Raw genomic sequence first — 72089 nt, 5'->3', positions numbered from 1 at the left:
AAATTTTAGCCATTTTAAAATGAATTGTTCTAAAATCAAATTGTATTAACTCATCTACTAAAACAATAAATTTAAAATAAAAAATAACTGTTAGAAGACAGATATTTATTTATGCAAAAATAATTTTCATTTTTGCTATTTTTATTTATACCTACTTGCACTAATGAAAGATCTTTTTTATGGCAGTTTTTTTAATTTGCCCTTTTTTCTCCTCATCAGCCCTCATCTGACATGGAGAGATGTCCAACATTTGGTGGTGCACAGTGCTCGTATTCCATCTTCTGGTAGCAATTGGTTTCGTAATGGCGCTGGTCTGCATGTGAGCCATTCTTTTGGGTTTGGCCTTATGGATTGTGGGCGAATGGTGGAATTGGCCCAGAATTGGCACAATGTCCCTCCACAGAGGAAATGTGTTTATACAAGTGCTGATATGAACAAGTAAGTGACCTTTCTTATTCACGATACTAAAGATTCTTTAAGGATATCCATATAATATTACGATTGCTTGCTTGCACATTGTATGTTTTAGTTGTTTGAAGGAAGGGGGGATGAGACAAGAAGTGATGAGAACAAATATTAATCTTGTAAATCAATAACATAAATAAAGAAGACATTTGTGTAAATCTTTTGATTTGATATATCGTAACTTCAATTATTGATTCCGTTACAGTTAATTAAAACATCTGTTTGACGATTCCCTTAATATTATAATTCCCTTAATATTATAATTCCCTTAATATTATAATTCACTTAATATTATAATTCACTTAATATTATAATTCACTTATATTATAATTCACTTATATTATAATTCACTTATATTATAATTCACTTAATATTATAATTCACTTAATAATATAATTCACTTAATATTATAATTCACTTAATATTATAATTCACTTAATAATATAATTCACTTAATATTATAATTCACTTATATTATAATTCACTTATATTATAATTCACTTATATTATAATTCACTTAATATTATAATTCACTTATATTATAATTCACTTAATATTATAATTCACTTATATTATAATTCACTTATATTATAATTCACTTAATATTATAATTCACTTAATATTATAATTCACTTATATTATAATTCACTTATATTATAATTCACTTAATAATATAATTCACTTAATAATATAATTCACTTAATAATATAATTCACTTAATAATATAATTCACTTAATAATATAATTCACTTAATAATATAATTCACTTAATAATATAATTCACTTAATATTATAATTCACTTAATATTATAATTCACTTATATTATAATTCACTTAATATTATAATTCACTTAATATTATAATTCACTTAATATTATAATGCACTTAATATTATAATTCACTTAATATTATAATTCACTTAATATTATAATTCACTTAATATTATAATTCACTTAATATTATAATTCACTTAATATTATAATTCACTTAATATTATAATTCACTTAATATTATAATGCACTTAATATTATTATGCACTTAATATTATAATTCACTTAATATTATAATTCACTTAATATTATAATTCACTTAATATTATAATTCACTTAATATTATAATTCACTTATATTATAATTCACTTAATATTATAATTCACTTAATATTATAATTCACTTATATTATAATTCACTTATATTATAATTCACTTATATTATAATTCACTTATATTATAATTCACTTATATTATAATTCACTTATATTATAATTCACTTAATATTATAATTCACTTAATATTATAATTCACTTAATATTATAATTCACTTAATAATATAATTCACTTAATATTATAATTCACTTAATATTATAATTCACTTAATAATATAATTCACTTAATAATATAATTCACTTAGTATTATAATTCACTTAATAATATAATTCACTTTATATTATAATTCACTTAATAATATAATTCACTTAATAATATAATTCACTTAATAATATAATTCACTTAATATTATAATTCACTTAATAATATAATTCACTTAATAATATAATTCACTTATATTATAATTCACTTAATAATATAATTAACTTATATTATAATTCACTTAATAATATAATTCACTTAATAATATAATTCACTTAATAATATAATTCACTTAATAATATAATTCACTTAATAATATAATTCACTTAATAATATAATTCACTTAATAATATAATTCACTTAATAATATAATTCACTTAATATTATAATTCACTTAATAATATAATTCACTTATATTATAATTCACTTATATTATAATTCACTTAATAATATAATTCACTTAATAATATAATTCACTTAATAATATAATTCACTTAATATTATAATTCACTTAATATTATAATTCACTTAATAATATAATTCACTTTATATTATAATTCACTTTATATTATAATTCACTTTATATTATAATTCACTTAATAATATAATTCACTTATATTATAATTCACTTATATTATAATTCACTTATATTATAATTCACTTAATAATATAATTCACTTAATAATATAATTCACTTAATATTATAATTCACTTAATAATATAATTCACTTATATTATAATTCACTTATATTATAATTCACTTAATAATATAATTCACTTAATAATATAATTCACTTAATAATATAATTCACTTATATTATAATTCACTTAATAATATAATTCACTTAATATTATAATTCACTTAATAATATAATTCACTTATATTATAATTCACTTAATAATATAATTCACTTAATAATATAATTCACTTAATAATATAATTCACTTAATAATATAATTCACTTAATAATATAATTCACTTAATAATATAATTCACTTTATATTATAATTCACTTAATAATATAATTCACTTAATAATATAATTCACTTAATAATATAATTCACTTAATAATATAATTCACTTAATATTATAATTCACTTAATATTATAATTCACTTAATAATATAATTCACTTTATATTATAATTCACTTAATAATATAATTCACTTAATAATATAATTCACTTAATAATATAATTCACTTAATAATATAATTCACTTAATAATATAATTCACTTATATTATAATTCACTTAATAATATAATTCACTTAATATTATAATTCACTTAATAATATAATTCACTTAATAATATAATTCACTTAATATTATAATTCACTTAATATTATAATTCACTTAATAATATAATTCACTTATATTATAATTCACTTAATAATATAATTCACTTATATTATAATTCACTTAATAATATAATTCACTTATATTATAATTCACTTAATAATATAATTCACTTAATATTAGTATTCACTTAATAATATAATTCACTTATATTATAATTCACTTAATAATATAATTCACTTATATTATAATTCACTTAATAATATAATTCACTTAATAATATAATTCACTTAATATTATAATTCACTTAATAATATAATTCACTTATATTATAATTCACTTAATAATATAATTCACTTAATATTATAATTCACTTAATAATATAATTCACTTATATTATAATTCACTTAATAATATAATTCACTTAATATTATAATTCACTTAATATCTTTCTGAATTATTGAGATGAGGATTGCTTATTAATATTATTCATACTGTTTGACAAAAACATTTCCGAATTCAACAACATCCATCACTTGGAGAAGGTCAGCGGTTACATCGGCCGAAACGTTGTGAAAAATGACACTCAAGAGTAGAACAGTAGTCCGATGAATCCACATAATACACATTCATGTGTGTTCTTTTTCATCTGTTTATATATGTACCTGACAGTTTACAGTGCCGCTGGTGTTATTTAAAAAAAACTTAAACGTTTCTTTTGTTTGTTTGTTTTTTGTTGTTTTTTTTTTTGTTTTTGTAAAATGTAAAAAAAATTATTTCTTATCTAGATTATAAAATTGAGAGAAAATAAATATGGTTTTGATTAAAAAGTCAAACACAAAACAAAAATTTCCTATATATATATATATGACTACTTCATTTAATCACATAAATTAATATACAAAAGTATAATTTTATGCGTAAACTTTCTGTATTTACTTCAACAGTGCTCAATACATAGGTAGAGCTAGGTAGTAAGTTATAAAAATATATATGGCAATTAAGCTACGCAGAATATTCCGTGTTTCATCTATGCTAGGATTCGTTAGGCTTATGCGTTTCATCCACACTAGGATTCGTCAGACTTATGCCTGACGAATCCTAGCCTGGATGAAATGCGGAATATTCTGTGTAGCTTAATTGCCATATATATTTTTATAACTTTATATATATAGTATTAAATGAAAGATGAGGAATAAAAATTATAACTTTATTATATCATGAGAACAATAAGGGAAAATTAAGAAAGAACTCTTTAGGCCATAGCATTTCGGAGCTAAATGCTTCTCATCAAAAGTTAGAATTATACAAGGTGCGGTCAATGTCAAGTTTCTTTCCAACTCCTCCAAAAACTTTAAAATAACGACTTTTCTAGGTTTTCAATGATGCTGAAAACGAATATCGCATTTAAATTTGGGGCAGATAAGTAGTTTTCATGATATGAAGAAATTACTTTTTTCAAAAAGTGGGAGATCACTTTCCTATAAATTTAACGTTAAATGAGCACCCACTTTCTGGATACCTAGTTATTTCTTCATATCATAAAACAAATTTAACTGTGATATTCGTTTTCAGCACTCCCGAAAACCGGCGCTGTTTTTTACCTAGATTTGTTCAGTTTTTCATCTCCTAAATTAGGACGCTAATAATGCTGTCAGTAACCTTACACAAGCGGGTTACAAAACATACTTTTGTTTTTCGTTCTTTTTAAAAAAAATTTTTTTTTTTAGGGAGTATTCAATTATAGCACTTATATAGTTTTTAACAGGTGTTTCTGTAGTTTAATTAACCGTTTTTCCGTAAATTATGTGCAGACACAACACCCCCGCCTCTCCACCGACCCCTTAATGTAAACAAAAGTTTTGTGAAGTACTAAACTGCAGAAGCACCTGTTAAAAACTATACAAGTTCGATAATAAAAAAAAGAATGACAAACAAAAGTATGTTTTTGTAAATCGCTCGTGTGTAGCGTCCTAAATTATGAGATGAAAAATTGAATAAATCCCTTAGTAAAAAAACAGCACCGGTTTTCGGGGGGTGCTGAAAACGAATATCACTGTTAAATTTGTTTTATATGAAGAAATTAGTAGGTGGCCAGAAAGTGGGTTCTAATTTTATGTTAAATTTATATACGAAAGTAATTCTCCACTTTTTGAAAAAGTAATTTCTTTATATGTAATATAAATATCTTATATATATATATATATATATATATAGTAATATTTTTATTATATACATATACTCATCTGCCCCAAATTTAAATGTGATATTCGTTTTTAGCACCACCGAAAACTTATAAAAAGTCGTCATTTTAAAGTTTTTTTTTGAGGAGTTGGAAAGAAACGACATTGATCCAAAATGCAAATATAGAAAAAACTGATTGTTTCACGAGGGAATAGAGAACAAGAAAAAAATCACATGCAGCAGCATGGTCTCGGACAATTTCCCCCACCTGACCCGACCCGATATGATCCTGAACAACTTCATCAATTCAGACCCAAACAACATCGACAACTCGAACCCGAACGCCTCCAATGATTTAATACTACACGATCCCGAACAACTCCATCGATTAAAACCCAAACACCTCTGAGGATTTAATACTACACGATCCCAAACAACTCCATCGATTCAAACCCAAACACCTCCGACGATTTAATACTACACGATCCCGAACAACTCCATCGATTCAAACCCAAACACCGACGATTTAATACTACATTATCCCGAACAACTCCATCGATTCAAACCCAAACACCTCCGACGATTTAATACTACACGATCCCGAACAACTCCATCGATTAAAACCCAAACACCTCTGATGATTTAATACTACACGATCCCGAACAACTCCATCGATTAAAACCCAAACACCTCTGATGATTTAATACTACATTATCCCGAACAACTCCATCGATTAAAACCCAAACACCTCCGACGATTTAATACTACAAGATCCCGAACAAATCCATCGATTCAAACCCAAACACCTCCGACGATTTAATACTACACAATCCCGAACAACTCCATCGATTCAAACCCAAACACCGACGATTTAATACTACATTATCCCGAACAACTCCATCGATTCAAACCCAAACACCTCTGATGATTTAATACTACACGATCCCGAACAACTCCATCGATTCAAACCCAAACACCTCCGACGATTTAATACTACACGATCCCGAACAACTCCATCGATTAAAACCCAAACACCTCTGATGATTTAATACTACACGATCCCGAACAACTCCATCGATTAAAACCCAAACACCTCCGACGATTTAATACTACACGATCCCGAACAACTCCATCGATTCAAACCCAAACACCTCCGACGATTTAATACTACCCGATCCCGAACAACTCCATCGATTCAAACCCAAACACCTCCGACGATTTAATACTACACGATCCCGAACAACTCCATCGATTAAAACCCAAACACCTCCGACGATTTAATACTACACGATCCCGAACAACTCCATCGATTCAAACCCAAACACCTCTGATGATTTAATACTACACGATCCCGAACAACTCCATCGATTCAAACCCAAACACCTCTGATGATTTAATACTACACGATCCCGAACAACTCCATCGATTCAAACCCAAACACCTCTGAGGATTTAATACTACACGATCCCGAACAACTCCATCGATTAAAACCCAAACACCTCCGAAGATTTAATACTACACAATCCCGAACAACTCCATTGATTCAAACCCAAACACCTCTACGACGATTTAATACTACACAATCCCGAACAACTCCATCGATTCAAACCCAAACACCTCCGACGATTTAATACTACATGATCCCGAACAACTCCATTGATTCAAACCCAAACACCTCCGACGATTTAATACTACACGATCCCGAACAACTCCATCGATTCAAACCCAAACACCTCCGACGATTTAATACTGCACGATCCCGAACAACTCCATCGATTCAAACCCAAACACCTCCGACGATTTAATACTACACGATCCCGAACAACTCCATCGATTCAAACCCAAACACCTCCGACAATTTAATACTACACGATCCCGAACAACTCCATCGATTAAAACCCAAACACCTCTGATGATTTAATACTACACGATCCCGAACAACTCAATCGATTAAAACCCAAACACCTCCGAAGATTTAATACTACACAATCCCGAACAACTCCATCGATTCAAACCCAAACACCTCTACGACGATTTAATACTACACGATCCCGAACAACTCCATCGATTCAAACCCAAACACCTCCGACGATTTAATACTACATGATCCCGAACAACTCCATCGATTCAAACCCAAACACCTCCGACGATTTAATACTACACGATCCCGAACAACTCCATCGATTCAAACCCAAACACCTCCGACGATTTAATACTACACGATCCCGAACAACTCCATCGATTCAAACCCAAACACCTCTGACGATTTAATACTACATTATCCCGAACAACTCCATTGATTCAAACCCAAACACCTCCGACGATTTAATACTACACGATCCCGAACAACTCCATCGATTAAAACCCAAACACCTCTGATGATTTAATACTACACGATCCCGAACAACTCCATCGATTAAAACCCAAACACCTCTACGACGATTTAATACTACACAATCCCGAACAACTCCATCGATTCAAACCCAAACACCTATACGACGATTTAATACTACACAATCCCGAACAACTCCATCGATTCAAACCCAAACACCTCCGACGATTTAATACTACATGATCCCGAACAACTCCATTGATTCAAACCCAAACACCTCCGACGATTTAATACTACACGATCCCGAACAACTCCATCGATTCAAACCCAAACACCTCCGACGATTTAATACTACACGATCCCGAACAACTCCATCGATTCAAACCCAAACACCTCCGACGATTTAATACTACATTATCCCGAACAACTCCATTGATTCAAACCCAAACACCTCCGACGATTTAATACTACACGATCCCGAACAACTCCATCGATTAAAACCCAAACACCTCTGATGATTTAATACTACACGATCCCGAACAACTCCATCGATTAAAACCCAAACACCTCTACGACGATTTAATACTACACAATCCCGAACAACTCCATCGATTCAAACCCAAACACCTCCGACGATTTAATACTACATGATCCCGAACAACTCCATTGATTCAAACCCAAACACCTCCGACGATTTAATACTACACAATCCCGAACAACTCCATCGATTCAAACCCAAACACCTCCGACGATTTAATACTACATTATCCCGAACAACTCCATCGATTCAAACCCAAACACCTCCGACGATTTAATACTACATTATCCCGAACAACTCCATCGATTCAAACCCAAACACCTCCGACGATTTAATACTACACGATCCCGAACAACTCCATCGATTCAAACCCAAACACCTCTACGACGATTTAATACTACACAATCCCGAACAACTCCATCGATTAAAACCTAAACACCTCCGACGATTTAATACTACACAATCCCGAACAACTCCATCGATTCAAACCCAAACACCTCTGACGATTTAATACTACATTATCCCGAACAACTCCATCGATTCAAACCCAAACACCTCCGACGATTTAATACTACACGATCCCGAACAACTCCATCGATTCAAACCCAAACACCTCTACGACGATTTAATACTACACAATCCCGAACAACTCCATCGATTCAAACCCAAACACCTCCGACGATTTAATACTACAATATCCCGAACAACTCCATCGATTCAAACCCAAACACCTCCGACGATTTAATACTACACGATCCCGAACAACTCCATCGATTCAAACCCAAACACCTCCGACGATTTAATACTACATTATCCCGAACAACTCCATCGATTCAAACCCAAACACCTCCGACGATTTAATACTACACGATCCCGAACAACTCCATCGATTCAAACCCAAACACCTCCGACGATTTAATACTACACAATCCCGAACAACTCCATCGATTCAAACCCAAACACCTCCGACGATTTAATACTACATTATCCCGAACAACTCCATCGATTCAAACCCAAACACCTCCGACGATTTAATACTACACGATCCCGAACAACTCCATCGATTCAAACCCAAACACCTCCGACGATTTAATACTACACGATCCCGAACAACTCCATCGATTCAAACCCAAACACCTCCGACGATTTAATACTACACGATCCCGAACAACTCCATCGATTCAAACCCAAACACCTCCGACGATTTAATACTACACGATCCCGAACAACTCCATCGATTCAAACCCAAACACCTCCGACGATTTAATACTACACGATCCCGAACAACTCCATCGATTCAAACCCAAACACCTCCGACGATTTAATACTACACGATCCCGAACAACTCCATCGATTCAAACCCAAACACCTCCGACGATTTAATACTACACGATCCCGAACAACTCCATCGATTCAAACCCAAACACCTCCGACGATTTAATACTACATGATCCCGAACAACTCCATCGATTCAAACCCAAACACCTCCGACGATTTAATACTACACGATCCCGAACAACTCCATCGATTCAAACCCAAACACCTCCGACGATTTAATACTACATTATCCCGAACAACTCCATCGATTCAAACCCAAACACCTCCGACGATTTAATACTACACGATCCCGAACAACTCCATCGATTCAAACCCAAACACCTCCGACGATTTAATACTACACGATCCCGAACAACTCCATCGATTCAAACCCAAACACCTCCGACGATTTAATACTACACGATCCCGAACAACTCCATCGATTCAAACCCAAACACCTCCGACGATTTAATACTACCCGATCCCGAACAACTCCATCGATTCAAACCCAAATCGTAATTAAAAGTAGGTACAACATATAAGGCTAAATTATATATGTAGGTAATACTATATATATATATATATATATATATAGGTCACTATGAAATAATGAGGATCATTAAAGAAGAACCAATAATAAAAGCAGATATGAAAATATAATGATAGATGAAATCCTAATTCTACTGTTCGAATTATCTGCAATCTACTCATGATTCTGTGTTTTAACTTTAAACTGTACTGATGGAGACTGATTATCAATATAAATCCATATCGTTTCAGAAACGATCGTACACAAAAAATGTTGTTTGTTGAATTCTTGGATATGAATGTCATGAATTTATTAACCTAGTATCTATCTATGTATATGCATTCATTGAGCTTTTGCTTTGAACAGTTCTAGTAAGTGCTCTTGAAACATGTGTGTATGATAATGCACTAAAGAAATTTCAGATACGTATTTTTTTTTTTTTTTCAAAAAAAGTATGTTTTAAGAATGTTGTCTTATGTCACTGGTGTGTCAGAATAGATTTTAGTTTAGAAGCAATGTGTAGTATATATTCTGTTCAAAGATGATACAGTAATATCGTGGGGTCTTATTTGTGCCAGACGAAACCTGTCTGTCAGTAATGAAGTATCAATTCCAAAACTTAATTGTAAAATATTTTTTTTCTTTTTCAGAAAAGTTTCTTTCGGCGTGCCAATAAAGGTTGAATTATTTTGCAGCGGCTGCTCAAATCTACCGCTGTCTCATTTAACGCATATCGAGCACGTTCAAGTCTACATCAATTTAAAGCATTCGACTCGAGGGGATGTCCAGATATTTCTCACTTCCCCTGCAGGTACCAAGTCTCAGCTTTTGTCTCCCAGAAAATTTGACAAACTTAAAGATATCGATTTTTATTTTATGACCGTCCATAACTGGATGGAAAATCCCTATGGTAATTGGACGTTGGAAATCCATGATAAAAATAATAATGGAAACGATGGAATTCTTCAGAAATGGTCGTTGATTCTCTTTGGCTACAAATTGGACAGAAAATGGGAAAACCTTAATACCGTGAAAATGACAGATGCTGAAATCCGTGAGACCATGGAAAAAGAATTTTCTAGAAAGTTAAACATAAGGAGACATCAAAATACTTCCTTAAATAAGAAACTGACCAGGTTGGGAAAATCAGTCCCAAGTTACAAAAATCGACTTGCTAATTTCTCTGAAAGTTTAGCATCAATATTTGTATCTTCTTTGACTCAGAATGAATTAGCAGAAATTCCCCGTTCTGTTTCTCAATATGAAGATGAACCCTTGATGTTTCGACTGTCAGAGAAAATCATAAAACCTGAACACGAGTCAAAACTTAGTGAGGAATTTCAACCGAAACCAAAATCGATTTTACGTGCTTCACTTGGTGAAGTGATTGCCAATGATTATTATTTGAATAAAAAACGACTCGAACCCAAAAGTAGACAAAATCTATCCAATCCATTGGCAGCAAAATTTGAGCATATGATTGTAAAAGCCGATGAATTTGAATCTGAATTCTCGGCCTTGAAAAAATTGTTAAATCAAACTGATTCACCAAAAGCCAGTTTTGAAACTCTTTATAAAGAATACATGGAGTCGAATCCGCCAAAAAGAAATATTGATTCGAAATCTGATGAGAAACCTTTACCTGCTGCTAACGATGCCATCAAACCAAACTCTTTTAATGTTCATGTTTCACCTGCTGCTTATATCTTTGCAGAGAAAATGTTCTTTCCAAGCTTTGATTTAAGACAAAAACAATACACAACCACTCATAAAACTCCCCACTTTGATTTGGCATCTGCAATCAATTCAGAAAGAGCCAAACATAACATTTTAAGAAAACTTCTACAAAATCTACGGTTTTATCTCCAAAATTCTAAAAGTGTTCGTGACAAAAATCTGTCTGTTGGAAGAAGAGAAAGTCTGCCGAATTCTTTGCTTTCTGAACCATTTGGTGCTAACAAACAATCAGAACCATTAAACAGAATTGACTTAAAGAAACTTGGAAATGTTTCCAAGATCGACGTTCAACAATCAGAACTTGAAGAGGAATTGAATTTAGCCAAAGAACAAAAGAAAATGCAAGACGAATCGAAACTGTATCCACGTTCGATCTAATTCTTGATGTTTTTGAAATTTTCAAACTTTATCGACTTCCCATGATATTGTTAGACATTTGTTTAATAAAAAAAAATATTTAAAATAATTTAATTGAAGATAGAAATTCAAATCCTAACTACCATTTCCAGTTAGCTCTAAAACTTTTTCATACTAATAAGACCTTCATTATTTTTAACACTGAGTAATTTGGGTTATATTGAAGTTTTTCGCTCTATTATGGTTGCAAAATGTTTGCCATTAGTTTCTCCTTGCGTTGCAACCGGTGGATGGTGCAAAATAATTTTGCTGTTTCATTGCTATGCATTCCCTTTTTTACTCTTTATTTTGCAAATATTTGTTTTCTGGCTTTTGTTGATTAGTCCGCAATGCAAATTATCTTGGTGCTCTCCTGATATGCATTTTTGTGTCATATAAAAGACAATTTCTTCTAAATACGTCGTTATTATGATCATTTATTGTTATTATGGTTATTTGAGTTGTTGTATATTTCAGTTTTATTTTGAATAAATACTGATGTTATTATTTGTTAACTTTTGTTAAAATGTGACAATACTAATCACAAACATTAAGTAGCCATTACAAAGCTAAAAACTCCCATGTAATTTGATTTTGGCTTTAATTTTTTTCTCGTTTGCATAACCGGTTGTTTTTCCTAACACATCGTCCTCTGTTCATAAATATCAAGTAACAAGTTGTGTTCAAAGTTTTGACACTTTTTATTTGGAAAAGATTTTTATGGGATGAACAAAAATAAACGAAAAATAGTTGTCTATAAAGTATTGAAATGGCTGTAATCTCTATTTATAAAATTTAATTTTCTTTAAGTAAATTATTTGGTTATATTGAAGCGGTTTTTATCAACATGTTCTGACGGATTTTCTAACCTGTGAGAAGGAAAATTAATCCACCATATTAATTCAATTTTTATAAATTAAATTTTTGTTGTTTTAATTAAACGAGTCTAGGTGGTAGCATGCCCCTCCTTTTGTGCCATTGTATAAAAGACAATTTCTTTATTAATATTCCATATTAGAGACGCCATTTTTATGATATTTAATTTGTAATTTATTCCGATTTAATTCAATAAACATTGTTTGATAATATTTGTAAAAAAAATTATTGATTGTTAATATTTGCAACAATTAGATTGATTGTTAATATTTTGTAAAATCAGAAAATAGATTAATAGTGGATTAATTTGTTCTGTTACTTTTTAGAAACTTAAGCAAGACAAATCGATAAAATGTGGCAGTCGTTTTTGAAGCTAACCGCGTCAATATAACAGATCGTTTAGTTAGTTTCTTCTGGAAAAAAAAACAACTAAATAGTATCGTGGGTTGCGAAAAAAAAGGGTCCTATTTGATTGGTTGTGAAAAAAGGTCCTATTTGAAACAATTTGTAGAGGCGGAGGAGTGTGCTAAAAATAAGAGCTGACGTTCGATTATTTCTGTATCAGCCAATTTCTTATTTGCATTTAATTCTTCGTGTTGATCCAAAGAGTTCATAATAATAAAATAATAATTGATTGTATTCATTCGTTTTATTTTCTCTTATGAAATAAATCTACGAAAGTGAATTCCAGTCTTATGAGATTTCTTGAAATTGTAAAAGAAAATTCATTAAAAAATAGTTTTGCTTTTATGCATCGATAATATTGATATGCATGTTTTTTTTTCTTAGGTCTGAAAAACAATGCAGTATGGAATCTTCTCTTGGACACGTAACCGGAACACTTCTTTGTCATTAATAAGTCAACGCTTAGCAAGGCTAAAAGCAACTCGAGGATGAAAGTTAATGCAATAGAGCTTGTTAATTGAACGATGATGAATACGAGAGAAGTGAAAGTGGTGTCTAAAAAAACTTTAATTACAGTAATTTTGTAATTTATATTATATCATATATGATTATATATTATACTAGCAGACTGCCCGTACTAAAACGTTTTCATCTTAAATTCTATGCAATTATGCAGAATGTAGAAACTATACATAAAAAGAATTCAACGTAATAGTGAAATGAAACAAATCATCAAATAAGAAACCATAAAGAATGATAAAATAATTAATTAACGCTTCTTTTTAAAAGAAATATGCAAATTAGTTAACCTTCATGTAGTCGCTTATATAACCATTAATGAGTAAAGCAAACGTTCGTTTTAAATAGAAAAAATTGTCAGGAAGAGGAAAAAAAACTTAACTTTATAAGTATACAGATAGATATGAAATTGCCTTGACAGAGTTCAAAATAGACTATGGAACCTAATGGGATGCTCTTTTGTCTTCCCTGCAAACTCTTTCGCACAAAAGACATTGCAAGCCTGTCTGTGCTTTATCGTTATTTTTGTGGCAAGTGCTCGTCTGAGCTCCAATGTATGGCCTGTCCTAGCCTGGCTTTCACGAAAAACCCTCGTCGAGCTGAAACCACTATCAATAATTTCCCCAACTCTTTATCCGTGCCTAAACCTAAACGTAGATTCCATGAACAAAGCTTCTTTTTTGGAACTGCACGCCTGTGGAACTCTCTTTCGTTTTCGTGCTTTGCAACCAACTACAATATGGTAGCCTAAATGTGGATTCCATGAACAAAGCTTCTTTCCTAGAACTGCACGTCTGTGGAACTCAGTTCCGTTTGCCTGCTTTCCAGCTGACTACAATGTGGCGGTCTTCAAGTCCAATGTGAACAAGTTCTAGATGAGCCGTCCCCTTAAGTAATCCAAATTTCCAATTCTAACGATTACTATGACATTTTCCCACTGACTGCTGTACACTCACTTACCTCGAGTGGCTTTCGGGCCTGAATAAGAGTCAACAAATAGGGTAAAAAAAGTATCTTTTTTTTCAATGAAAGATCCGTAGTTGATCCACACAGCACTCTATAAAGTTGCAAGTAATTTCTGCTGACATAGATTTTATTAATCTTAAGTATGGATCGCTATCCTTGTACACACATCACTTCCAGCTACCGTCAGATGAAATATGAGGGAACTAAATGCCCCTATAGAATAAGAAGACAAGAAATCTCATTCTAACATTTAATAACAGCTTTATTGATTATCTTCGTTAGTAGTTTTTATAGAGAAAGCGTTAATTGTGGAAACGTAAATCAAAGATCAGGCAGGCCTGTTGAAAACGTTCACGTGTGTGTGTTGAAGTTATGGTTCGTAGCCATGTTGCATTATTTGTCTCCGTAAAGTTAATAGTAGAAACGTGCATCACGAATAATTAGAGACATTAGTGTAGGATGAGAATGAAATTTCGTGTGTCTACCGCATTGAAGTCGATGTGTGGAGATAGTCATGTTGGCTTATTTGTATTCACGTCTTAGTCGAACCCCGAGCCAGAAGGCCGGTTGAGTTCTGTTGAATCCCAAGAGACCTGGCTTGTTGGGGGGACAGTACTGTGCTATGTGGAGTTGTTGTCAGTCCAAAATCTGGGAAGAAAGTGTTGACAGTTTAACCTATTATAAATTCTGGCACGTGACTGAGAGCTGGCTTCTGATTGAACAAGCCAGGAAAAAAGTGTATTCAAAATCTCCAGGCGTGAGAAATAGTTTCTTACATTGCAATTTTGTCTGCTATCTAATTCGACTTTACATGGTGGTCCTTCTCTCCTGTTATCCAACTCTTTGATATGCAGCTGTCCTAAAATCTTTGTCACATAATTAAATTAACCAATCCACCTTCTACCTTTACATCAGGTTAACTCCTAGAAACAGAGGAAGGGTCAAAACCTGTCAATCATACCAAAGTAACCTTATACCTTGACAAACAATTTCTCTTCTGTTTCGGAATTCTTGATGACGATTGCTAATTTTGAATTTTTTTGATTACTGTTCTCATCTTGGGTGTTATTCTCACAACGTTTCAGCCGATGTAACCTCCGGATTTTTTTTGTGAGTTATGTTGAACTTTGGAATTTGTATGAAATTTCTAATGGAACCCTTTATTTAATCCACAAGCATAGATTGTCCTCATTCCATCAGCCATGATCGGGTAGAAAAATATGATTGCAAATTATGTAATATTTGCACTCTGTCATGGCTAATGGAACAGAAAAATGTACCTCCGTTTATTAAATAAAGGATTCCGTTCGAAAATTCATATGGATTACAGAATTCGACAAGACTTGATATTTCCAGGGTAACATCGGCTGAAACGTTGAAATAACATCGGCTGAAACGTTGTGAAGATAAGTGTCCAAGATAAGAACACTAGTCTGAATAATCCGAATGATATATTTTGGCAATGGAGTTCCTGTCGTTTTTTCTTTTGATATGATTTTGTAATTTATTTTATTTTATTTTTCAGAATTAATTCAATTTCCGTTTAGTTTCAGATCATTAAAATCTTGTTTAAAAACAAGATAGAATACATTATTGATTAGTTAATCTTTCTAATCAAACGTTTTAAATGATTTTAAAAAATACAAATAATTTCTAATCTTAACTTGAAAAATATTACCGCTAAGTAATACGTAACACTTTTTCTTGTAGTGAAAACGATTAATTTTTTTCTTCTAAGTATAAACAAATCTCAAAGAAATCACCAACGCTGAATGTTTCCAAAAATTTCATTACTCTGATTTACAAACAGAAAAAACTGATGACTAAGGGAATTCCAACTGAAATTCTCTGTGAAAAAAAAAATGCTATTTTATCAAAAAAATATAATAAATAAAATAATTCGTAGAAAAATGCTTTCATTTTTGTAAAGATTTACTTGATAAAATTGCATTTGTTTCAGAATTCTAGCTGGAATCTCTTTAGGCAATGAAAAAATGGACAAGTGACAGTGTTTAATGTTAAAAGCGATTCTTTTGCAAGATTATAAATTCCATTTCTGTTTCGTGTTTTTAATAGATAAAAAATTGAGATTTATCTTTGTGACATTTAAATTTCTAATCTAAAAACAATGTTTCTATTTATTTATTTTTTTTTTAGAGTCGGTAAAATTAAAATAAATTACATAAAAATATTTCTTATTATACAGACATATGGTTTATTCCAAAGATTAATTTTTGGCATTTCGAGCACATGGCCTCACAGCTCATGTGTATATGTCGTGTTACGTATAACTAATCCCCTGCCACTGCCCTCCATAATCCTCTGCCCTTTCTACATAACTCTCCTATAAAAAGAGGAGGACTTCTCATTGTAAAATAGCCACCCAATAAAGCTGCGATTACACTTAGTTTTATTGCAGTCTTTTATCATCATCATCATTGTTATTGAGTTGTTGTTGTCGCAAGTGATTCTTGCCTAAACTTTTATTTTCCGTCTTTACATTGATTAATTTCCAAAACAGAACACGTATGTCATGGTGATGCCCACCAAAGAGAATATGACTGCTGCAACTAATACTGTCTCCTTGACTGGAGACATGTCCGGCTTACACATCAAGGCCCAAGAAGGACTTCTATTTAGTGGGAATAAGGCAGACTCTTGGAAAATATTTCAAAAACGATGGTCCAACTACTCGTTATTGACTATAAACCATAAAAAATTCAGGTTGCTATATTTGAGAACTGCTTGGGCGATGACACCATACAAAATAGACCAGGACATGCAGTTTGACACCCCGGAGACTGAGCGCACTGTAGAGGACATACTACAAGCACTGGAGAAGTATTTCATCGGAATTCTCAACGATTTGCGTTCTGTCAGAGGAAACAGGGTAAGGGAGAGACCTTTGAAAAATTCTATAATGATCTAAGAGTACTGTCAAACGACGTACAATTTCTGCACTTGATGCAGTGACTCACTTATGCAGGACTAGATTGTAGGTGTTCCTGACTAGTTAATCAGGCAGGATCTGCTAAAGATGCAGCACCTTACTCTACAGAAGAGTGTAGATATATGCAGAGCGGCCATCTTACAATGAGAATCTTCCTCTTTTTAAAAGAGAATTATGCAGAAAGGGGAAAAGGTTAAAGAGAGCAGTGGTGGGGGTTTGGTTATACATAACATCTCCCCCCGTCAGGGAGGGTGTTTGTTCATTTTGTTTTCTTAGGTGGAAAAGTGTAGGAACGGTTTTGAACGGCAATTATGGGGGAGGGTGGATTGTTCATTGTTCTGCAGATTCCTACGCATGACAAATGACATGAAGAAATTTATTCCAAATTTTGCAACAATGACAAAACTTCTCCAGAACACAAGCAAAATATATTTTTCTGTGAATATGGTCAGATTCCCAACAAGCAGCTTTCAACATTATAAAAGAAGCAATCATAAATTCACCCATCCTAACGTACTACAAGCCCCACTAGGAACTGACTCTCAAAAATGACCTATTTGAGTATGGGTTAGGAGCAGGGCTAACACAGATTGACAAACCAGCTGTATTTGCAAATAGATCCCTATCAGATGCCAAATAAAGATAAGCACAAATCATAGCATGAGTGCCGGAGAAACCTTGGCAACAAGTAGCAGCAGACCTCCTATCGTGGGGAGGGAACAAATATCTGATCACAATGGATGGACATGTCAATTTCTTTAAAATTGACAAACTGGATGCACCTGCATCAAAAGCTATGATTGAATGCGAGAAAGCGCATTTTGCACACCATGGAATTCCAGAGATACTTACATTCGACAATGGTCCTCAATTTTCGTCATACACGTTCAGAAAATTTGCAAGGAAATAACTATTCAAACATGAAACAATATCACCAGGCAACAGCCAAGCAAATGGTACTACCGAAGCAGCAGTAAAAATCACCAAACGTCTCTTCCGCAAATGCAAAGCACCAGAAGATCCATTCTTAGGGCTGTTGAACCTTTGCAATGTGCCAACTGACTGACTATGCACCAGCCCAGCACAAAGACTCTTTGGCAGAAGGACAAGGTCAACAGTGCCAGCTGTCATATTAGAACTTAAGCCCTTCTACCCACACTTAACTGATGAAACATGGAGAAAACAGGAGAGGAGGCTTAGACATCATGAGACAGGGAAAGAGCTAAATGCCTCAACGTCAGTGACAGTGTTTGAGTCCAGCCACCCAATCCCTACACAAGAGAGTGGAGGAAAGCAACAGTCCGAAAAATGATTGGTAGGTCCTATGAAGCAAGAGACAACTATACTGCCGAAACAGGCGATTCCTGAATAAAACGCCAGAGTCAGAACACCATCAGACTACACGCACAGCTGATGCTCACCCTTAGTCCCAAATACAGCCTGACAAACCCAAACTACAAAGGAAAAGGATTGCACAGGAAAACGAGCTAAAGAAAGCATTTATGAAAGGAATGACAGCCAACAGCTGACTACGCATTCAGAATGCATTATTCAAAAACCTCCACACTATTTACAACAAATGAACAATCCACCCTCCTCCATATTGTCATTCCAAACCCTGTCTCTACCCATTCCACTTATGCAGAAAACAAAATGAACAAACACTCTCTCTGACGGAGGGGGAGATGTTATGTATAACCAAACACCCACAACTACTCTCCCTAGCCTTTTCACCTTTCTACATAACTCTTCTATAAAAAGAGGACTTCTACTTGTAAGATGGTCACTCAATAAAGCTGCGATCACATTTAGTTCTGTGTCGTCTTCATTCTGATACTAACACATTTCGTAATTTAGAGATTTGATTTTCACAACTCTACACATTCAATTGGGCTGGATTTTGGTAATAACGCATCTTGTCTTTAAAATGGTCTATTGTATCTGGTTTATCAGTGTAGGCATGGGTCTTTACATATCCCCCAATAAAATAATCTAATAGAATCAAATCGCACGAACGAGATGGCAAGTTGAGAGGTTAATTTTCTGAAAGTATTCATTCATCAAATGTTTCTCACGGTAAATATATTGTATCATTTGAAATTTGTAAACGCTGCTCAGGCTTCAGTTTCTTTATGATGAGTCGCCAAACCAAGCTGAACTCAAAATAGCCGATAGTTGCCAAATCTGCAATTAAAAAAATAGTTGTCCATTTAAAATTTGAAGCCTCTCTCTCACACACACACACACACAAAGAAACTAGATAACACAATGCAGGTTCTTTTCTCCCATCTATTTATATTAATACGATTGTCGCTACAACTGTTATCAATTTGACCACCCCTTTGAAATAAAAGTGGAATATTCCGAAAGTCTACTAAAACAAAAAAATTGGTGTCGCTTTTAAGGCAAAGCTAATAAAGCTGAGTTGTTTACTATATATAATGTAACAAAGTTTTAACATTACAAAAACACACTAGAAAGGTCCCCTCTGATTTAATTAAAAAATGCTCTAAAAAAGGCCACTTTCTGGTTGATTAGTTGCAAAATGCCCTGGAAAGGTCCCTTGCGGTTGATTAGTTGTAAAATGCCCTGGAAAGGTTCCTTCTGGTTGATTGATTGTAAAATACCCTGGAAAGATCAAGAACTTTGTGATTTAGTTAAGGTTTTTATGGTACATGGTCCAGTGAAAGTGTACTTTTCCGCAAGTTTCATGTAGTAATATAATGCGGTGGCCATATTATATTTATTTACACAGAAAAAATTCTTAGCGATATGTATTTTTAACTGAAATCGACTGTTTTTGTTTTTACTTTCAATTAAACGTTTGGAAAGTATTTACTTCAAGTATTCACGCATGTGCAGTGTATATTATAGGCACGGCAAAAATGGAAGGAGGGAATATATTTTTTTGACAGTCTCTCTTTAAAAATCTACCAAAAGTCAAGTAATTATCCAATCAATAACAAATTTTCACCGATTATTATGTGAAAAATGAACTTTATAACAGAGTACTATTTTTTTCATAAGCAATATGTTATCTCTCTCTCTCTCTCTCTATATATATATATATATATATATATATATATATATTAAATGATACGTCCAAATAAAAAATGGACGACTTTCTAAGAAAAACACCGGATCTCCATTAACCTTAATATCGTTAAAAAAAAAATCAAAACAAAAACTACGTAAACAGATAAACGATAAAAAAAATAAACAGTAAATTGTCTATGGCATCATAGAATAATGGGTTAGGGCACTAGACTGAAATATACAAGGTCCCAACAGCAGTCAAGCTATGCTGAAGAGGAGTAGGGCTCTGAAACACGCGTGTCTGTAGATTACTGTTTTTAAAAGGCATATATACATATACTAGCCTGGGTGCCCAGTGTTTGGAGGTGTGTGTTGAGCAAAAGAAAAAGTGGTAGTAGGCAGGCAGACTTGAACCCATACTGCGAAGGAGGAAAAGAACGTGGAAAAAACAATGTGACGTCTTTACTGTTGCGCCCATCGCCAAACCGGAAGTGATGAATGTTTAAGAAAATTGCCCAATTGAGGGTGAAGGAATTAATGCTTTAAGCCAATTTTTCGATATTTGCCGTCCGAAGGGTCGAGCATCAAAACGATACTGATCTCGTGAAAATCCGTCGCTTTTGTCAACAGTTTTAGGCAGACATACATGATTGCAACGTCTTGTCAGGCGAGTGCCACTCTCTCAGACACTTAAAGTCCATGAGCCCAAAACTTACTTCCATCGCCACAGGACCATTTTAATAGACAAATGCCAGAGGGAGTATCTATACACAGATGATGTTACAGAGTCTTAACTTTGTACGTCAGCTAAGTGTCTCTCTCGGTTCAAAATGTTGAGATCCAGCAACAAGCAAGAGCAAAATAGTCAGCAAAAAGTTAAACTGTAGACCAGCTTAATGCAGGTACTGGTCTCCCGCTTTGTTTTTGTTTTTTTGTTTTTTTTTGTTTTTTGTTTTTTTTAAAATCAGATTTGCTTCTCCTAGAAAGATTGCCTTCACCACAGCTTACGGGAGCCCTCTCCACCCAACACACACACACACACACATGTTTAAATTAAGGCTAGTTAATCGAAAAGAGGGGATGACTTTTGAAAATTCAGCGAAAAAAATGCGACCTCTCCTTGTAGAAAATTGCCCAATTAAGGGTGAAGGAATTAATGCTTTCAGTCAATTTTTCGATATTTGCCGTCCGAAGGGTCAAGCATCAAAACGATACTGATCTTGTGAAAATCCGTCGCCTCTGTCAAAAGTTTTAGGCAGACATATATACATACATTTAAACAAACAGGTGAGATTTATATTATAGATTGCTTTGCCTACAAAACCCCCACTACTTTATTTATGGTTACAAATATGCTTAAAATAATCAGTCAAAATCGAACAAAATATATTGTATTGTAAGGCAGATGAGGATTGTAGATAAAACAAACAAAAAATACAACTGTACACGTATCAGATTTTTTTAATTAAAAATTCGAATTTTGAATGTGTTTGATTTTTCATCTTTTGTGGTTTGGAGTGGGGAATTTGTTGAATATGCTAATAATTAATATTATTTTTCAGATTAGCAAAAAATTATATATTTTCATTATTTTTACGAAAAACAGTACTTTTAAATCTTTGAAAAATAAATTAATAATTTTCTTTTAGTGAGCCCAATATTGCTAATATAGCATTAAATAATTCTTTGAAGAATCGATACCAAAAATGAAAAAAAAAAAAAAACGATAAATAATTGCGCATTTTTCTAAAAATACAATCATTTCTCTCGGCAATTTGTTGTTACTTGATTTGTTCTCACCTATGGAAGACCATAAGGCATACAAACAGTTGTTATTTCCCCTTTTTCCTTTTTGTTGTTGACTTAGTTTAAAGCGTGGGGGACGTGCATCTACCACACTCTCTTGTCCAGAAACACTTAGTCTTGACCTTGTCTTGCCATCAAGACCATCATGCGTGATACTAGATGCAGGGGTTGTCTCCAACGTATACGACGCTTAGCATTCTCAAAATGATCCCCCATCTGGTACTGGCTAGCCTCATCGTTGCTTTACTTCAGGGGTTATGTAGGCAACAAATATATATATATATATATATATATATATATATATATATACACACACATATCACTTATGAAAAGCTACAAAGTGAAGAATCAACTTAAGGATTTACTTATATCCTTATTAAGTTGATTCTTCACTTAATCGTTTAAACAAACGTTAAAAATACATGGAAATTTACACTTGAACTTACTTAGTCCTATAATGTAGTTTCTTGCAAACTATCATTAAATTTTGGATATTTTAATTTTGCCACACGAAATCTATAGAATTAGATAAAAGATAGAATCATTTGAAATTCAGGTATTTATATACTAGCGAGGGGTACCCGGCGTTGCCCGGGTGTTTGGAGGTATGTGTGGGGGGGGGGGGGTAAAAAAAAGAAAGTAAGTATGAGGATCGAACCCGAACCATTGAGGCAAAGTTATAAATTAAAGTGTGAAAAAAAAACGTGCGACGTTAACCATTGCCCCACCGCGAGATACTAACGGAAAGATGTTTGAATTTATTTAATTGCTTGGATTTAGCAGGTGCCCATTTAATGAGGCCAAGTTTGACTACGGGATAGTATTCATTTACTGCTGAACGCTTTCCCCACAAAAAAAAAAGGAAAAAGACTAACCCACATGCGGCGAGCAACAAATATTGAATATTTATCTTCCCGAAATCGAGCAAATTAAATAGGCAGGCGAGCTTCGTTGCTAACTGTGAGATATTACGATTTATATGTGATATAAAAAGTTTTAAAAAGTTGTGAAGCGAGTGACCGCTTCTTTGAAAAAAGCCTTTTGTAGACATACAGAAAAAGCGAACACACATACATACATACATACATTTTCGCTTTTATTTATATATATATATATATATATATATATATAGATATATGTATAAGTCCTAGTACTGTGGTGTGACCACCTCAGGGAGCGATACCACTCCCCATTGGGGAGATTGAGACCACCTAAAACACTGAGTAAGGATATGCTGATATTATGCGTTAAGCATTATTTGGGTGCGCGGACAACGGCGGGTAACCTATCTGAAGGGATGAATTTATTGTGTTTTTGTAAAACACATATATTTTATTGTTTGAGAAAAATGACAAAAACAACAACTATTAATAAAATAAACTTTAGCAATAGTAATAACATTTTGAAATGTTTGTAGAGTTATTTATTGTAATAGCTTTGCAAACATTTCAGGATGCTATTCATTTTAACCAATGAAAAAAAGAATATATATATATTATTACTAGTGAGGTCTCCCAGAATTCCCATAATGCTTTCTACAAAAGTCTGTGTGCTTTACTGTTAATATTCCTTCTGAAATGAATGTTCGCCAAGATCAATCACAAGTGTCTTCTTCTGTAAAAAAAAAAAAACTTTCATTGTCAGCTAAATATTTTTAAATAATTAAAATGAATGTCTCTTTTATATTTAAAATTGTGGCAATTCAATTCTTTAAAAAGAAATACAGGGTGACCCCCAAAAAACGGTTCCCAACTCTAATTAGGCCCCGTTTCTTAGTGTTTTGTCTGAATGAAATGAAACTTTAGTCATAACTAGTTTATTATATTCAAAACATCACATCCAAACACTAGGGTTTTTGGCCTTTTTTTTTCTCCGTTCTACAGCATATGTTCTAGATGGCCTCCATTTAGTTTTTTTGTTTTTTGGGGTCACCCTGTATTTCGTTTCTGAATTTGTGAGGTGGGGATTGATTATTCATATTGTTAGGATTCTTCGAACTAATGTTCTCATCTTGAGTGTCATTTTCAAACAACGTTTCAGTCGCTATGACCTGCAACCTTCTTCAGGTGCATCTTGTCGAACTTGGGAATCTGCATGAAATTTCGAACGGCACTTTTTATTTAATCCACGGGTGTTCCATGCTCTTGTTTCATCAAACGTGATTGAATAGAAATCCTACGTAATTCACAATTGTATTTTCGGTCACCCACACTAAGGATCGAACCTTTAGAAAAAGGTCACTTTTACGACTGAATTTTTCCAAATACTCTAACCTTGCGAATAATTCTTGTACAAATTTTAGAAGCCTTCAACCTATTTTATTTGTTGATGAAAAGATCACTATTTTTTACTACATAGTTTACTATATATGCAGGTTCTCTGCCGAACTACAACCCTTGTATCCCCTTTGGCGTAAATACCCCCCGACAAACCAGACAAGCAGCAAAATCCCACCTCTACAAAGTAGAAATCCCTAAAACGCCTTCTATTCCAATAGTTTCTTTCCTTGGACTGGTAGATTTTTTAATTCCCTTCCGGATCCTTGCTTCCCTAACTGTACTGATATGCGGAAGTTCAAGTGTAATGTGAATAGATATCTCGCTGCTCAACTCCCTATATAGTACCCCGGAAAATTATATTCCAGATAGTAGGCCCTTACATCAAAGTGGTAATTTGCCTTGTTTGGGGTGAAAATGCAATAAAAATGTATTTTATTACTAATATATATATATATAGGACTATCTACTTATTTTGTGCTTCTTTTTAAAAATTTAATGTTTTTAACTCTTTTTCAAAGTGTTTTTTATAACATGTTTTATTAACTACTTATATATATTATTTATGATTAACGGTTCCGATATCGTGTTAAATTCTACAGAATCCGTTATTTAGTTGTCTTTGTAGGTTAAAGCAAACAGTACACAATTACAAAATTTATCTTAAAAATCGTTCTAAGGGTCAAATAGTTTCAATAACTGTTGAGATTCAATTTTAGGATCAAATAAATAATTAAAAATATGCGATGCATACACTTATTTGATAAAGTGTCAATCTGTCATTTATGAAGAGAATTTAAAACTAAAACCAAATATTTTCAAATAAAAGAACATTTTAACTTGTTTTATAAAAATGACCTCATTTTTTTCTTTTCTTTTTTTTTTTTTTTTTTTTTTTGTATTCTCAAATTTTGATTGTTTAAATATCGCACCCTCTATCATTTTTGCAATCTGAGTTTCTTTTAGACATTGGCCTATACAACTTCAATGAACCAAGGAGACCCAACCTAAAATAGGTAAACAATGGTGGCTGGTTCAGTTAACGTTATCCCTCTACCCTCTTTTCCACTGAGAAAACAACATACCACCTAAGCAGTTGACAAGAACGTCTGTTCGTTTCTAATTTCAAAAAAATTAAAACCTCAAAAATGTACAAAGTACTTTAAGTTCAATAAAATATACAAAATGAATAATGTTGGAATTGGGTTTTTTTTTTGTAGACTTTATTGAATAAAATTATAGGATGGAATTCTTTTTAAACATTTAAAAATAGAGAACCGATCAGCTTCCATAATGTGTGACGCATCCAAACTAAGCATGCAAATTCTATTTGATCTGTTGATTTCCTTTATAAAGAAACTAAAAAGGAAAGAATACCTGTCCCAAAAACAAAAAGAAAACACCTGTACCAGGTAAAATTGATTCCTCAAATGAAACAGTTTTGCACCACTTTTATGTCCTCTTACAAAGATGAAAATCAAGATATAATGCCTAGAATCCTTATTTTATTTTTGATCAAGATCCATTACATTTTGATTTTAAAAAAATATTTAACAAAGTGGGTCAACAAGAATTTGGTTACATTGAACTTGAAGATGATCATGTTGTAGTCAGCTTTGGGATAATTTGGTTATTTGGGTTTATTGAAAAGATTGGGTAAGGATGGCCGGAACTTCCGTGTGAAAATTGGATGAAATTTTTATAATAGATACGAAACATCAGTCGACAAATTTTCTCAAACTTAAATTTTTTTTAGTATTTTAAATTTTTGTTTGGGACATAAAATAGGCACAGAAACCCACGTGAATGAATTCCTGCGGAAAAGGATTTTTTTCTGGGCAGTTTATGTATAACACTAGAAATGATTTTTTATGAAAAGTATATTATTTCTATTATCAAAATAATTCATTGAAAAATTGTGACAAAGACTATGGAGCGGGCAACGTCGGGTTGTCTTGCTTGTTGCGACAAGAAGCTATCAGTTCTCTTGAGTGGTCCTTTTAACACGCATTCAGGAGAGTTCGCATTGTTGAATCTAACAGTGATGATGATAGAAAGAATAAACAGAATTTCTTAACAGATAATCTAAATGACCCCCACCCACAAGCTGAACCTCAGTTGGGATCATAAAATGAAGAAGATTGTGAATCTGGAAAGGACCACGAGCTTTGTTTGAGGGACCACCAGAGAAAGCAAGTCAAGTGGGTAAACTGTCCAGTGGTTTTAATTGTTGGATTGAACCAGAAATCACTTTGGGAAGAGTGTTAACTATGATGACTTATTCACTTATCCTACCTTATAGATATGGTCTTTGGGAAACCCCTCCCACGAGTAATGGTAAAGGGTACAGAGAGAGAGAGACGGACAGACAGATAGACGGAAAGAGAGAGAGATAGAAAGACAAAGCCCCAAATAGAAAGGGGGCATAAACTAAAAGTTATAGAGATAATATAAAGACATGATTTTTTAGCCAGTTGGGCAGAGTTCGTTGGACGTATGACGTCCAACGGCTGGGTGAAAAAACTTAATTTAAACCATGATAATCCTGCACCCAGAAGTCAGTCTGATTTACCAAGCTTAAGAAGGCTCCTAGCTTATGTCCTTACTGAGACTGTACCTATCAGAACATTGAATAATTAATGTTACTAAAAAGCCTTTGTGATTTCTTTTCTTGTTTGCCTGTGGTTGTGAAGTGAATTCTTCCCTAGACCGATGTTTCAAGATGCAGCAGAGGAGAACGACGCACCTGCCTGTGAAAGAGGACCTCCTCCTCAACGTCCAACATCAGACGACCAGCCGAAGGACTCTTGTGGTAGTGTTACCGACCAGACATCATGAGAGCAGAACTGCCACATAAACTTAGGGTTATGCACGAGTTGCGTGTTCAAGTGGAAGCGATGAGTTCCAGCAACTAGTGAGCGTCTGGCATAGATGTTAAGGTTATAACCACTAGACGAAGAAAAGATGAAGACAAAGATAAAAACTAGACGATCAAGCTACGACAGGGAGTTACGAATAAGTCTTCGCCAGTTTAAAGACTTTTAATTCACAAGGAGTTGGAGAGTTAAATGTTTTTAAAAGCTTTTGAAAAGTTTTGAAGAAGATTAAAAGTCGTTGAAAACTTGAAGGGTCCACACGCAAAGTTATTGAATTTTATTTGACAAATTTATTGAATTTTATTTTATTTTTAAAAATGTAACGCTGAGCCGTCGGGAGAGGGGCTACGCAGCCCATAGGGTCATAAAATATATTATTTCTATTATTGTGCAGATAATTTAATTAAAATATTATTTCTATTATTATGAAGATAACTTAACGAAAAATTAATTGAAAAATTATTGCAGATTAAGACCCTATTAATGAAAAGATTCGGTTACATTATCTAGTTTATATAACTGGGCTCGTTAGAAATTACAAATGAAATAAATTTTGTAAATGCTTCGTTATGCAAAAAGAAACATGTTGTAGTAAATAAAATGACAAAATATTTACAATAAAGCTGACCTGTTGTACGAAAAGCAATAAACAAACGTTACACACGTAAGAAATGGGTCAGCATTAAAGAACAAAGCGAATATTATTATATTAGGTAGATGCGAATTGAAAAGAGTCAGGGTCAGAGTGCCAGTTACGGGAAATTCGCTCGGCAATAGTTCGTCGACTGATGTCCTAGGAATTGAACCGGACGATCAATCTAATAATGCAATCAGCGGCAAAGTGTAGACTGGACCATTCGAGAAAACAACTCTAAACGAATGCATACATGAAAATAAAACTACAGAAAAATTGTTCTGGTATTACAGCTGTCGAAGTAAAATGATCTTTTTATACCTTCTCTATGTTTTTTATGATTTCGTTTGTTGGTTTAGAAGATCAAGTCTTTCATGTTTGTCGGATATTCCATGGTGGATACTTTCACCATTGCCTCTCATCTACCTGTAGCCCAAAATAAATTCGGTATTTCATTTTCTTCGATTACTTTGTTGTCTTTTATTGGAATTTATTTATTTCTCTTCCCCTCACTGATTAGTTGTTGCCTTGCCCCTTTAAGGCCCATGAATTGGCTAGCAGGAATTCCAGCCCCTACTTTCTTGGGGGTGAAATGAGCCAGCCTATAAAATCGCCCACAAGTTGCATTCCAGCCTTCTATGTAAACTCCCAGCAGGGAAGTGGCTGAACTTCGGTCACAAAACACTCGATGGCGTTATTGTTTTGAATTGTAAAGTTAGCCTCGTTAGTATCAAATCGTTTAATTTCTTTTTAGTAAAGTTTGTAAAGTTAGCCTCGTTAGTACCAAATCGTGTAATTTCTTTTTAGAGAAAATTATATGCAAAATGTGTAATGGTAACAAGTTCTGATCACTTTTCCACCACAAATAAATAATAAATCAAATATGCGAAATAAATATCGTTTATTTACACAAATTAACAAGTAGAAACAAAATCATTTTTAGTGTCCGAAAATCGTGTCTTGGCAGTCAGTTTTTTATGAATGAAAAAGTGTTTTTTAATTTTTTTTTTTTTTGTTTACATGGAAATCCCCACTTATCAAGGCCTGGAAGCCACTCGGGATAAGGGTTATTGCGTCTACAGTAATCAATGGGATAGTATTGTAGTAATCGTTAGTATTGGAGATTTGATAAAGTGTCTTACTTAAGGGGGCAGTTCATCAGGAATTTGTTTATGTTGGACTTGAAGATATCCAAGTTGTAGTCAGGAAACAGGCAGACGGGAGAGAGTTCCACTGGCGTGCAGTTATAAGAAAGAAGTTTTGTTCATGGAATTTACGTTTTGGTTTTGGCACAGTTAAAGAGTGGGGAAAATATTTGATAGTGGTTTAAGCTAGACGAGTGTTTATCGTGAAAGATTGGCGAGGTGGGACCAGGGATTGGAGCTCAGACGAGCACTTGCCATGGAAATAACGATAAAACAAAGAAAGGCTCGCAACGTCTCTTCTGTGGGAGAGAGAGGTTGCAGCGAAGAGAAAAAGGCATCCCCCACTAAGCCACGAAGTCTATTTTGTACTCTGTTTTTAGCAGCTCCTGCCCAGATGTGGCAGCAGTACTCCATCCTTCAACGTACTTGGATTTTATATAGATAGAGAATTGCATCAGCAGCGAGATATCTTCTGGAGCGGTAGAAGGATCCTACCATTTTCCCAGCGACCTTGGCAACAGACTTGATGTGCGTGTTCAATTTCAGGTCAGGAGTAAATGTCAATCCCAGAAACTTATCAAAACATGGAGTCTCCCCTAGACGCGAGCCATCCATTTTAATTGATGCCAGATGAGGATCAGAGCATTGATAGGAGCTTGGTTTTAGATGCATCAAAAGTAACCAGCCAACTCTTCCCCCACTGTACCATGTGCTCAAGATCAGAGGAGAGAAAATCAGAGAGTACGTTGTCATTTATGGCCTTAGATGTGTTGCCATAGACTGAAGATTTATTACATTTAATTTTTATCTTAACTGACACAACCGAATTGTCGGAAGAATCCAGAGGAGACAGAACGAAACATGAAGATAGCTGAAGGGAAGTTGTGAGAAAAAGGTCTAGAAGGTGATTCATGAACAATGGCAAAGTCATGAGAGAACCTCCCTTCATCATCTGTCTTGTTTGAATGGGTCAGCCATTCCACATTGTGGACATTGAAGTCACCACAAATGTGGATATTAGTCGAAGGATGAGCAGACAGGATGTGGCCAATTTTCTCAGATATGCTCTTAAAGATAGTAACTCCGCTGTTGTGGGGCGATAGAGGGCAAATATAAATGCGGTGAGGTAATCTCGTCAGCATCACACAAAGCCAAACTCTTTGTCAAGAACTTTGCAGCTAATTCTACCCTTTGTGATCAAGGCTGCCAACTCCCAATATTTCCTCCTGTATCAGAAAACACGCTATGTGATATACGTATATCTGTACGTGATGTTGCCAAGCTAATCAAAAACCTTGATTCCAGTAAAGCAACTGGCCCTGACGGTATTCCAATTATAGTACTCAAAAAACTTCAACCTGAACTAGCGCCCATACTTACAAAACTATTTAAACGTTTTCTTAAGGAGAATAGTTTCCCATCTCCCTGGAAAATTTCATCAGTATGCCCTGTATTTAAGAATTCAGGTGATCGCTCATCCCCCTCTCAGTACAGGCCAATAAGTCTCCTGTGCGTCATGAGTAAGTTGCTGGAATCTGTGTTAAATACAGAAGTAATCAAACATCTCAACAAAAATAACCTTCTTAGTGACACTCAATATGGTTTCCGTTCTGCTAGATCTACAGCAGATGTGCTTACAGTTATATCTCATAGGATTAGCAAATCTCTCGACGGAGGCAACCTTTCTAGGGCAATTGCTCTGGACATATCTAAGGCCTTTGATAGGGTATGGCATAAAGGTTTACTTCATAAGATCTCTAGCTATGGTATTGCTGGAAATGTCTTCTCAATTATTAAATCATTTCTTTCTGATAGGTTCATAAGAGTAGTAGTTGAGGGGCAAAAATCAGAAGCTCACAGTATTAATGCCGGTGTCCCTCAGGGATCCATCCTGGGCCCAACTCTTTTCCTGATCTATATTAATGATCTTCCAAATCACATCCTTACATCATTTGTAGACATCTATGCTGACGACACTACCATTTATGGTAGCACATCTAAGACAGTAAACGACCAAGTTCTCTCCAATTCTCTCTCCTCTGATCTTGAGCACGTAGTACAATGGGGTAAGGAGTGGCTGGTTACTTTTAATGCATCTAAAACCAAGCTTCTCTCTTTACATCATCAACATTCTGATCCACATCTGGCATCAATTGAAATGAATGGCTCTCGTCTTCAGGAGACCTCAAGTTTTGACAAGCTTCTTGGCTTGACCATTACTCCTGATCTTAAATGGAACACGTACATCAAATCTGTTGCCAAGGCCGCTGGAAAAATGGTGGGATCTTTCTATCGATCCGGTAGATATCTCACTGCTGATGCTATTCTCTATCTATATAAGAGCCAGGTACGTCCAAGGATGGAATACTGTTGCCACATCTGGGCAGGAGCTGCTAGAAAGGACTTGGCCTGCCTTGATAGAGTTCAAAATAGACTTCGTAGCCTCGTAGGAGATGTCCTTTTCTCTTCCTTGCAACCTCTATCTCACAGAAGAGATGTTGCGAGTTTGTCTCTGATGTATCGTTATTTTCATGGAAAGTGTTCGCCTGAGCTTCAATCTATGGTCCCCCCTCGCCAAACTTTCACAAGAAACACTCGTCTAGCTGTAAACACTATCAATAATTCCCCCCACTCTTTATCTGTGCCTAAACCTAAACGTAGATTCCATGAACAAAGCTTCTTTCTTAGAACTGCACGCCTGTGGAATTGTCTTCCGTTTTCCTGCTTTCCGGCTGACTACAATATGGTTGTGTTCAAGTCTAACGTAAATAAGTTCTTGATGAGCCGTTCCATATAAGTTATCAAATTTTCCAAATTTTCATTACTAATGATTACTATATTGTCCAATTTCTAATGTACAATCTTTAACCCTTATCCTTGAGTGGCCTCTTGGCCTTGATAATGTGGTGATGCCTATGTATAAAAAAAGTGCAACCCGGAAGCACATATAAGGTAAGTTAGGGTCTTCCCTAGAGATATCCCTGCCACACGGGAAGCCATCTTTAATGTAGGCACATATTCCATGCTCATGGCAATCTTGGGGGTCAGATTTAGATGTTAAGTTGGAGTATCCTTTAATTATGAACTCGTCTAGGGAAGTAGTCGGCCCTATGCCAGTTTCACTTAGGAAGAATATGTCAGGTTTCGTCTCCTGTAATTGGGTTTCAACCTCTGGAAGGTTGGAATGTAAACCCCTGATGTTGGAGAAGGAGACATGTTAGTAGAGGTCTACGTTGGAGGATGGGGTTCTAGGTTTATTCGTGTTTTTTTTTTCTGGAGATTGGTCATGTTGAGGTTTGGGGATTTTCGTACTCTTATGCTAATTAGGTACACTGAGTAGTTAGTATCACTACAAAATTGAAAAATCAATATCAATTTAAATGTTTTTTTGTATGATTGTTTTACATAATGGACCTTTCCTACCTTCTATTTCAATTTTGAACCCAAGGTCATCTTCAAGATCATTTTCATAAAAATTAAAAATTCTAAAAGATCAATGATAAAAATTCATCCCACTTTACATAAGTTGCAATTCTAAAACTTTTTGTATTTGAAGTTGAAGTGTTTTTTTAAGTTTGTTTGAATATTCTATCTATCTGTTATATTTTATATGAAATTAATTGAATTGAAATCTAAATAAATCCCTCATCCTATCGGAAACATAGTACTAATCTCATCAGAGGCAAACGGATTAAATCAGGAGGAGGAAGCAAACTAACAGCATCTGCATTAAATAAAATCACTGAAATCAATCATTGACTTGTCGGAACTCTTGTCCACTCAGGAACAGAGAAACTATTAAGAATGATTACCGAATTGTGTTTGATTAATTGATTAAATATCTTATATTGATTTATTCTAAACATCCAGTGGTCATCTGTGATTTCCCATTATTTGGAAGGCATGAAACAGCATTCTGGTAACCATGTGTGATGACTTTATTTCCGCGTGCAACCTATGTTAACATTCTACACGTAAATTATGCAAATGCATTATCTTATATATATACAGGGTGACCCATAAACCGGGCCCCGACTCTAATTAGGCCCCGTTTCTTAGTGTTTTGTCCGAATGAAATAAAACTTTGAAGTGAAGAAAAAGGAAACGGTAAAAATAAGGATTTTTTTAGAAAGCAAGAAACGGTTTTCAAGTAGAGAAAAAAGAAGAAGTAGAAGAAGAAGAAGATGAAGAAGAAAAAAGAAGATAAACAAAAGAAAAAGCAGAGGAAAAGAAGAAATAAGAAGGAGAAAAGATGAAGAAAAGAAGAAGATAAAGGAAAGAAGAAGGAGAAAAGAAGAAGAAAAAAGAAGATGAACAAAGAAGAAGAACAGAAGAAAAAAGAAAAAGAAGAGGAGGTAAAGAAGGAGAAAGAAAAGAAGAAGAAAAACAGAAGAAGAGAAGATAGTAACTCCGCTGTTGTGGGGCGATAGAGGGCAAATATAAATGCGGTGATGTAAGCAAGTGCAACCCGGACGCACATATAAGGTAAGTTAGGGTCTTCCCTAGAGATATCCCTGCCACACGGGAAGCCATCTTTAATGTAGGCACATATTCCATGCTCATGGCAATCTTGGGGGTCAGATTTAGATGTTAAGTTGGAGTATCCTTTAATTATGAACTCGTCTAGGGAAGTAGTCGGCCCTATGTCAGTTTCACTTAGGAAGAATATGTCAGGTTTCGTCTCCTGTAATTGGGTTTCAACCTCTGGAAGGTTGGAATGTAAACCCCTGATGTTGGAGAAGGAGACATGTTAGTAGAGGTCTACGTTGGAGGATGGGGTTCTAGGTTTATTCGTGTTTTTTTTTTCTGGAGATTGGTCATGTTGAGGTTTGGGGATTTATGGAACAGGTCGATAGACTTGGTTTGAGCAGGACAGAGAGGGAAAGTAAGAGTGAAAAAGACAGGATTTTTTTTTGTAGCACATGATAAGGTAAAGTCGTAACAATTACCCACTAGTATGACATCGAGAGGCCCCACCAGAAACTATTGGATGGTCCAGAATTCATTCACCAAATGGCAATACAGCAGTCCCAGTACTTTGCCCCTGCTAATAGGACAGCTTCCTTAGTGGTTAATCCAAGGTTCGGGTCCCTGACTATCAGGCGGATAACGTCAGCCCAGATGAAACGTTTACCTCCAGCACCCTTACGAGTGACATGGCCACAAGGATAGACATAGAAACAGAGAATTTCCGACATCTCAGGCAACTATTCACGAAGTACTGCCGACCTGGAAAGTAGCTTTTTCTTCACCCTTTGTCAGAAAAATCACATTGGAAATGAGGACTGAGGGACAAATAAGGAGAAGCGAGAGTAACAAGAGCTTCCGATAACACATCCACAATGCGTTGTTTAGAAAAAAAAAGAAAGTTATTTTTAGAATGTTCGTTGGATCGAAAGAAAAAATAGAATAACATTTTTTAATGAGAAACATGTTTGTAATTCTTTTGTGTGTAAAGAGAAGTGAAAAGTAAATGTTTCTGTGCGCGGTTGAATGGCTGCATTATTCTCTCTGTGCATGTGTATGCGTGAATGGGTGTGTTTCGTCATGCTGGCGAAAGGAAATAGTAATGATGACGTTGATGAAAGAAAGAGAAAAGAGGATGACAAGAGTTCGCTCATCGTTTATAGGTGTTTTGAGATGCTCCCAGGCAAACTGGGAAAAAGGTTTGAAAAGTCTTTCTTTGAGTCTTGATTCGTTAAAAAGTGCACATCTTTGTCACATGCTATGCTTCCGACTACGTACGCCGAACAAACATTTAAAGTTTTCTTCCCTGCAGAATTTGCGTGGATGTATTTTGTGAAATCTTTGCACCTCTGAAATTTATTCATTTCTTTTTGCGCGCGTAATTGGATTTTTATTTATTTATTTTATAACAAGAAATGAATGCGTTTTTTAAGTGTGTTTAACCACACAACTGTTTCGTACTCTTATGCTAATTAGGTACACTGAGTAGTTAGTATCACTACAAAATTGAAAAATCAATATCAATTTAAATGTTTTTTTGTATGATTGTTTTACATAATGGACCTTTCCTACCTTCTATTTCAATTTTGAACCCAAGGTCATCTTCAAGATCATTTTCATAAAAATTAAAAATTCTAAAAGATCAATGATAAAAATTCATCCCACTTTACATAAGTTGCAATTCTAAAACTTTTTGTATTTGAAGTTGAAGTGTTTTTTTAAGTTTGTTTGAATATTCTATCTATCTGTTATATTTTATATGAAATTAATTGAATTGAAATCTAAATAAATCCCTCATCCTATCGGAAACATAGTACTAATCTCATCAGAGGCAAACGGATTAAATCAGGAGGAGGAAGCAAACTAACAGCATCTGCATTAAATAAAATCACTGAAATCAATCATTGACTTGTCGGAACTCTTGTCCACTCAGGAACAGAGAAACTATTAAGAATGATTACCGAATTGTGTTTGATTAATTGATTAAATATCTTATATTGATTTATTCTAAACATCCAGTGGTCATCTGTGATTTCCCATTATTTGGAAGGCATGAAACAGCATTCTGGTAACCATGTGTGATGACTTTATTTCCGCGTGCAACCTATGTTAACATTCTACACGTAAATTATGCAAATGCATTATCTTATATATATACAGGGTGACCCATAAACCGGGCCCCGACTCTAATTAGGCCCCGTTTCTTAGTGTTTTGTCCGAATGAAATAAAACTTTGGTCATAACTAGTTTATTATATTCAAAACATCACATCAAAACACTAGGGTCTTTGACCTTTTTTCTCCGTTCTACAGCATATGTTCTAGATGGCCTCCATTTAGCTTTTGTTTTTTTTTGGGGGGGGTCACCCTGTATATATAAGCAGAGAGGCTCGACGTTGCTTGAGATTGAATTTGGACCAATGATATGCCGTAAAACAAAACAACAAAACCAACAGTTCTGTTATGTCCACATCGTTTCTATCTATTTTTTTTCCGTTTTCTTTTCTTTTTTTTATTGAGACTCTAAATTAAGATTAGTCTTATGGTTGAAGAAGATTAGTCTTATGATTGAAGAAGATTAGTCTTATGGTTGAAGAAGATTAGTCTTATAATTGAAGAAGATTAGTCTTATGGTTGAAGAAGATTAGTCTTATAATTGAAGAAGATTAGTCTTATAATTGAAGAAGATTAGTCTTATGGTTAAAGAAGATTAGTCTTATGGTTGAAGAAGATTAGTCTTATGGTTGAAGAAGATTAGTCTTATAATTGAAGAAGATTAGTCTTATGGTTGAAGAAGATTAGTCTTATAATTGAAGAAGATTAGTCTTATGGTTGAAGAAGATTAGTCTTATGATTGAAGAAGATTAGTCTTATGGTTGAAGAAGATTAGTCTTATAATTGAAGAAGATTAGTCTTATGGTTGAAGAAGATTAGTCTTATGATTGAAGAAGATTAGTCTTATGGTTGAAGAAGATTAGTCTTATAATTGAAGAAGATTAGTCTTATGGTTGAAGAAGATTAGTCTTATGATTGAAGAAGATTAGTCTTATGGTTGAAGAAGATTAGTCTTATGGTTGAAGAAGATTAGTCTTATGATTGAAGAAGATTAGTCTTATGGTTGTATATTTCTTTTGTTTTAGATTTTATTCTTTTTTTGAAGAAATCACTAATAATTGTAGGAAAGATTGAAGCTGAGGACGTCTATGCTTGGTATTACTGACAGCAGTTTTAATGTGCTAAATATATTTATAAAACAGTCCAACATAAACAACTTCCTGATGAATCGCCCCCTTAAGTAAGACACTTTATCAAATCTCCAATACTAACGATTACTATGATACTATCCCATTGATTACTGTACACGCAATAACCCTTATCCCCGAGTGGCTTCCGGGCTTTGATAAGTGGTGACCTCCATGTAAAAAACAAAAAAAGATAGAATTTTTACAAGCGAGATCTTTTGACAAGCAAGAGATTTCTATGTCTCGTAATGTATGTTTAAAAACTAGATTTGGCTTTTTAACACATGGATGAAATGATATAACTAGTCAATACTGATGTTAAATATACCAGGGCAATGCCGAGGGTATTGCTAGTCGGTGATTGTTATGATCGTTGTAATATTTGTAAAAATAGAATGTTATAGCAAAATAAATATTTACAGAGAAAATTATTTATGTTAAGATGTTTAATAGCTTAAAGAATGTAGAACATAAACAATAGTTTAAAATAGATTGACCTTTAGAGTAGTTCGTATGTAGAGGTCATTTTAAAGTGAGGTAGACTTTAGGAGTGAGGTAGACTTTAGGAGTGAGGTAGAGTTTGGGTAGAGTTTTGGGAAAAGATCTGATGATTTGATCAGTAAAGAATCGGGAGTAAGAGAGAATGGATCAAGTCGGACGGTGATGGCGCCCAGTAGAGGGGATCAGAATGTGTTAGTCTATAACCAGCGGCAGCTTTCAAATAGGGAAACATCGGTAATAAAATTTACTGAAAAGACGACCCGAGATTTGTTGATTCATTGGGATGGATCCTTTTTGCAGCTTTTCTTGAAGATCCATGAAACAAGATTAGGACGAACCAGATATGTTTCTCAGACTGGCCGGATGTTACAATACAACTGTTATTGGTCCTTTTTGTTACATGTCCGTTATTAAAATGTATCTGTTGTTGTAAGTTTTAGACCACGATCCACAAGTTAAACACACATACATAATATACACCCGCCCCCATGCCATACAGAAAAGTCACGACAATAAAATAGGTGACCATTTCGGTATTCCAGGTGCTGTATGTGCTCTCCACTAATCACGGCAATGTTTCAAGTCATCCTGGACTTCTTACGACTGAACTCAAGCAATGCCGATTCAGGAGAGGTGTGGTTGAAGATTGTGCAACCCTTGCCTCCCAATTACACATGCAGCTACCCTTACAGAGGGTATCCATCATCTTTTGAGACTGAATGGAGGCGACGCAAATATTTAGTTTAAATAGTGACAATCTTTTATGGTATAAAGGTGGGTTAATCATGATTTTGATTTTTTTTTTTATTCGGGAGTGTATGTGTGTGTGGGGGGGGGATAATATCAGTATGCATAAAAAGTATAGAAAAAAAGGAAATGAAAGAAGAATCTTACATTCCCAGTATAACAACTATTTGTATGGATAATAGTTGTACAAGCAAGACAGATGAGTTTAGAAAGAATTTTTTTTATGACTAATGAGTCACCACTTATCAAGGTCTGGATCCCACTCGAGGATAAGGGTTAGTGAGTGTACAGTGGTCAAAGGGAACATGTAGTAATCGTTAGTAGTAGACATTTGGTAAATTGGATTACTTAAGGGGACAGTTCAACAAGAATTTGTTTACATTGGACTTGAAGGCAACCATATTGTAATCAGTTGGAAAGCAGGAACGCGGAACAGAGTTCCACAGGTGTGCAGTTCTAAGAAAGAAGCTTTGTTCATGGAATCTACGGTTAGGTTTAGGCACATAAAGAGTGGGGGAAATTATTGATAGTTATTTCAGTGAGACAAGTGTTTTTTGTGAAAGTCAGACCAGGGAGGGGGAACCATAGATGGGAGCTACGACGAGCAGTTGCCATGAAAATAATAATAAAGCAGAAACAGGTTTGCAACGGCTCCATTGTAGGGGAGAGAAAAGGCTAAAAAGTCTATTTTGAACTCTGTCAATGCAGGACAAGCTGCTTCTAGCAGCTCCTGCCCAAATGTGGCAACAGTACTCCATCCTAGAACGTACTTGGTTCCCCACTTTTTTCCCCACTCCCGCCACATCCCATCCTCCTAAACTAGACACTTCAGTACCATATATATCGGTGCAGTTGGACTGGGCTGTCTTTGCCTAATGGATTGAGGGTACTAGATTGACAGTTTCCTGGCTGCTGTTTCCGACTGATAGTACAGGTACCCTAATTCTTTGGTAGAGCTTAGAGTGGCTGCTCCATCAACAGTTGTATAATATCAGGATGTTTGTAGTGCCATGTCGCGCATGGAAAGGGATCCTGCATTCATCCCCGGTGGGTTTTCCTGAGGCCACAATCCTGTGGGTGAGGATAGCTGATGGTCTACTTGTGTTGCATGCCTGGTATTCTGCACAACCACTTGTCCAGCAGCCCTCACTCCCTCACCCTAACTGAAACTTTTAAATCAAACAAAATGAAATGACACCTGAAGCAAAAGACACGTTTAAACCAGGACCAAACTCAAAGAAAACCTGTGGGCTTAGAACTAAATTAGATGATGTTGAATCATTCTTCCTTGTAAACACTCCGGATATCTTAGCATTAAGTGAAGCTAACCTTTACTCCTCCATTCCCTCTAACCACTTTAGGACTCGGACAGACATGCATAGGCTTGGAGTCTATATTCGTAATATCCTCCCCTTAGTTAGAGAAATAAAACTAGAATCAGACGACCAGGCCTTTATGTGCTTCAGACTAAATATGCAACATAATATTAGCTACTTGTATTTTCTCTAGCGCTCTCCCTTAACCCAGGACTGTACCAAAGTCTCTGACATCATAGATATAGCACTCTCCCTCGATACTAGTGCACAAGTACATGTATTTGGTGACTTCAATGTCCACCACAGTAACTGGCTTGGATTCTCTAACTACACAGACGTAGCTGGTAGCACAACACAGAGCTTCTCTATATCCTATTCCCTATCTCAGACAGTTACATTTCCGACACGTTTCTCAGACCAGCAAGATCAACATGCCTCACTTCTAGATCTATTTCTGACAACAGTTCCCGATGATTGTACAACAAATGCCCACAGCCCACTCGGGAATGCCGATCATGCTGTGATAATGGTAGAAATCAGCCTAAATTCTCGCCCTAAAACTGAAGACCCACTACTCAAAACAACGAGGTATTACAAAAAGGCTGAATGGGAAGCCATCAGAGAACTCATCAGTGAAAGAACTGGCCTACTACATTATCGCCCCATTAGCCTCCTCCCGCTTTTCGCCAAAATATTTGAGTCCTTAGTTAATCAAGCTCTAGTCCAACACCTAACAGCTGCTAACCTCCTGACTGACAAAAATGTGGATTCAGGCAAGCCTGTTCAACAGCAGATATCTTAACTGTAGTCTCTGAACGAATATACCGTTCACTAGACAAAACAGGGGAGGGTAGAGCGGTGGCCCTTGATGCATCTAAAGCTTTTGACAGGGTATGGCACGATAGTCTTCTAAGGAAAATTAGATCATATGGAATCACTGGAAGAATACATAATGTAATAAAATCCTTCTTAAGTAAGAGAAAAATCCAAGTTGTTCTCAACGATCGTACATCTAAACAATATGATATAAATGCGGGAGTACCTCAGGGGTCTATCCATGGCTCTTTATTATTCCTGATATTCATAAATGACCTCCCTGATAAAATTTTTTCGGAAATGGGTATATTTTCCGATGACACCACTCTCTATAACAGGCATGAGGGGAAAACAAATGAACATATATCTAAGGAAATGGCAGAAAGACTAGAGGATGACCTCCAATCTGTAGTGAAATGGGGATAAAAATGGATAGTCACATTCATTGCTGCCAAGACTAAGCTTGTTTCTTTCAATAATTACAAGAAACCTTTTCTACCACCAATACCAATGGTCAAGAACACATTACCCGAAAGTACTTCTTTTAAACTCCTCGGCCTGACGTTTACAGGGAACATGAATTGGAATATATACATTGAGAGCAATGCCAAGGCTGCTGCAAAGAAGGTGGGCTCTCTCTACCGTGCTAGAAAACTACTTACGCCTGAAAGTATCCTGTATATCTATAAGGCCACCATTCGCCCATGTATGGAGTACTGTTGTCACATTTGGGCTGGTGTATCTGCTGCTTGTTTCTCACTCCTTGACAGGGTTCAAAAGAGAGTCGCCAACCTGATAGGTCCTGAACTGTCATCTAGGCTTCAGCCTCTGTCTCATCGACGAAATGTTGCATCCCTCTGCCTGTTCTACAAATACTTTAATGGTGAATGCTCTGATGAACTGCAAGCACTTGTACCTCCTCGACATGACTACCCCCGACAAACCCGACAAACCCGACAAGCAACTAAGTCTCACCCCTTTACAGTAGAGATCCCTAGGTGTAAAAAAGCTTTTTGCTCCAATAGTTTCTTCCCCAGAACTCCAAGTCTTCGGAACTCCCTTCCAGGATTCTGCTTCCCCAACTGTACTGATATGCAGAAGTTCAAGTGTAATGTGAACAAACATCTTTCTACTCATCTCCCTTCATAATGCCCCTGCAAATTATGTCCCTGATAGTAGCCCCCTACTTCAAAGTGGCACTGTGCTTTGTTTGGGATAAAAATTGATTAAAAAAAACCCAAAAAAAACCCTCCATTTAATATCATAAAGAAACCGAAATACTTATCCCTGAGTCAAGGGAAGTAACTCATAACAGCAAATGGTTCAAGGGGGATAATTTATTATCTACATCACCGTTCCCTTCAAGTAGACTTTCATTTTTAAGATTAACTGTAGAATGGCTGTAGTCTAACAATTTTAGTGTAGAAGCATCTCTTTGTTAAGGAATCTGTTCGTTAAATTAATCATAATATCATGGTTTAATTAATTACATTATTATTAATTAATAATTATTATTAATTAATAATTATTATTAATTAACTAATAATTATTATTAATTAATTAATAATTATGTTGTTTTATTTTTCTAAAATTTTAACATTTTACTAGCATTTTAAATATTGGGTATTGTTTTTGGTAAAATAAAACGACACGGAATATGCTAAAAATAATGCGGTCCATATTCAGTATAAGTAACTCAGCATCCAATAATAAACACATCTGAATATGGCGTGCAAAATGGGGAATAATTTTGACATTGTGCAATTAATTCTGTGATTGCTCACTTCACTTCAGAAATTATTTGTGGATCATTTTGCTTATTCTATTATGTTTTGAGAGGATCACACAGATATAAATCTGAAAACTAAGGTCTGGTGAGTCTAAAGGTTATTCACGTGTAAATATCACCACTACATCATCTGTAAAAATGTTCAGTATTCAGTTTAACAGTAAGTTCTGGCAACATGTTTACCAGAAAAAACAGTTGGAAATAAGTCATACACCATTCACAATGACTATGCAATTTCTACAGCTACGCACATAGAAAATAAAACTGTTAAACCTGACATTCGTCTTTATGTTAATGAGGATAAGACAAAGTTTATGAGTTTCAATGCAGATGGGGAGATCAAAGTTCTAGATGGAACAACACTGAAAGAAATCACTGAGTTTACGTACCTGGGCAGCAACATAGGTTCCATGGAGAGAGATATTGAAATTCGCATCTCAAAAGCATGAGTGCATTGGATAAACTGCGATCAGTATAGATTTCAAGGCTAACTGACAAATTGAAAAGGCAGTTCTATAGTGCAGTGCTGGAGTCTGTCCTTGTTTACAGTGCTACAACCTGGACAGTCACCATGAACAGTGTTAAATATATCTTGGCAAGATCATCCCACAAAGCAGCAACTTTATGGCAACCTATCTGCCATATCTACTACCATTAGGGAGTGACGTCTACGATTTGCCAGCCACTGCCAGAGGAGCAAGCAAGAGCTGGTGAGAAATATATTGCTGTGGACTCCACGGCATGGGAGCGCGAGTATAGGATGACCTAGATCCATGTACATTCAGCAAATTGCACATGATACCAACTGTGATTCTGAAGATCTGAGGCAGCTTATGGAAGACAGGGAAGTCTGGAGAGAGAGAGAGAGAGAGAGAGAGAGAGAGAGAGAAAGAGAGTTACATTGGTCTGAGCAAAGAGCCCGACCAGACAGATAGATAGAAACCTGTCATAGTGATATCGGATAAGAGAGAGAAAGTAACAACCATAGTCTAAGTCAGTTCAATCCCTAATGTGTGTTTAAACAGAGCTGAGAGAGAAAAGATAACTAAATGAAAAGGTCTTATGTATAGCATGAAAATAAACTGGAATTTTAGGAAACTCACCATCATTGCAATAATTATAAGCATAGCCAAACTCAAGGAAAAAAATTTCAAAAACTGTTTGGTGAATATACCCGGTGAACCAAGTGCAAAGGAAATACAAATAATTACACTCAAAGAGACGATTAAAATCTCTTGGTTAACGGTGTTGTTCTCTCTAAATGGTCGCCACATTGGTTAGCTCTCCATGCATGGTACCAGACACAGCTGGCTGTCAACATACTGCACTAGTCGCAGCTGTCAACCTAGATAGCTCGCTTTCAAAGTGGTAAGAGAAAGAAACTCATATGCTTGTCGAGCGTCTTTTTTCTTCTTTTTGCTTTCCCCCCTTCCTTCCAATCCTTATGCATTCCATGATGTCACAATAACGCCATGGCTTAAAATGCTTAGCACGTAAGTAGTCATTTAATGGCAGAACTGGACGCCGTTATATTCGTTGGAGTATCTGAAATAACCGGTAAATGTCTGGCATCCAGTAGGATGCCCCATCTCTAGCAAAAAAAAAAAAAAATGATAAAATCGGAAAAAAAATGGATCATACCTCCTATTAATAAGATAATCACGAAAGAGTCTTCATTGAAAATAAAAAAAGACTGTTGGACATGGATGATTAAAACTTGGTGGATAAGTCATTCATATACTCAAGTTTGCCAAATATTATTTTAAATGTCTGCTAGAGCTCGACCGGAAATTGATGCAAACCGCCGGAATATGCTGAGTGCTGATCAAGTTGATCAGCCAATCAGAAACTGACAACAAACGCGATTAGCCAATAAAAAGCCAAGTAGTCAACTTTTAATAAATTGAAAAACAAAAAGTTAGTTTTTAATGTTAATCAGTTGGAAGAATGGTGCCTGCAACAATGAATTAAACTGTGCTAGACAAATTATTTCAAACGCCCGGAACAAGTCGTCAAGATCATTTACCTATGTATGCACAACATGGCCACTATAAAAATCTGAAGAGAGAATGTGGGGTGGGCTCGGAACATACTGTTATTGGTTGGAGGAACTAACCCTAACCCTAAACTCTGAAAAAATGTTTTTACTTATGTAAACCAAAAAAAGAAAACAATATTTATTCGTGAAACTTAATGTAGGTTGATGTTATATTTTATTTTATTGTTTTTCCGGGTTTTTTTATTTTAATAGTAATTCGTATCTAATAACTGTTATTTTCTACTTCTTAGTATTTTTAAGATTTGATTAGTGCTCAGCATATTCCGCCGATTTATGTCAGGTGCAGGTCGAGCCCAAGCAAACATTTAGGGAAATCTGGTTCACAGGATACAGCAGTATCGTTACTATGTAGTAAATGACATTTGCATCCATAAAATTTTTGATAAAATACTAATTCATAATAGAATGTTGTTTCATCTAAGAATTATCGCATAAATTTTATTCGTAAAGTTATTCCAGCCATTCTCTTCCTAAATACAAAATCTTTAAATTCATTGTCATCAGATTACACTTTAATTCACCGAAATGATTGATTTTTTAGACTTAAGTTTTGGATCCTATTTTTATAATCTCAATTTCTTAAAAAGAATTGAAATACCGAAGCAAGTGAAGATCACAAACAACTTTGGTGCCTTCTGTTGCTGCATCTTTGGCAACGTTCCTGTTGAGCCAATCAATTCTTATGAAGGGAAAATCAATATTTGACACTTCCAGTTTTGCAAGCGCAAGACCAAAATAATCTGGCGAGAGATCTCTCCATCTTTTTCCAACTCATCCATCTTTTTCTAAAGTTCATCCTTCATTAGTGTCGGACTTGTTGCAGCTATTAAGATTGGTAGATAAATTGCATAGTTTGAATTGCACAAAATCTAAAACCCAAAGAAAATAATCCAAAACAGTTTGATTAAAAAAGTAAGAAAGGCATATTGCTACTCAAATGTAAAAGACTACCGTGATCGAGGCATCATACATACGAGGACACACTAAGTTGGGAGTTGAGCAGCAAAAGGTATGTTCATATATTTAAGTTTTTGCATGTTAGTACAGTCAGAGAAGCAGGAAATAGGGAGAGAATTTCAAAGTTTGAGGGAAGAAAATATTAGAAGAAGAAGAGTTTCTGACACTTGAGGACTTCTACAATGGAAGGGGTAGATTTTGCTGCTTTTCATGTTTATCAGGAATATTTACTGGTGTTGTGAGTTCATCAAAGCACATTCCATTAAAATACTTATGAATAAAATAAGCACAGGGAAGCAGCATATCATTGATGGGACGGTTTGGAGTTTGGTTGACCAATCTCCAACCTTTCCCATTGTCGCAACGTACTGTTTTACAGGTACTTTATGAACTCGTACCACTTGTATCACACCCTTTAAATGTAAACGTCTCTGGATGCCGGAAGGATTTCTTCCCTTGAACTTTGGAATTCCCTTTCTGACAGTACTACCATGCAGAAATTTAAATATAATGTGAACAGACTGTAACGTGCATCCAGGAGATAAGCGCCCGCGTGTTTGCGTGTTATGTGGGTACGTGGGAGAGACGGACGAGGGGAAAAGACTTACCTCGAGACCAGCTCGGCGTCACCGACCGAAAATAGAAAAGAAAGACAAAGATGGCGGCCGCCGTCTTTTGTAAAGTACAATGTCTCGCAAAGTCACACGAATTCTCGCAATATGCAAATTTAGCCTACAACGACGATAAAAGCGGGTGATGAAAAAGACGTGGGGAGAGCGACGATTGAGTTGGTCGGGGAATCGTGTTGCTGTTGCTTCTCGTGTCGTGTGAGGATATTTTACCGCTGTTGGGTCCGGTCTGAGTAACCGTTCGCGTCCGTCTAGGCACCTTGCTAGTCGGATTCCGTGCAGAACCGGTGTATAATGGTTATTGAATTGCTGCAACGTTTATAACATCTTTTCCTGAACTTACCGTGTTAAAGAGAGAGTCGGGCGCCATCTTGAATTTTTCCTTATACATCTACAGAGGGCGCAGTAATTCTTTTTCTTTTAAAGGACTTTCCTTACATATTTTGTTACACAGACATCAAACTATTCAACTCTCTGTAAGCATGGTCGCTAATAGTAGTTTCTTACGACCCAGTCACAAAATGTTTTGTTTAACGCAAACAATAAAAGATTATATACACAAATCTATTTCGGACAATTTTTGCTGAATTTTTTCACAAAAATTGCATTCTTATCATTCACTTTTGATAAATTTTTATAGTTTCCTCAGCTATTGCATAATAGCAATTCATTTTCATAGTCAATTACACAATTTATGACAGTTACAAGGTTCATATTTAAAGTTTGTTGTTTTTCTGGTTCTTTTTTTTTTTTTGTAATAATATCGTTAGGTTTGTGATAGAGCCAAAAAATATGTACCAAATAATTCAATAGTTCAAATGTATTGAGTTATTCTACTTTAACGGGCACAGCCAGGACACAAACCCGCTAGTATATTATATATATATATATATATATATATGTGTATATATATATACATATATATATGTGTATATATATATATATATATGTATATATATACATATATGTGTGTATGTATATATATACATATATATATATGTGTATATATATACATATATATATGTGTATATATATACATATATATATATGTGTATATATATACATATATATATATGTGTATATATATACATATATATATATGTGTATATATATACATATATATATATGTGTATATATATACATATATATATATGTGTATATATATACATATATATATATGTGTATATATATACATATATATATGTGTATATATATACATATATATATATGTGTATATATATACATATATATATATGTGTATATATATACATATATATATATGTGTATATATATACATATATATATATATATATATATATATATATATATATATATATATAAGAGCAAATAGTTAAAACATGTTAAAAACACTTTGAAAAAGAGTTAAAAACATATTTAATTTGAAAAGGAAACACTAAATAAGTGGATAGTCCTTAATCCGCAGAGTTTCGAAGAAATACTTTCCTTCTCATCAGAGGGTGGGAATTAGTAAAAATGCGGGATCGGATTTTGCATGCAAAAGTATTTGATTAAACTGCAAGTAAGTCCAAAATCTTACTTGATAACAAAAGGGAATATGGTGAAGAAAAAGATGATTTCACGTGTGAATGGATAGTCTGATGAAAGGTAAAGTACCCAATGACGGTAAAATCAAAAAATGTAAACCCAAGAAAATTAGTTAAATTTCGATTCGCACAAGTAAAATCCAAGGAAATCGCGTAATTGGGATATGGTCCAAAATAATCCAAAAGGCCGAAATCCGTGGAATAATTCTCAAATAGGTACAAGGAAAAGAGGAAAGAATTCAAATAATATTATATTATTATATTATTATTTTATTATATATATATATATATATATATATATATATATATATATATATATATATATATATATATATATATATATATAAAAATACCAGCGGTGGTTGACGTTATGTTTTGAGAAAAATAGAAAAACCGAATGAAATTATTAAAATAATCAACGTTTCTTCCCTGTTTCAGAGGACATCTTCAGGATATTGAAGTAAAAATGCAAGAAAAGAAAAAAATCATAGACCATGCGAAAAAGAAAAAAAGAGGACAGTTTTTGAATCCTACCCATGTCGGGAAGGACAAACATATGTGTGTTAATGGGAAGGTTAACCAGGTTAACCGTTTTTCCTTAAATATTTCTTAAATATTTTTTAAAAGTTTATATATAGAAATTGAACAACCCAAACTTCCCATACGCACACATATGTTTGTCCTTCCCGACATGAGTAGGATTCAAAAACTGTCCTCTTTTTCGTATGTTCTATGATTTTTTCTTTTCTTGCATTTTTACTTCAATATCCTGAAGATGCCCTCTGAAATAAGGACGAAACGTTAATTATTTTAATAATTTCATTCGGTTTTCCTATTTTTCTCAAAACATATACACACACACACACACACACACACACACACACACATATATATATATATATATATATATATATATATATACATACATATATATACACACACATGCCCCCATCAATTTTACAAGAGCTGTTGCAATTGTCAAGTCTTAATTTTGTAGGAAGATGAAATGTTAATCATCAGTGCAGGAACTGATAATTACTACTGGTCGCAAAATTCGGCTTTCTGGGCTCGCTGCCTTCTTTGGCCACCATGAATAAATTATTGACAGCCAACAGAGTATTCAAACAAACAAGAAATTCAGAATGATGTACATGGCTAACTGACCGATTTATTCTCAATTTACTTCCTTATGGTGCACCAACCGTCCATTTTTCTATTAATTATTATATTGTACCTAATATATAGTAGTGATTTCAAAAGTACAGGGTGAATCGATAAAAGTGTTGCCCTAAAGAAAACAACACTATAGTTTTATTTTAAAACTTTTATTGAAAAAAATCAATCCAGATAACTTGATTATGTAGTAGAGCTGACTATTCAATGTAGCTGCTTTCAGCTTCAATCACTACCTCGATACGGGCACAGAACTGAGAGCATGCCCTTTTCACAAGCACTAACTCAGGGGACGGCAGCGATCAGGCTGGCTTTAGTGTTATGGGAGATCATGTTGGTGATGTAGTCCAGCGAGTTCAAGTCGGGGAAAAGGGGTGTACAAAATCGTAGCACTCCTTCTGAAGCCAAGTCTATGTCTCATTAGACTTGTGGGTCAGTGCCAGTCCTGCTGCCTCAACCAGGGTCTGCCAGTAGTCACCTGATTGCACCAGGGGATCATCATACTTTGGTGCTGATTTTCAAGCCGACTTTAAAGGTATGAGGTGGCATAATGTGCCTCTCACTTGAAACCACACCAAAGACCATAACCGTGGCCGAAAACTTTGTTTTCATCACCCTGGGCACGTCTCTGTTATTCGTCGTAATCTGGCAATGCATTTTGAGGATGCTGGCAATGGTCCTGTTGTCGTAACGTGGATCATTGTACAGCGGCGTATCTTTAATCTCGCTCGTTGAACATTGTGTCAGTTTCAAACATGATAGCAAGCTCCTTTCGCTCTTGGGATTTGTACGCAACCGGCTAACTAGTAGATAGCCAGCAAAAAAAAAAAAAAAAAGGAAACTGGCAACCAAAAATAATGCTTGAAATTTTTTAGTTTTAATATCCGCCGAAAAAGAAAACAAAAACAAAAAGAACAAAGTTAGGGTCCAGGGGAAATAACTCAAACCGGTTTATATAAAAAAAAATCGATGTTGGTAAAAAATAAATTAAATTAAATATGTTTTCAATATAAGTTAAATTTAAAAAACAAACTTAAAAAGAACACGTAAAGCAATTCTCTAACTATATACAATAACTAACATATCGCTGTTTAATAAAATCGATTTTTCTTAATGTAATATGCAAATGAGGTCACCTCTTAATCGTATATTTCGTAAGAATCAAACGATATATAATACTATATATAGAAATGAATAAAATGATAAAAGAAAACAACAACAAAAAAAAAAGAACAAAGTTGGCGCCCAGGCGAAATAACTCAAACAGATCGGTGTCGGTAAAAATAAATGAAATTAAACATATTTATATAAATCAAATTTAAATAACACACTTAACAACAACACGTAAAGCAATTCTCTCACTATAAACAATAACTAACATATCGCTGTTTAATAAAATCGATTTTTCTTAGTGTAATATGCAAATGAGGTCACCGCTTAATCGTATGTTTTGCAAGAATCATTCGATATATACGAATGAATGAAATAATAAAGTAATCCACCTTTTGTGTATATTAATTAAATTGTGAATAAACAAACAGGCAGGAATACGAATATATATATATATATATATATATATATATATATATATATATATATATATATATATATATATATATATTGTAACCGGAATCCACCCTAAAAGTAATGAAGCAAACACTGCACAGAGGATGTTGTGTTACTGTAATATAACTTCCTGTTTCAACAGATTTGTTTCTCTTATTTATTATACCTATTCAAAAACATAAAAATTTTGGCTTGTAATTAAACCTTCCAATCATGTTAGAAATACACAAGTTTCTTTATAAAGACATTAACATCGAATTTTGCCGCAAGATTAATACTAAAAATGTGCGAGTAAATTATATGTAAGATTTTTGCTGTCTTCGTTTGCTCGATTATTTTAATATTGTATGGTTGGAGATATATTTCCTATGAACTCAAAATAAAGTATTTGATATTTTATTTAAACTAAAAATGTACAATGGCAAATTAAGAGAAGCAAGATTCAGTTGTTTGATGTTCAAAGATTTCCTGATCTAATTACAAAAGTAATTAAATCTCGGCCAATTACAACCAGGATATGACGAAAAAGTCTTTTGTAGACACTGTGGAAGCTGTTTGTAGTGGCTATGCACTGACCATCGATTTTGGTGGGGATTGACTTTGTGTACATCTGCTTAATTGCATTTTACAAGATAAGAAGAGCTTTTGTCCTTTAAAATATCAATAAAAAGGGTTTTTGAATTAGACATTTAAAACGTCAATAAAATATGCTTTCTAAATTTGTCATTAAAAATATATATAAAATATTGTTTTTGATTTTGTAATTAAAATAGCAATAAAATATCTTTTTTTAATTCGTCATTTAAAATATCAATAAAATATATTTTTTGAATTTGTCATTTAAAACATAAAAATATATCGTTCTTAAATCCTTAATTAAAACATCAATAAAATGGTTTTTGAGTTCGTCATTGAAAACACCGATAAAATATGTTTTTATAATTTTTTATTTAAAACATCGATAAAATATGGTTTTCAATTCGCTATTAAAGCATCGATAAAATATGGTTTTCAATTCGCTATTAAAGCATCGATAAAATATGGTTTTCAATTCGCTACTTAAAACATCGATAAAATATGGTTTTCAATTCGCTACTTAAAACATCGATAAAATATGGTTTTCAATTCGCTACTTAAAACATTGATAAAATATGGTTTTCAATTCGCTAATTAAAACATCGCTAAAATATGGTTTTCAATTCGCTACTAAAAGCATCGCTAAAATATGGTTTTCACTTCGCTACTTAAAACATCGATAAAATACTATTTAAGCGCTGCCTTAAGGAGAAGTGATTTCCGACCCCCTGGAAGACCTAATCAGTTTGCCCTGTATATAAGAATTCAGGTGATAAGTCATCTCCCTCTCAGTTCAGATCAATAAGTCTCCTGTGTGTTATGAGTAAGTTGCTGGAATCCATATCAAATAGAGAAATAGTCAACCACCTCAGCAGGAATACCCTTCTTAGTGACACACAATATGGTTTCCGCTCTGCAAGATCGACCGCAGATGTGCTGACGGTTATATCCCACAGGATTAGTGAATCTCTTGACAAAGGCTTCCTTTCTAGGGCAATTGCTCTTGACATATCAAAGGCCTTCGACAAGGTATGGCATAAGGGTCTACTTCACAAGATTTCCAGCTACGGTATAACTGGAAATGTTTTCTCAATCATTAAATCATTTCTCTCCGATAGGCTCATAAGAGTAGTGGTAGATGGACAAAAACTAGAGGCCTGCAATATAAATGCTGGAGTCCCTCAGGGGTCAATCCTGGGCCCAACTCTCTTCCTGATCTACATCAATGATCTCCCAAAACACATACTTAAATCATTCGTTGACATCTATGCTGACGACACGACCATCTACGGCAACACATCAAAGGCTGTAAATGACAAAGTTCTCTCTGATTCTCTCTCCTCTGATCTCGAGCGCGTGGTTCAGTGGGGGAAGATGTGGCTGGTTACCTTTAATGCATCCAAAACCAAACTCCTATCCTTACATCATCAACGCTCTGATCCCCAGCTAGCATCAATTGAAATGGATGGCTCTCGTCTGGGTGAGGCCCCGTGTTTTGACAAGCTTCTGGGTTTGACCTTTACTCCTGATCTGAAATGGAACACATACATCAAGTCTGTTGCCAATGTCGCTGGAAAGATGATGGGATCCTTCTACCGCTCCAGAAGATATCTCACTACTGATGTAATTCTCTATCTATCTAAAAGCCAAGTACGTCCAAGGATGGAATACTGTTGCCATATCTGGGCAGGAGCGGCCAAAAAACAGCCTATCCTGCCTTGACAGAGTACAAAATAGACTTCGTGGCTTAGTGGGGGATGCCCTTTTCTCTATCCTTCAACCTCTCTCCCACATAAGAGACGTTGCGAGCCTATCCTTGTTTTATCGTTATTTTCATGGCAGGTGCTCGTCTGAACTCCAATCTCTGGCCCCCCTCTCGCCAATCTTTCACGAAAAACACCCGTCTAGCTGAATCCACTGTGAAAAATTTCCCCCACTCTATATCTGTGCCTAAATCAAAACGCGGTTTCCATGAACAAAGCTTCTTTCTTAGAACTGCACGCCTGTGGAACTCTGTTCCGTCTGCCTGCTTCCCACCGGACTACAACTTGGATGTCTTCAAGTCCAATGTTAACAAATTCCTAATGACCCGCCCCCTTAAATAAACACTTCATCAAATCTCCACACTAACGTAAAGTACTTGCAATAGCCCTTATCCCTAAGTGGCTTCCGGGCCTTGATAAGTGGTGATCACTGTGTAAAAAAACAAAAAACAATATGGTTTTCAATTCGCTACTTAAAACATTGATAAAATATGGTTTTCACTTCGCTACTTAAAGCATCGATATAATATGGTTTTCAATTCGCTACTTAAAATATCGATAAATATGGTTTTCAATTGGCTACTTAAAACATTGATAAAATATGGTTTTCACTTCGCTACTTAAAGCATCGATAAAATATGGTTTTCAATTGGCTACTTAAAACATTGATAAAATATGGTTTTCAATTCCCTAATTAAAACATCGATAAAATATGGTTTTCACTTCGCTACTTAAAACATCGATAAAATATGGTTTTCAATTGGCTACTTAAAACATTGATAAAATATGGTTTTCAATTCGCTACTTTATAGCGAATTCTTAATAGGATGCTATAAAAAAGGTATAATCAAGGACCAAGGTCTGAGGCTAAGAAATTTATCCTAACACATCAATGACAACTGGCTGAGAGAGAAAGAGAAAAAGAACGTCTTACCTCCTGCAACAGATGCCGTCGGTTGCGACCTCAGGTATTAGTCCTTGTGGTCCCGTAATAATTCTTTATCAATACAATAATTGATTGAGAAAGAAAAAACAAAGGAACTACCAAGACGGTGTCCCAATAGTAAATAAGAGAAGAAGAAAAGAAAAGGAAAGAGAAGAAAAGGAACAACTTCAGACACGGTGTGAACCGATTGTAAAGATGGGGGTAAAAAATAACACACAAGCTAGTCAACCCATACAATTTTATAGAAGGTCTAGGGTCACATGATTTATCCATTAGTATAAAAAACAATCACAAAGGGAAAGACGCTTTCGCATCCATCTCTCAAAACCCGAGGTCATTGAAGGTAGGAAAGATTTTCTTATACACTCCCGTCTCAAGAGAAAAAATAAATAAATAAATAAATAAATAAAATAAATGAATAAATAAATAGTAAACAGTGAAGTTGTCTGAGTACATTTTAATACAAATAACTGTTAATTTTGGGTCCAAACACTCAAAATTCTAAATTTAGATTCCCGGGACATGGATCCAACTTGATAAATTGAACAAATCCAAGAAAAATAAGTTTTAAGGGGTCGAAGCAAAACCCCCCCCCCAAAAAACTGAACCTTCAGCCAATCCCTGGTCCAAACATTCCAAACCAACATAAAGTGTATTCAGACATAGGGCAAGCTTCGTAATCGGTTTTTGTCAAAATTTGACTGCCAAGCCGGCTGAACTGCTAGTAAATAAATAAAAATAAAGGATAAAGAGAAAAGGAAGAAAAAAAATGGGAGAGGTAAATAAATAATTACCTATTTTCTGAGAGTGGACTGTTAGTGAATTGAATGTAGGCAATTCCAACAGTATCAATTCTCACCCTCTGGGGGAACTTGCTGAATACCTACGCAGTTGAAATGGTACCATTGATTGCATTCATCACAGCATATCATTGGACTACAATTATCCGGTAGAACACATCCTGGGCAAATACATGCATGTTCAGCATCATTTAATAAATTATCCACCATCATATCATGGGATAATGAAGGATCCTGGTTGAGGCAACTTCCACACCGCCAACTCTCCTCTTCTGGTGGAGGTCGATATAGACCAACACAGGAAAAATGGTACCAGTCATCACAGCAGTCACAACATATCATGGCACTGCCATTGTCTGGTTCACCACAATCAGGGCAAATCCAACCAAGCTCTGTGCCCTCTTCAATAGGGTCTTCAAGTACAGATGTACAGCCATTCAGATTGTCATCAGCATTCCCCATCAAGGAATCAAGTCCATCAATGGGTTCTTGAATAGACGACTCCAAGGGATAGAGGTGCTTCAGGGAATGAACTTGCAAGGAGCCATCTCCTCGTTTTATCTGAGCAGATCTCACCAATCCGTCATCTCCTGTAAATAGACGTGTGACCCTACCCAATGCGCAAAATGGTCGAGGTTTGTTAGGTAGTTTGATTGGGACTACATCTCCCACACAAACAACTGGTGAAGTCCCTCCTTGTTGTCTTTGAGCATGCTCTCTTATACTAAGCAGATAATCTTCGTACCAAATTTTCTTAAATCTTTTTAATGCATCATTCCTGCAATTTAAGGACTCTAAGAGTTGTTTCCGAGAGGGAGGTTCTAGTTGATAAATACCCTCCCCATCCATTCTCAAAATCAAACGAGGGTTTACTACAGGGCGTAAAAAGTGATTTGGACTTATTATTTCCAAACTTGAGTCAGATGAACTTCTGTAAGTCAAGGGACGGTCATTTATGGCATTTTGTACATCAGAAATAATTGTCAGGAGATCGAAATAATCATGACTAGCTCGTCCAATTAATTTATACAAGCAAGACTTGATGGTTTTAATCAGTCTTTCCCATACACCTCCATACCAAGGAGAGTGTACAGGGATCTTAACATGCTTGATTTGGCATGTCCCCAATTTCTCCCTGAATTCACTGGAAGCAATCACCTCATGAATCATGTCACATCCAGCCACAAATGACTTAGCATTGTCACTATAAATATGCGAAGGAATCCCATAAATATTTGAAAATCGAATCAAGGCCATTAGGAATGAGTGAACAGACATATCCTCAATCAGTTCTAGATGAACTGACCGTACCTCCAAACAAGTAAAGACCAGGATATACATCTTCACCCTCTCCCCACCTCTCAGAACCCACAGATGACCCGTATAGTCTACTCCTGTGTGCAAAAATGGTCTTATCATATTCACCCGATGTTTAGGTAAATCAGCTATTTTGGGGTAGGTAAATGGAATAAAGTTAAATTTCTGGCACAAGGAGCATCCTGATAAAATTCTCTTTACCGCCTGCCTACCCTGGGGTATCCAGTACCCAGATAACCTGACCTTATTCAAGGTAGCAGGAACACCCAGATGCTTACACTGGTGGTGACAGTCCAATATTATGAGATTAGTAAGATGGTGATCCTTAGCAATAAGCAAGGGATTAACTATCTCGTATTCATATACAGAGACCTTCCCAATTCTTCCCTTGGATCGAATTAATCCTTCCTTATCCAAAAAAAGGTTTAGACTTCCCACTCTCGGTGGTATTGACCTACCTGAAGGATTTTGTAAGTATTCTAATTCCTCCCAGAAGGATTGTTTCTGCATTACTTTAATCAAGTGTGTCCGAGCCATCTTACCAAAGTCGGAGTCTCTTTTCCTCAACCTATTAATAAACTTGAACACACATGTGGTGACATTTAATAGTTTAGACAATGAAGAATATCTATCATATTGCACAACTGGCTCCTCCTGGCTGTGCGAAACAGCACAAACCATCGAAGATACAATCTTTTTGCTTTCTGGGCTCAAACAACTCAAAGGATTTTCAGGCCAAGAAATCGGTTGGTCTCTTAGCCAAGACGGTCCAGAAACCCAATATTCCAAATTGGCCCTCAGTTTAGAGGTAGGAATACCCCTGGTGATAAGGTCAGCGGGATTCTGTGCAGTAGGCACATATTTAAACTGAATGGCCACACCAAATTTAGACATCAATTCAGCCTCCCATTGACTAATGTCCTTCAATCTATTCATGGCAAAAACATTCTTGCTATTAGTCCGCCTTGTGACCAACCAGGATAATACTATTTGTGAATCAACTGCAAGAAATACCTTTTTGAAACTTACATTAGAATAGGCCTTCAACAAAGTCGGAAGGCACTTGATGGCCAAGAAGGCCGATAAAAGCTCCAGAGTTGGTAAACTCTTCGATTTAAGAGGCGCCACCTTTGCCTTGGAAAAAACCAGAGATGAAACCTTCCCCTGGACTGCATATGCTGCAAATCCATATGCCCTTTTGGATGCATCACAAAACAGAAATAATTCAGCTTCCCTCCCTTCGTCAAGGGTTTTTCTAGGGAAGGTAACAGAACCAAGTTCTGACAATTCATGAGCGATGACTGCCCATTTGGATTGAAGTTCACTTGGCACAATTTCATCCCACTCAAAACCTAATTTCCACAACTCACTAACAAGAGTACGTGCCTGTATAGATACCGGCAAACATAATGAGAGTGGATCGAATATCCTTGATGCTTCAGACAGTATATGCCTTTTAGTTGCTGCCTCAGGGTTACAATTATAGGAAGCAATATTGATGGTATCAGTAAGAGGATCGTAACGATAACCTAATACCTTCTCCCAAGGACAGCTGTGACTCACAAGAGTACCATCTCTCCTCATTAAATCGTGTAATTCTGTATGATTAGAATTGCAAGATTGGAGTATGAATCCTCCTTCTTGCAATCTTTCTACTGCTCGTGTATACAAGCCCGTTAACTCATCCAAGGAATTGCTTGTTTTAATCAGATTATCTACATAAAAATTAGACTGTAACATCCCAGTGCAATCATCCAAAGGATAACGCCCAGCATGAAATTTTAGTATGCAATTCAAGATGAATGGGCTTGCACTAAACCCAAATAAGATTGTTGTGTAACGATAACACATTAGCTTATTATTTTTTCGCAGAAAGAAACAAAATTTATTCTTATCAGATTCACTAGATAATCGAATCATCAAGAATGCCTTCTTGATGTCTGCTAAAAATACATACCTATTTGTTCGGAAAAGCAGAGTTAAATCAAGCATGTCCCCTGTTAAGTTGATCCCAGGATAAGCAGCATCATTTAGAGAGACAGAGTTCTTAGTTTTAAAAGAACAGTTAAAAACTGGTCGAATTTTAGTTGTAGTTGTATGCTCGTCTTTGAACACAGGTCTATGTGGAACCCACACATAATGCTTGTATTCCTGAGGGGAGCATTCTAGGGGTTCAATTATCCCTTCTCTTTCTTGGTCTTCAAAAACCTTAATATACTCCTCATATAAGTCCTTCTTCTTTAAATTGAATACTACTCTGTCCAGCACCTTAAGTGCTATATGATGGTTAGATTGAACCTGAGATAACTTGTCCTTATGCCAAGGCAATTTAACCAAATAATGACCATCTTTATAAACTATGTTTTGCATGAATTCTTCCATCTTTTGATTGTCATAGTCAGAAACCGATTCTATGTCAGGCAGTCCCAAGGATTCTAGACTAAACATCCATTCCAAGCCCCGATCCACAGTGCTTCCTTCAAAAATGTCGGCAAATGGATCCACATAGGTCGGAACAGGATTCACAATACTATTAACCAAAGAATCGTTACAATAGTACTGCCTGTCAATTTCATAGCTCAAGGCTCCCGGAGTTATAGCAATCTTACTGATTTGGTTCTCATGCAAAAAATGTTTTGTATTTCCTATGGGGATAATGCCAGCGGATGTCTGCCAAGCCGCACCATTCATGCATCGTGTTATCTTCATGGGACGCATATATTGAATCAAATCAATTCCCATGAGACCCCACAATTGTACACTGCCACTCTCTATCTCTGCAGCAAAGGTATAATTCAGTTTTCTTAGGTTTTCCCAAACCAGAGGAAGGTCTGGTACTTTGTGAGACAGATTCAATTCGCAATCAATTAGAATAGGTAGTTGGGGGGCTACTCCTGGCAAGACCTCTACAACTGCTGTTAACTGCTTGAAAATGCGACGTTTTCTCCCCACAAAGGTCACAACGTCCATGGCCACCTCCTCCCACGAGTCTGGATCGCACTTCAGGTGCTGAAGAACCCTTTCAGAGAAATATGATCTCTGACTGCCTGAATCAATAAGGCAATTCAGAGAAACTGAGGAGGCTCCCCTTTTAATTGTGATGTTGACCATTGGCAGTAGGTTTTGAATGTCCCCAAGTTTTGTACTTATGCTAGTATTTATTTCTGTTTCCTCTAGTACAAATTGAGGACACATAGAAGCATAATGCCTCCGAGACTTACAATACCTGCAAGGGAATCTAAATCCCTTGACTCCTGGACAGGCTTTCTGATCATGGCTGGCAACTGTGCAGAACTCACATAATCCAAGTTGCCTACAGCGTTGCAGGCGCTCATTGTATGAGGGATAGGTAGTACACTGAGAACTAGTGTGTCCATTTCTTGCACAAAAATTGCAATAAGGAATCTTGTCTTCCAAGTCTAGGTCTGCGTGAAAACTTTGTAATGCAGAATTTTTAGGTGGGCTTCTCGTCCAAACAGCATTTGACCTTGGCTTAAACCGTGGAATCAGTTCTGTCTTAGGAGTTGAAATAGGTTTAATCCGGAGTAATGCTTTAATAACTTCGTGACTATACTGCAGTATGCAGTTCAAGCCAGGATATGGTGTGCTAGAGCCTCTAATGAGCTCTGCCTTTATCTCATCAGGGATCTTATCAAATAGGATATGAGCCACCAGACATCCACTTCCGGAGTCCTCAACTAAAAAATCATAACCATAGTCTGAATCTAACTCACCAAGTTCATACTGAACCTGGGAAAGATATTCCTTTAGTTGTTCGTAAGACTTGTCCACCTTAGGTGTAGACTGCACTATTCTTTTAAAAATTTCTTCCCTAATGGCTTCTCTGTCCCAGTATTCCTCTTTTAAAATATTTATGGCCACATCATAATTATGGTCATTTTCTGACAGGTGATGGATCAGATGAAATGGCCGACCTGCCTTAAGGCATATGAGTTTTTCCTTCTTTGAGCTCACTCCAGATGTGCAAAACTCAAAACGGGTTAGGAAATCCCGCAGGGCAAATTTATTGGTTTTATCAACGCCAGTAAATGTTGGACATGTTATTTTAGGCTTCGCTAATTCAATGCCAGATTGAGCTGGGGAAGGTAGAGTGGGAGGAGTTGAGGTTAGTAAAGGGGAATGGATCTCTGGAACCGGTAAGGAAGCATCTAACTGCGACAATAATTTATTCACCCTGGTTTTGTAAGTGAAACTGTCTGTCAAACAGCTCCTCATCTCAATCGATGGTGTCTCCTTCATTATTTTCTTGTCAATATGCAATAACTCTTGGAGCCACTGGAGAATGTCTCGTTTATGAAGTTCTAATACATCTCTCTCAAGAGGTTCAAGTCCACTAAGATTTTCTAGTGTTAAGTCTATCATCGTACGAGTGACTCTCTGATCTTCCAATAAGGATGACCGTGATGATTGTTCAACTTGTAAGGAATTCATTTTAATATAAAAAACAGTACCTGTTGCAATGTATAGCGAATTCTTAATAGGATGCTATAAAAAAGGTATAATCAAGGACCAAGGTCTGAGGCTAAGAAATTTATCCTAACACATCAATGACAACTGGCTGAGAGAGAAAGAGAAAAAGAACGTCTTACCTCCTGCAACAGATGCCGTCGGTTGCGACCTCAGGTATTAGTCCTTGTGGTCCCGTAATAATTCTTTATCAATACAATAATTGATTGAGAAAGAAAAAACAAAGGAACTACCAAGACGGTGTCCCAATAGTAAATAAGAGAAGAAGAAAAGAAAAGGAAAGAGAAGAAAAGGAACAACTTCAGACACGGTGTGAACCGATTGTAAAGATGGGGGTAAAAATTAACACACAAGCTAGTCAACCCATACAATTTTATAGAAGGTCTAGGGTCACATGATTTATCCATTAGTATAAAAAACAATCACAAAGGGAAAGACGCTTTCGCATCCATCTCTCAAAACCCGAGGTCATTGAAGGTAGGAAAGATTTTCTTATAACTTAAAACATCGATAAAATATGGTTTTCAATTCGCTACTTAAAACATCGATAAAATATGGTTTTCAATTGGCTACTTAAAACATTGATAAAATATGGTTTTCAATTCGCTAATTAAAACATCGATAAAATATGGTTTTCAATTCGCTAATTAAAACATTGATAAAATATGGTTTTCAATTCGCTACTTAAAACATCGATAAAATATGGTTTTCACTTCGCTACTTAAAACATTGATAAAATATGGTTTTCAATTCGCTACTTAAAACATCGATAAAATATGGTTTTCAATTCGCTACTTAAAACATCGCTAAAATATGGTTTTCAATTCCCTACTTAAAACATCGATAAGATATGGTTTTCAATTGGCTACTTAAAACATTGATAAAATATGGTTTTCAATTCGCTACTTAAAGCATCGATAAAATATGGTTTTCAATTCGCTACTTAAAGCATCGATAAAATATGGTTTTCAATTCGCTACTTAAAGCATCGATAAAATATGGTTTTCAATTCGCTACTTAAAACATTGATAAAATATGGTTTTCAATTCGATACTTAAAGCATCGATAAAATATGGTTTTCAATTCGCTACTTAAAGAATCGATAAAATATGGTTTTCAATTCGCTACTTAAAACATTGATAAAATATGGTTTTCAATTCGCTACTTAAAACATCGATAAAATATGGTTTTCACTTCGCTACTTAAAACATCGATAAAATATGGTTTTCAATTCGCTACATAAAGCATCGATAAAATATGGTTTTCAATTCGCTACTTAAAACATTGATAAAATAGGGTTTTCAATTCGCTACTTTAAACATCGATAAAATATGGTTTTCAATTCGCTACTTAAAACATCGATAAAATATGGTTTTCACTCCGCTACTTAAAGAATCGATAAAATATGGTTTTCACTTCGCTACTTTAAGCATTGATTAAATATGGTTTTCAGTTCGCTACTGTTGTGGTTGCAAGGTTGAACAATAATTAGTTCGGAAATACAATGAAGACGCAAACAACAAGATAACGCAATAATAAGTGTATTAAAGAAAAGGTATATTTACAATATGTACAAATGACGGTGTCGAGTCAGAGAGTCTTGGTGGGAGGACATGTACGCTCTTCGGCGTCACTTCTGGTGGCATTTGAGTAAGACACACCAAGGCCAACCTAGGCTTGCCATTTATAGTGTTATGTTATTCGCATATGCAAATAAGTGGTTGCCACCACAACACCCCCCTCCAAAGATTTGAAGTCACACAGATTTCAATATCTTTTTCTTTTTGGGTTTACCATTAATGGTTCATTCACTTTTCTTTTCCTACCTGATCTTCGGGGTTCAGGTGCATTTTGAGGCGGTTCCAAATTAAAAGATTCATATATGATATCCATGGTGTCCTCCTCTTCGACTGTTGTCGTATCATCATCATCTTGGATATGACGTTTTTTTATCTGATTAAGGTGCCTTTTATGTATATTCTGTGGACCTTTAATCATGTATGTACAATCACCAATGCGTTTATCCACTACTCCACATTCCCAGTAAGATGTGTTATTTCTGTAGCACTTAAAATATACTCGATCTCTCGAGTTATATTTCTTTCTTCTCGTGTGTGTAGTGTTTCGGATAATTGCCTGCCTTGGCAATAGTCTGTCAAACGCTGATTTTACCTTTCTGGCAAACATTAGATCAGCTGGTGATATGTTTGATGGTGTACTAGGATGTGGTGTAATCCTATATACTTGCAAGAATTGTTGCAAAGCCTTTTCTGTTGGTGTTCCAATGGATTTCTTTAACGCATGTTTTAGCGTGTCCACGAACCTTTCCGCGAGGCCGTTCGACCTTGGATGATACGGCGGAGTCGTGATGTGCTTCACTCGGAACGTGTCGCAAAATTCCTTAAACTCTGCGGATGTGAACTGCGTTCCGTTGTCAGTGACCAGTGTGTCTGGTACACCGAATCTTGCAAACAACTCGTGTAGGAGCCCTATTGAGTTGTTCGTTGTTGGATTCCTGCAACGCATTACCTCCGGCCATTTTGTGAAACTATCCACTACAATTAAATAATAGTTTTCACCTACTGGACCAGCGAAGTCCATGTGGATTCTCGACCATGGTTGGTCGGTTTTCGGCCAAGGTTTGTGTACTATAGGTGGAGATTTTGCCGCTAACTGGCATCCTTTACATTTATTAATTGTTGTCGCTATGTCAGTATCCATGTTACGCCAGTACACGTAGCTTCTCATTAACGACTTCATTCGATTTATCCCCGGATGTCCTGTGTGGAAATCTCTTAACATCCTATTCTGCAATGTTTTGGGTATTACCACTCTCTCGCTGTACAGTAACACATCGTCACATATGGAGAAAACTTCCTGCACCTTTGTGTCCGTTATAATTTTCTCTTTTATGCCCATTATATATTCGTCTTTCTCGGCTTCCCTTTTAATGTCCAACAAAGTTACGGGTAGTTCCTTAATGATGTTTGCTACCATACTTTTTACTTCAACATTTGTCCGAATTGCTGCAATGACTGATTCTTCCAGATTGTGTTTCTGTGGTATCAGTCTTGACAGTCCATCGGCATGGCAAATCTTTTTTGATGCTAGATGTTTTAGCTGGAAATCGTAATTAAGTAGTATTGTACCCCAGCGCAGCAATCTATTTGCGGTGTATACCGGCAATCCTTTTTTTGATCCATAGATCGTGACTAACGGTTTATGGTCGGTTTCAAGTATGAATTGTCTACCATATAAATATCGGTGAAATTTAGTCACGGCAAAGATTATGCTTAACGCTTCTTTTTCGATTTGTGAATATGCCCTTTCGGCCGGTATCAGCGTTCTCGAAGCGTGCGCTATTGGTTTTCTAGACCCATCCGGCATAATATGTTGAATGCATGCTCCTAAGCCGTAGGAGCTAGCGTCACTAGCGACGACTATTTTTAAGTTTGTGTCAAAGTGCGTTAAGAATAATTCGGAAGTTAGTGCGCTCTTTATTTTGTCAAAAGCGGTTTGACATTCTTGCGTCCAGTTCCACGGTGTATCCTTTTTAAGCAGATTATTTAAGGGGGCTCGCAAGTTATGCATTCCTTCAATAAAAGATTGGTAATAATTTGCGAGTCCTAAGAAACTCTGCAAGGTTGTTACATTATCGGGTGCTGGCATATTTTTTATTGCTGCAGATCTGTCTGAGTCTGGACGTCGTCCATGTTTGTTTATTATGTGTCCAAGATACTTAATCTCGCTCATACAAAAGTCACATTTACTTTCTTTTACTTTAAAGCCGAATTTTGTATTCGAGTAAATACTTGTTTCAAATGTTCCTTATGTTCTTCTAGGGATTTGCTCCTGACAACAATGTCGTCCAGGTATGCACCAACTGTTGTGGTTGCAAGGTTGAACAATAATTAGTAAGGAAATACAATGAAGACGCAAACAACAAGATAACGCAATAATAAGTGTATTAAAGAAAAGGTATATTTACAATATGTACAAATGACGGTGTCGAGTCAGAGAGTCTTAGTGGGAGGACATGTACGCTCTTCGGCGTCACTTCTGGTGGCATTTGAGTAAGACACACCAAGGCCAACCTAGGCTTGCCATTTATAGTGTTATGTTATTCGCATATGCAAATAAGTGGTTGCCACCACAACAGCTACTTAAAGCATCGATAAAATATGGTTTTCAATTCGCTACTGAAAGTTTCGATAAAATATGGTTTTCAATTCGCTACTTAAAACAGCGATAAAATATGGTTTTCAATTCGCTACTTAAAATATCGATTAAATATGGTTTTTAATTCGTCATTGAACACACTGATAAAATATATTTTTGAAGTCATCGTTTAAAACACTAATAAAATATGTTTTTTGAATTTTTCATCTAAAACATCTATAAAATATGGGTTTCAGTTTGCAACTTAAAACAGTGATAAAATATGGTTTTTGAATTCGTCATTGAAAACATCGATGAAATATGTTGGTTTTGATTTGTCATCTAAAGCATCAATAAAACACGGTTTTCAAATTTACTACAACTGGCAAAAGTTAACTTTTCTTGAATTGGAAAATTTTTGGATGCAGATAATCAGAAAACTAGAATTTTTTTTAACTGAAAAAAGTGCTAAAAATAAGCACTTTTTCAGTTTACTAGAAATTTTGCCAATTGATTTCGAATGAGTGCTTTATGCTAAATTGAGGTTGAATATGGTTTAACTCGTGCTCATTATTGCATTAAATATCAATCCCTATAAACCTATAATATCCCTAACCATGCATCGAATAAATACTATAATACTTATTATCTATGTACGGGGAAAAATAAACGAATAAAGATAGGGGGGATAGTTTTGAAAGCCGATTTATCATAATTTTTTTGTAGGTTTCCGACTACTTTTTGATTGCATTTGAAAGATTAGAGACTAAATTTAATTTCCGAAAGGAAAATAATATTTGTACACGTGAAAAAAAAAGTTATGAAAATGTTTTCACGACAAGCTAACCAATTTCGCTAAATTTTGAAGTTAAATAAATTCATTGTAAAAATCCTTTAAAAGATAAATATTAGTTTTCTGGGTCTATTTCAAAGATAATTAGTAGAGTTAAGTTCTAAGATATTGAATTAAATAATAAAAAACACCTTGTTTGTACAAAATATAAATTAATTAGACCCAAAACCGAGTGATTCTGCCCTTCGCAAAAGCGCAGACAACTAAAGTTTTGTAAACACGGAATATACGAAAGCCCAAAATTTCAGCCAGTCGAAAGCCTGTGAAAATGACGTCATGTAAAGAAAAGGAAGGAAGGGTTGTGCTAGTTTTCCTTTTTTCCCAAACGTGCATCCGTACATTCCTTTTCTGAACGTTTGTATCATTATTACCATTTTTAATTTAATTATTTTTCTACGTTTCTGTTTTTAAATTATTATTTTTAATCATTGTTCAATATTATATAAAAATTATATTATGCCGAAAGTTTCACATTCATTTAAGCAAGGAAAATATTAAAATCATACATATAAAAATTATGCGAAACCTGTAATTTAAAAAAAAAGTAGAGATATTTTTTGCTATTATAATATTTTTGTGTGAAAATATTAAATAAACAATGCTTAATGCAATGATAATATCGGTAGTTCGAGAAATTCATTTTTCTTCGAGTTGTATAGAATTTATTAATACGGACTTTAGGGGTTTTTATCGTAATGTTCCTGTAAAAATGAAGTATTTTTCAACAGTTACATTTTACGATGCTTTATTTTCATAATAAAGCAAAAATAAATTAGATCATTTTTTTACTACTGAAAAACCATAACTTTAGTAAAGGTATTTTTTTGTTTAAACAAAATAATACATTTCCATTAAGATTTAAATAAAAATAATGGATTCAATATATTTCGTGATCATTATTTGATAAATACTGAAAATTTCATTAAAATTGGCTAATTTCCTGGTTTTTAGTGAATTTTTAAGTAAAGGGAGGAGTCAAAATGTTTATTCATTTTGTACGTACCTATTATAATATATATTATCGTAATAAAAGTCCATACAAAATTTCAGTCAGATCAGTTTTTGAGAAATAGTAGAACGGATCGACAGATATATATATATATATATATATATATATATATATATATATATATATATATTTTATAGGGCCATTATTTTATTAATTTTATATTATTTTAAGAAACCTACGGGCATAGTTATTGAATTTAATGTCGGAGCATACTCAGGATTAGAAAGAAATGTTTTTCATAAAAGATTGGTGCATATGGCCTTGTGGCAATATAAACTCATGAATAATTGCTGCATAGTTTTAAAGCAAAGCATTGAACAGGAATCAAACTCTTCAATTTGCAAGGTAACTTATGAGGGAAAAGGCTTTTGCTGATCACGAGATTTGAAAGTGTTGGGGTAACATTAGTAAATATAATTCTAGTCTCTATTTATGTCCATAAAGTCTGTGTGCACTTTAAAAAATGTGTAACTTTATTTGTATTTGCAATAGAAATAATCTGTAAAATGGATTTGAAAGAAGTAAATCTATGTTTTTTAAGCTTTTATTGAAATTTTATTTAACTTACCACATGCTCTCCATCATTAGCAATACAAAGGGTAATACGATTTTGAAGTTCACGAAAAACATTTTCCAAATGATTTATAGTAATGCCTGAAATCACATTAATTATTCTAACTTTCAAATCTTCCAATGAACTAGGTTTGGTTGCATACACAATTGTTTTCACATGTCTCCATAAAAAAATCTAATGGAGTCAAATCTGGCGAACGTGGAGGCCAATGAAATGGTCCACCCCTTCCGATCCATCTGTTAGGAAATTCCTGATTTAGAAACTGTCTAACACGCCGAGCAAAGTGACAAGGAGCTCCATTTTGTTGAAACACTGTATCATCTTTGAAGTTTAATTGTTCAATCTATCGCAAATATAAATAAAGTTATACATTTTTTAAAGTGCACACGAACTTTCTGGACACCATGTAATGTGTGTGTTATTGTATCCGTATATGTGTGTATCATCAAAAGCGTCTATCATGATCAATGTGTGTTGGAAGCATCTATCTTATGCAATGTGTGTGTGTGTGTGTGTGTGTGTGTGTGCATAAAATAAAGCAGTTCATTTAACATCAGTCTGTGTAGTATACAGAAAAAGAACATACCTCTGTCTGTTGTGTCGTCTTTTCTTCTCATTATCAAAGTTCATCTCCCTACAAAGGAAACCAACAACAATAGATTATATATTTGATACAACTTTATTCATGTTTGGGAGTTTGTGATGGTTACATCTTGCTAAGACCTGTTGCGTTGTGGCGGGGATGTTTATATGACCGGGTATTTACTGTACCAAATTAACCTATGCTGTATTTATGTGCGTTTGCGATGTATCGTGGACGGGTTCTGTATATGTGTATACTATTTGCATCGTGATGTGTTGAATGTGTACGTGGCGTTAATAAATGTCTGTTGTGTTCTTATCATCAACAGACATTATACATGTATTTTTTGTTGTGTAACAGACTGTTGTCCTCCGAGCCTTAATGTCTATTTTATGGCCCGTGATTCATCTAGGTGTTGGTGCGTGCATGTCAAAACATAATACACATAATGTATATATGACGACATACCTGTTTCTGCCATTGTTTCTTCTGGGAGGTTCAACCGTTCTTGGGGGAGCTGGAATCTGTTAACAACAGGAACACTTCCAGACAGGGCCCAAGACGATGTGAGACTTTATGTATTTTATTCACTCCCAGGTATTCGTCATAGCAGAAGAGAGTGATCGACGATTTTGGGTTGGGGGTGGGTCTTCTTTGCCTCCATTCTGATACTTCTCCTTCCTCATAGGGGAGACCCAGTTTTAGCCCATCTGTTTCTCTTGGTGTCCTATGTTAATGTAGACATTGGTTACCTCCCTTGCTTCAGTTACATGGTTACCTCCCTTGCTTGTGGTGATATAAATAGGAGTCGGCCATCTTGGTTTAGTCAGTTCGTTCGTACAGTTTAGACAGACTACAAGTGTCTCAGCAAATGGTAGCAGAGATATCCCTCTGTGTGCGACAAAACGAAAAAAAAAAATTTTTTTTTTTTTTTTTTGTACAGCTTGTCTGTAGCACTAGACAGATCGGATATCGGATATGGCAACTTCGAACAAACAACCTCCATTGTTGGAGGGGGAGGATGTTTACGAGAACTGGAAACAAGACGTTGAAATGTGGTCGTTGTTCACGGATCTTTCTGAGGAAAAAAAAAGGGCCAGCAGTGTTTTTGACGCTACCACCGAATATTAGAGAATGTGTCCGTGAATTGCCAACAAGTGACATCGGCGGACGAGATGGCTTGAAGATCTTAATAAAGAAACTGGATGACATATATTTAAAGGATGAACACACGCGCGCTTACATGACTTTTAAGGAATTTTACACTTATAAAAGATCGTCAGGTACCAGTATAAATGACTTTCTTGTTCGTTATGAGTTTTTGTACCAAAGATTAAAAAAATTCTACATTATTCTACCGGAAGGAGTGCAAGCTTTTCTTGTTTTGAACGCGGTTAACATATCGGAAGAGAACGAAAAATTAGCGCGGACAACGTGTTCTGTTTTGACGTATCAAAACATGAAGGAATCGATAAAGAAAGTATTTGGTGACATTTATCGTGATGAAAATGTACCGGCAGTGAAATCAGAGCCCGAAATCGTCAACTATAATTATTCTAAACCGGGTAACAACAAAAGGCGTTTTCGTCGAGGACAATCTAATCCATGTGACCGAAGTGGAAACGTGTTGTTGTGTTACAAATGTCAGTCTCCGAACCATCTAATTAGAGAGTGTCCTAGAAATACGCCCAGGTTTACGGAAGCGACAGAACAAATACACATTACGTTGTTCATTCAAGAAAATATTTATTTGAACAGTACAAATGAAAAAATCTCAAATCTTGTAAAGGAAACATTTGGAATGGCAGTCTTGGATTCTGCTTGTACTCGCACACTGGCTGGCGAAGTGTGGCTTGATGTTTATTTAGATACTTTAAATGAAAGTGACCTGCAACTAGTGAAGTATACGAACTCAGACCGGAGTTTTTGTTTTGGTGATGGAGTGGCTGTCACAGCAATTAAAGTTGCTAAATTTCCGGTTACACTCGGAGGTATAAGAGTTTATATCGAAGCAGATATTGTGAAAAACGACTTGCCTCTTCTATTAAGTCACAAATCAATGAAGACAGCAGGAATAGTGCTAGATTTCCGGAAAGATATGTGCTGGATTTTTGATAAATGTATTGAACTAAAGACCACAACTTCAGGGCACTATTGTCTCCCCTTAACAAATAAGTTGTTGGATCATAGTGGTACTAAGAACATTGTATTACATGTTCAGAATTTTGGTCAGTGTTCTTTCACAGAAAAAAAAAAAAAGCAGAAAAACTTCATCGACAGTTTGCTCATGCCTCGAAGGAAAAACTTGTTTCCTTGGTTAAAAAAAGTGGCAAATTCAATGACAAGGAATTTATAAAGGCGATTGAGGAGGTTTGTGAAAACTGTCAAATTTGCCTTAGATTTAAAAAAGCTCCACTGCGACCGGTTGTGGGATTGCCTCTTGGCAATAGATTTAATCACACAGTTTGCATGGATTTGAAAGAGTTCATCCACAATGAGGTGTGGATACTACATCTCATTGATGCCGCTACCAGGTATTCAGCGGCAACATTGATCAAAACAAAGAAGAAGGAGGAGATCATCAAAAACATCTTTATGATGTGGATTACCTATTTCGGATCTCCTGTTCGTTTTCTGAGTGATAATGGGGGTGAATTCAACAACGAACACTATAGACAGATGAATGAAAAACTCAACATAGAGACCTGTACTACTGCCGCAGAAAGTCCATTCAGCAACGGTACTGTAGAACGTCATAATTTGATAGTTGCTGAGGCAATGAAAAAAACAATTGACGATGAGAAGTGTGAACCTGAAATTGCCTTGGCATGGGCTATTTGTGCAAAAAATGCCCTCCTCAATTACTCTGGACACAGTCCAAATAAACTTGTATTCGGTTTCAATGTAAATACACCCTCAATTCTGACAGACCAGTTACCTGCTATGGACTCCTCTACTACAAGTGACATGGTGAGAAAAAATTTAAATGCTCTCCATAGTGCAAGGAGAAACTTTTTGGAAGCTGAGTCCAGTGAGAGAATTAGGAGAGCTCTCAGGTCTAATGTCAGAACTTATGCTGATGAAGATTATGCTACCGGAGACCAAATCTATTATCGGAGGCAGGGTTTTAAAAAATGGCGTGGTCCAGCAAAAGTGTTAGGCAGAGAAGGCCAGTTTGTCTTAATCAGACATGGCGGAGCATTTTATAGGATGCATCCGTGCCAATTGATGAAAGTGAATAAAAACAACGAAAAAAGAACAAAAAAAGCTGAAATGCTGGGAAACACTACAGAAGGGAAGAATGAATACCTTTCAGTTGAGGAGGAGGAGTTGCAGAATCAAGTGGTAGAAAGTGAAGATATAGACAGAGAGGAAGTTGTTGATAGTTCTACCAGTTTAAGAGATAAGACTGAAAAACCTGGCCGAAATAAGACCATAACTTATAAAATAAATGGAAGTGGGGAGTGGAAGAAAGGAAAGGTTATGTCAGTACAGCCTAAATCAACTGGCAAATATAGTCATTGGATCAATATAGAACCTGAGGATGAAAACGAGGATCAAGTTTGTATCAACTGGAATCATATTGATCATTGGAGAGAAGTGCCCCAATATACTGAACAGGAAAATGTAGTCCTGCTCACCGCTGAACAAGAGCAGTCAAAAGCTGTAATGGATGCCAAGCATAAAGAAATAAAAAACATGAACACCTATGAAGTATTTGAATGTGTGCCATACACAGGTCAAAAAACAATATCCACAAGATGGGTGATTACTGAAAAATTCAAGGATAATCAGAAAACAATGAAAGCTCGCCTTGTAGCACGAGGCTATGAAGAAAATAGTAATCTGAAAACGGACTCCCCAACATGTAGCCGTGAAGCTATGCGAATGGTCATGCTAACCGCATCAATAAAGAATTGGATGCTGCAGACCATAGATTTTACCTCAGCCTTTTTGCAAGGTGGTATTTTAGAGAGAGATGTGTACCTGAGGCCACCATCTGATGTTTGTCCTAAATCTCAAGTGTGGAAATTAAAAAGATGCATCTATGGATTGAATGATGCTCCACGGGCATGGTACAAGAAAGTTACTCAGGCTTTGATTGAATTAAAAGGAGTAGCAAGTGCTTATGATAATGCATTGTTTTTGTGGCATGATATTAAAGGAAATTTGACTGGAATTCTTGCTATGCACGTGGATGATTTTGTTTTCTGTGGAAACACAGAGTTTGAAAGGGATGTGATTGCAACATTGAAAGAAAAATTTAAGGTGGGATCTCATGAAAGTGGAACATTCAAATATGTTGGACTGAATGTTAATCAACAGGAAAATGGGATCACTGTAGAACAAGATCTATATGTATCTTCCATATCTCCAATAGAAATAAGCAAAGGGAGGATACTGAGGAAAAATGATGAACTGAATGAAGAAGAAAAGCATGAGTTGAAGAGACTTGCAGGTCAGATGATGTGGGTTTCAACTCAAACACGCCCTGATATAGCTTTTGATGTGTGTAAAATGAGCAACACTGGAAAGCATCCCAAAGT

At 35.2% G+C, this 72089-nt stretch overlaps 2 protein-coding genes across 2 annotated transcripts in view; one reads left to right on the top strand and one right to left on the bottom strand.

Moving 5' to 3' along the window:
- LOC145288101 (neuroendocrine convertase 2-like) overlaps positions 1-12873 on the top strand; it is a 415880-nt gene extending 403007 nt beyond the window's left edge. The window contains exons 11-12 of the mRNA XM_080136159.1: positions 220-438; positions 10678-12873. Of these exons, the coding sequence (XP_079992285.1) occupies positions 220-438; positions 10678-12142 (1684 nt within the window). The 3' untranslated portion in view covers positions 12143-12873. The remainder of the gene's footprint in view (positions 1-219; positions 439-10677) is intronic.
- A 41735-nt stretch (positions 12874-54608) lies between these two features.
- On the bottom strand, positions 54609-60137 carry LOC145288220 (uncharacterized). The gene is made up of 3 exons (XM_080136263.1): positions 58698-60137; positions 56336-58580; positions 54609-55150 (listed from the first exon to the last, which is right to left on the bottom strand). The coding sequence occupies exons 1-3, from the start codon at positions 60135-60137 to the stop codon at positions 54609-54611; spliced, it is 4227 nt and encodes a 1408-aa protein (XP_079992389.1).
- Positions 60138-72089: the final 11952 nt, after the last annotated feature.

Source organism: Euprymna scolopes, chromosome 11 (assembly GCF_053919585.1).
Source record: "Euprymna scolopes isolate OS-2025 chromosome 11, ASM5391958v1, whole genome shotgun sequence".
Taxonomy (NCBI): Eukaryota; Metazoa; Mollusca; class Cephalopoda; order Sepiida; family Sepiolidae; genus Euprymna; species Euprymna scolopes.
The sequence above is the reverse complement of the archived record's forward strand: the minus strand, read 5'-3'. Positions and strand labels throughout refer to the sequence as shown.

What these genes read in the sequence shown, in the direction of transcription:
- LOC145288220 (XM_080136263.1), bottom strand. Translation starts at nt 60,137, where the DNA reads ATGAAGGAGACACCATCGATTGAGATGAGGAGCTGTTTGACAGACAGT. An exon ending in AAGTACCAGACCTTCCTCTG is followed by an intron (nt 58,581 to 58,697) that starts GTTTGGGAAAAC and finishes CGTCCCATGAAG; the next exon opens with ATAACACGATGCATGAATGG. An exon ending in ATACTTACAAAATCCTTCAG is followed by an intron (nt 55,151 to 56,335) that starts GTAGGTCAATAC and finishes GTCTATTTACAG; the next exon opens with GAGATGACGGATTGGTGAGA.